The sequence below is a fragment of the Pristiophorus japonicus genome, chromosome 12 (genome assembly GCF_044704955.1).
Source record: "Pristiophorus japonicus isolate sPriJap1 chromosome 12, sPriJap1.hap1, whole genome shotgun sequence".
Classification (NCBI taxonomy): domain Eukaryota; kingdom Metazoa; phylum Chordata; class Chondrichthyes; family Pristiophoridae; genus Pristiophorus; species Pristiophorus japonicus.
This window is the reverse complement of record NC_091988.1, coordinates 171532925-171605013: the sequence shown is the minus strand read 5'-3', so window position 1 is coordinate 171605013 and position 72089 is coordinate 171532925. Positions and strand designations below refer to the sequence as shown.

The 72089-nt window shown below is 41.9% G+C and overlaps 1 protein-coding gene across 2 annotated transcripts; it reads left to right on the top strand.

Annotated features, from left to right (window-relative positions):
- Window positions 1-31370: 31370 nt before the first annotated feature.
- On the top strand, window positions 31371-67330 carry ythdf1 (YTH N6-methyladenosine RNA binding protein F1). Of its 2 annotated transcripts, none has more exons than XM_070896148.1 (6): window positions 31371-31582; window positions 31808-31832; window positions 32463-32542; window positions 50893-52422; window positions 60149-60188; window positions 66352-67330. In XM_070896148.1, the coding sequence occupies exons 1-6, from the start codon at window positions 31556-31558 to the stop codon at window positions 66393-66395; spliced, it is 1746 nt and encodes a 581-aa protein (XP_070752249.1). In that variant the 5' UTR covers window positions 31371-31555; the 3' UTR covers window positions 66396-67330. The 2 variants fall into 2 exon arrangements, with proteins under 2 accessions (XP_070752249.1, XP_070752250.1); XM_070896149.1 differs by lacking the exon at window positions 66352-67330 and adding an exon at window positions 60481-61385.
- The last annotated feature ends 4759 nt before the right edge of the window (window positions 67331-72089 follow it).

The following is a 72089-nucleotide window of genomic DNA, read 5'->3' as shown; positions in this document are numbered from 1 at the left end:
TTCATGCCATCTACTCCTCTGATTTCGGTCACATGTGCATGCATTCTTCCCTCTGGTAAACCATTGGTGGCAAAATCAATATTCTGGAATTTCCTCCCTAAATGATTCCATCACTCTACTTCTTGTGTGTCTTCAAAGCCTTCTGATATCATGGGTGTCATGGTACATCAGTCATTGAAAGTTCGCATGCAGGTTCAGCAGGTGGTGAAGAAGGCAAATGATATGTTGGTCTTCATAGCTAGGTGATTTGAGAATAGGAGCAGGGAGGTCTTACTGCAGTTGTACAGGACCTTAGTGAGGCCTCACCTGGAATATTGTGTTCAGTTTTGGTCTCCTAATCTGAGGAAGGATGTTCTTGCTATTGAGGGAGTGCAGCGAAGGTTCACCAGACTGATTCCCGGGATGGCGGGTCTAACATATATGAGGAGAGACTGGATCGACTGGGCCTGTATTCACTGGAGTTTAGAAAGATGAGAGGGGATCTCAGAAACATATAAAATTCTGACGGGACTGGACAGGTTAGATGCAGGAAGAATGTTCCCGATGTTGGAGAAATCCAGAACCAGGGGATATAGTCTAAGGATAAGGGGTAAGCCATTTAGGAGATGAGGAGAAACTTCTTCACTCAGAGTTGTTAACCTGTGGAATTCCCTACCGCAGAGTGTTGTAGATGCCAGTTCATTGGATATATTCAAGAGGGAGTTAGATATGGCCCTTACGGCTAAAAGGATCAAGGGATATGGAGAGAAAGCAGGAAAGGGATACTGAGGTGAATGATCAGCCATGATCTTATTGAATGGTGGTGCAGGCTCGAAGGGCCGAATGGCCTACTCCTGCACCTATTTTTTTTTCTATAACCTGTTATCGTCAACTCTCCTATTAAGAGTAGGCACGCATTCCTTCTGTGAACTGCCTTTGAATTTTAAAAATGCATTCATGGGATGTGGGCGTTGCTGATAAGGCAAGTATTTATAAACCATCCCTGATTGCCTTTGAGAAGCGGGTAGTGGGCCGCCTTCTTGAACCGTTGCAGTCCATGTGGTGAAGGTACTCCCACAGCGCTGTTATATAGCGAGCTCCAGGATTTTGACCCAGCGATGATGAAGGAACAGCAATATATTTCCAAGTCAGGATGATGTGTGACTTGGAGGGGAACTTGGAGATGATGGTGTTCCCATGCTCCTGCTGCCCTTGTCCTTCTAGGTGGTAGAGATTGCAGGTTTGGGAGGTGCTGTTGAAGAAGCCTTGGCAAGTTGTTGCAGTGCACACTGCAGTCATGTTGCCCTGGTGATGGGGGAAATGCATATTTAATGTGGTGGATGCAGTGCTGATCAAGCAGGCTGCTTTGTCCTAGATGGTGCTGAGTGTCTTGAGAGTTGTTGGAGTTGAACTCATCCAGGCAAGCAGAGAGTATTCCATCACATTCCTGAATTATGCCTTGTAGGTGATGGAAAGGCTTTGGAGAGTCATGAGGTGAGATACTCACCGCAGAATACCCAGTCTCTGACCTGGTGACCTGCAGGGTATCAATGGTGGGTATTTGATGATGGTTATGCCATTGACTGTCAAGGGGAGGTGGTTACTCTCTCTTGTTGGTGATGGTCATTGCTAGGTACTCTGGTGGCATGAATGTTACTTGCCACTTATCAGCCCAAGTCTGAAAGTTGTCCAGGTTTTGCTGCAAGCGGGTACGGACTGCTTCATTATCTGAGGAGTTGCAAATGAAGTAAACACTGTGCAATCATCAGCGAGCATCCCCACTTCTGAACTTTTGACAGAGAGAAATTTATTGATGAAGAAGCTGAAGATGGTTGGTCCTAGGACATTGCCTGAGGAACTCTTGCAGCGATGTCCTGACTGAAATGATTGACCTCCAACAAGCACAACAATCTTCCTTTGTGCTCGGTATGACTCCAGCCAGTGGAAAATTTTCCCACCCCCGATTCCCAATTACTTCAATTTTACTTGGGTTCCTTGATGCCACACCGGGTCAAATGCTGCCTTGATGTCAAGGGCAGTCACTCTCACTTCACCTCTGAAATTCAGCTCTTTTGTCTGTGTTTGGACCAAGGCTGTAATGAGGTCTGGAGTCGAGTGGTCCTGGCGGAACCCAAACTGAGTTTCGGTGAGCAGGTTATTGGTTATTTCTCTACGTTAAAGGTGCTAACTAAATGCAAGCTCTTGTTCATTTGAAATTCCCCTCTTCTATCTTCGTGGAGTTGTTAAATCTTGAAATTACTGGATTATCGCTTCCCCTTAAATAACTGAGAAGAATTTCAGATGGATGCGAAAGCAGATGTACAATAGCGTTTGTTCCATGGCAGAATTTCAGAGCCATTGTGATTACATTTTCCATAGTCCTGAAATACTTCAAACACAGCAAATAAGAACAGTCTTACTTTTGAATTCAGTGGGTCAAACAATTTTTTCCTGTCGAAATAAAAATGCTATATATTTATGTGAATGTGACTTTGTCCTTTAGGTACACTGACTAACTCCTGTGCTAACACTGTACAACAAGTAAGAAAATGCTGACAAGAAACTTTCAACAACTGCAGTTTCAGAAAAAAAAATTCTTATTGAAGTGAAAATGTTGCCCTACTCATATTGATAAGTTACTGCAGATCAATGAGCTGCCATTATTATTTACAATGTGGCTATAAAAAGCACCTGTCAACAAAGGGCATGAAAACAGGATTCACAGATACCTTGAGCTGGCCTCGGTGGTGATTTTCAGGAAGATAGAATAAGCAGCCCTTAGGGAGAAAGCTGACAGAAGTCACCGAGAACCATGCAGGAGAATAAATGCCGGTGACGGCCTAAGGCAGGACTTCAGGAGGAAAACTAATAATAAGAGCAAATTAAGAAAGCAATCATTGAAAGTTATATATTTTCGACTGGTTAAGATTCTACTATTTGTTGCTTTTGCACAAAAACAGATTTTCAGCAGTGTGAATAATCACAAGCAAGTGATTATTCCACAACTCCCTTTTCCCACTGATATTTCCCACAGGAGGCATGAATTTCCATTCTGTCTGCATTAACCTGGAGGGTGGGAGAGAGTGGAGCACTGACGACTCCACAGCTGCTTTCGAGCCAATGCAAGAAGCTCCATCTAGTGGCCTGTTTGAAGTGAAGTTTTACAAAAACGTCAAACAGTGGTAGGCAATCTTAAGTGACTGTCAAGGAGCTCAAATTCATGTACTGTCAGGTTGGCAGACAGATGCCATAACTGCTTCTGCATCCAGGCCGACAATTATTTTATCTGTGAAGGAGAAGGAAACAAGGAAGATAACTGCTGTTAATACCAGGCATTTCCTATCTATACTTATTTCAAGAATTAAATCAGAAACAAATGACCTTTTTTAAAGGCTCCTCAGTAGCCCAATATAGATCATCCATTTGTTGAGTGAAACAATGAAATGTATGCAGTCTGGCAACATCATCGAAAGTGTTTCCTGGCGTATATCCACTTCCTAGTACGGTTAGTATGTTCAGTCTGTTTATGTTTATACATAATAATTAACAGATAGTAGTAATCGCCATGGTACTGCTGATTTGGGCTTTACAAACAGCTATATTGTCAGAATACAGCAGTCATTTCCCCAGTCCATAGTTTTTGACACTATGGCATGAGACTATATCTGTGGAATGCCACTGAATGCTGCAGTGAGGATTTGCTATCTACATCCGTTCGCACAGAGACTGCTAATGCACTCCCACTAGTCACTGTGCATGTCCCATGCTGAGCTCTTTTTTTTTTGACACAAATAACGGCAATTGTTTCCCAGCATACTGTAGCCCTACTGAAATTTAATGCCAACAAATGCCATTAGTCAGAATTTAAATATATTTTGTAGTGTATACAGGCTATACGGAGACTGACACCATGGATTTGTTAGTATTTACAACTCACTTTTATACAGTTCTTTCCAAAGTCTAGCAATGCCACAAAAGTCTCTACTTTTTGTTATTAGAAGATTTAGAATGACAGTCATAGCCCCTATAGTGTTGTGGGATATATAACGTCCCATACAATGTAAATTTTCTAAAGTAAAAGGAAGTTCAAAAATCTTTACCAAATAAATCATTTTGTAGCAAGGTAGCAATTCATTTTGTAGTAAGTGTAATATCTGGGAAAAATAATAGAATAACTGATCAGTGAAATAACCAGAATGCTGAGCTCTATTGCAAGTAGTTGTGTGGGCTGTTGATTGCACTCAGGTGGTATCGCGGGCCTAAAATGAGAAACCCCATATATTTATATGAACCACTAAGCCTTTCGTTCCTTAATTGTGAAGCTCAGTTGTGATGACAGGCACAACTTCCTGTACATGAATTTATGAAATACTAGGTTAATCCAATGTCTTAGCTCTAGTTCTACAGCAGGGGAAAGGGCTAGGATAACTGAATAACATTGGAAACACGCTGCTCTCATGGTGCCTCTTCAGTGTTACAGAAGAGAGCACCAATGAAGCAGACATGAAAAAAAGGCTAAGAACTGAGCAAAATATTGGGATGCTCAAAGGAAGGATCCAGTGTCTGGATAGGCCGAGGTGTAATATGCAGCCATCACCATCTTGCTAATTGTAGTAGAATATTGTGTGTTTCACAACTTTGCATGCAGAAAAGAACTGGTGAACTGATAAGTGTCCCAGAGAATACCAGAGAGTCTGATGACGACACAGCTGATGCTGCAGGAAGCAAGTGAAGTAGCATACTTTCACAGATGATTAGAGTACCTGTACTATTATTTGGAAGCCCCAGCCCATCAAAGATCTGCTACCTTTCACCAACCTCTGTCATCCAAATAAATCCTTGCTTCTCACTGCTAGCCATCACATCTTATCCTGACCCTCAACATCAGCACGTTACCTGTTCCCCATTGTCATACCAAGTAATCCTTGCATAAAACATTCCAATGATTTACCGCAGCTATTTAAACTGGAAGGATGCCAAAATAGTTTAATTTTTTTAAGATGGTGATAAGGTAGAACCTGGTAACTTACAGGCCCTTTAGCTTGACTTCACTAATAGGTAAAATACTTGAAGGCATCATTAGAGATGTCCGATATGACTACTTAAAAAGAGAGGGCCTTATTGAGGACACCAAACATGGCTTCAAAAAAAAAGTAATGTCTTACAACTTTGATTGAGTTTTTTGGAGAAGTCACCAGGACAGTGAATCAGGGTAACCTGATGAACATTGTTTAGCTGGACTTTCGGAAAGCTTTTGATAAGGTGCATCACAAATGGCTTCTCTACAAGACAGAATCATGTGAAATGAGTGATAATTTGATGTGACGGATTGAGAGTTGGCTGAATGCCCATAGACAGAATAAAAACAGAGAATGCTAGAAATCTCAACGGGTCAGGCAGCATCTGTGGAGAGGGAGCAGAGTTAACGTTTCGGGTTGATGACGCTTCGTCAGAACTGGAGAGTTTTCGAAAAGAACAGATTCATAACCAGCGCTGAAAGGGGAAGGGGAAGAAAGAACAAAAGGGAAAATCTGTTGGAAGACAGGAGAGATTAGAGACACAAAAGGGATGATGGCCCAAATTCAAATGGTAATACCAGGAACTAGAAAAACATTAGTCAAGATCGGGTGTGAATGGTGGGATAATGACCAACTGCCATTAGAGACAAGGAGAAAAATAAGAAAAAAGAAAGGAAGAAACAGGTTCTGAGGGGGGCGGAGGGAAGGGAGCCAAAGATTTACAGAGGTTACACACTGAAATTTTTGAACACGGTAAGTCCTGAAGGCTGTAAAGTTCCTAAACGAAAGAAGAGTTGCTGTTCCTCGAGCTTGCGTGGAGCTTCATTGGAACTGTGTAGGAGACCGAGGACAGAGAGGTCAGAGTGGGAATGCAGTGGAGAATTAAAGTGACAGGCGACTTGAAGCTCAGGATCACACTTACGGACTGAATGGAGGTGCTCCACAAAGCGGTCACCCAATCTACGTTTGGTCTCTCCAATGTAGAGACCACATCGTGAGCAGCGAATACAGTATACCAAATTGAAAGAAGGAGAAGTAAATCATTGTTTTACCTGGAAGGAGTATTTGGGGTCCTGGATAATGGGGAGGAGGTAAAAGGGCAGGTGTTGCATCTCCTGCACTTGTACGGAAAGATGCTGTAGGAGATGGGGGGGGAGGGGAGTGCTGGGGGTGACTGCGGAATGGACAGGGTGTCGTGGAGGGAGCGATCCCTCAGAATGCTGAGAGGTGATTGGTGGTGGGATCACGCTTGAGGTGATGGAAATGGTGGAGAATGATTTATTGAACATAGAGGCTGGTGGGGTGAAAAGTGAGGACAAGGGGAACCCTGTCATGGTTCTGAGAGGGAGGGGAAAGGTGAGAGCAGAGATGCGGTAAATAGAACAGACACAGTCGAGAGCCATGTTAACCACAGCGGAGGGAAATCTTCTGTTGAGGAAAAAGGAAGACATGTCAGAGGCACTAGTGTGACAGAAAGTTGTCAATGGATTTGGATCTATTTGGAGACCGTTACTAGTGGTGTTCCGCAGGGTTCGGAGTTAGGATTTTTGCTATTCACTATTTTCATTAACGATCTAGATATGGCTGTTGGGGCAATGATCCACAATTTTGTGAACGTTAGGACTGTAGAGGATGCTCAACTAGTCCAAGCAGATCTCGATCAGTTAGGGGAATGTGCCTGTGTTTGGCAATTGATGCTTAACTTAGTGTAGTGTTATGCATGTGGACATCTAATGTTAAATATACATGCACCTTACAAGGAACAGAATTGAAACCAGTGGTGAAATAGAGAGATCCAAGTGTTACCGTGCATCACTCTCTAACGGTTCATAACCAATGCCATGAGTTTACAGTCAAAGCAAACAGGGTTCTAGGTTGTATTCACATGGTACAATTCTCTGCAAAACAAAGAATAGCATATTTTTCCATGTACAAGGCCTTGGTTAGGCCTCACTTAGAATACTGTGTCCAGTTTTGGTCTCCTCACATATATTCCTTCAAGAGAGATCTGAACTTGTTTCTGGCTGGGGCAGAGGTCACCTCATACAAGTTACATATACCTTGTAATATAAATCAGGGTTAATGTGATCTCCTGGAATAGTTTCAATCACCTAAAAAGAGGTTGGAGAAGAATTTTCCAGATATTTTTCCCTAATTTGCTTAGGTTTTTATCTGGCCTTTTGCCTCTCTCAGGAGATTACATGGCTTTGGGTGAGATGGGAATGTCTGTATTATGCTGATTAAGGCATCACAATTATATGGAACAGGCTAGATGTACAAGTAGGTCTTTACCTGTCTGTCATTTTCATATGTTCGCATGTTCTATTTACAAAAACATTACGTTGTTACTGTACATACCTCTTGTGACCATGCAAGCTTTTCTCTGCCCTATTCTCACACCCTTTTCTCTAACCAACCCCCCACCCCCTCCGAGGTCTGAGATGTAAACGGCTGCTGGAAAACATTCTAAGCCTGTTGGGAATGTGCTTGGCCTTACCCACAGGAGCCCTCAAGTCAAGGAATGGGCATAGGACATACTGACTCTTTATTATGGGTTCCTTGGCAGCCTAGTCCTGCAAAGGTAAGGCTTCATCAGGGAGCAGATGGATTGCTCCTTTGTGACACTGCTGTAAGAAGAAGCAGCCTCTGAGGCATACACACCAGCTCTCTCCTGGTACTGGGAGCAGGATTCTGATTCTCGGTGATCAGTGGGAGACCTGACCTTGTGGAAGCAGAAAATCTTTCATGCCTGAGAATCAACCAAATATCCTGCAGACCCTCCAAAGTATTGCCCTCTATACTTTGCAATCCGGTTGACGTTGACCTCTCCAGACTGTTCCCCAAAATCTGCAGTCCTTCATTCAGTGCATCTACATGAAGTTGAAACTCTTCATGAAGTGGGGGTAGGTTTGCAGATGCACCTGCAGCTGCTACTTTCTCCAGGCTGCCCTGCAAAGAGTTGAACCCATCTAGGATGCTGACAAACAGCAGGGCCGTGGACTCTCAATGCTATACCAGTCATATGCTGCATATCTTGCGAAAGACCATGCAGAACCTCCTTATAAGTCTGTTAGCATCCTTCACTTCATGGCAGGACCCCTGAGATCATCATCCGTTGGCTCTGAAGTCAGGGGCTTACAGTTGACCAGGAGCATAAGCTATGTATCAGGCTCCACTTTCAAATCTACATCCATGTGTCAATACCTCATATACACTACCCACACCCTCTTGAATGGGTGTCCATGAGATGCTGAATGCAGGGGAAAACATGAATAATGGGGTGGGTGCAATGCCTCCACCTTTGTCGGAGGTAGATGGGACCACAAGGCGTTGCTCTTCAAAATTTTCTCTTCTTCTCTGCTGTATCCTGGAGTTAACTTTGGTCTGCTTGAGCAGCATTCTATCTTAATCAGGTACTCACGTAAATGTCCTCCCGCCCGCATAGCTGCCAGTTTGGTCCAGGCCGTTATCCGCTGCAGTAGGGGAAAAGACCGCCATGTGGAAGCAGGTCTAACCTCAATTGTAAGTATGAAGACCTGCAAATAAAGGTTGGTAAACTTCTTTTAATTTATTTTCCCCAGCGATTCAGGTGGATGGGGTCCCCTGAAGATTTTAGTGTTTTTTTTTTATAAATTATTTTTTGTAAATGTTAATTTTTATCTGTTTCCCCCTTCCCCCCCGGGCCTGACTCAATCCTCGGCGGCACTTTGCCGAGGATTGCAATTGCCGCCGAGATTGGGAGCTCCCGCCCGCTGCCGCCCAGATTCAGTGTGTAAGTCGCTTTTTTGTAGCCGGGCGGTCTTTCCAGGACTTTACCACAAAACTCCCACCCAAAGTACCATCAGGTATCTCAGCTGTCCTTTGGGTGGCAATTGGGCAGAACTTAGCTTCAATCAAGTTCGGGGCCTAACTCTCTCTCATCCTAGTTGTTCCTCCTGGCATGGTCCCCAATTTTGCTCCCTCAAGGCAAGGGACACAGACTTGATTGTATTTGGCGCATAACTGATTTAGCCATCCATCACCAGATCTGGCTGGACCACATAAGTGCCATAAGGCATCACTCTCCTCAGCCAAAAAGGCCCACGACTCCAAGTTCCTGAAGAACAAAGATAAGCCCCAGCTTTTTTTCTCCACTACTAACCACATTCTTAAATAGCTGTCTCCTGCCCTACCCTGTCCTGTCCACCCTCAATTCCAACAAGTACAAGGAGCTTATGGACTTTTTGCCATTAAGACCATCCATTCAACTGCCTCTGTTGCTTTACCTTCTGCTTGCCCACCAGGTCAAATCTTTCCTTCAGGCTCCCTCCTGCCCTACCCATGATTTTTTCCTGGTTTCTCTTTTATATCCCTTCATGCCCTCTCCACCATCATCTTGTCTGAGACTCACATCCCGCTCCCTTAATCCATTCCCACTAAACTGCTGACCACCTAGTTTTCCTCCCTGGTCTCCATGCTAGTTAGCTGACTTTGTAAATGGTTTCCTCTGTACAGGTAATGTCCCTCTACCTTTCAAAATAATGAACACCAGCCCCTCCTTAAATAACCCAGCCACAACCACTATCGCCAACCTCCCTTTAAGCACCAAAGTGTTCTCACTTCCCATATCCATGCCCATCTTTCCCACAACTCTGTTTGAATCCCTCCAATCAGGTTTCTGCCCCTGCCATCATACTGAAATAGCCACACTCAAAATCGCAATAACATTCTCTGTGGCATTATGGTATTTTGAACATTATTGGCAGCTGCAAAAAACAGAACCTGGGTAAAACATCATAGATGGGTCTTTCTAACTCTCATATGGATTGCTACTGCTGACAGAATTAGGTTTTATCAGGGAACAGGAAATTGGATGGAGAGTGCTTTTGCCCAGTCCGAGCTGAAAACCTGCCTAAGCACGTTTTTGGTCAGGCTGTATGTCTCTGTTATTCAGTCTCACTTCTTTTGAGCAGAAGCCTCATAAATTATGCATTGTGGATGCAAAGGGTAGCCTTTAGCAGGCCTTTTGATATTTCAATGTCTGCCGGTGAAAGGCAGGTGTACAAGGCAACGAGCCAATTTAATGAGACAGATGGGGCTGGATTTTCGGCTTTCCACATTTCGGGGGTGGTAATGGCGGTGGGGCGGTAAAGTTTACGCCCGGGAACAGTTTGTGCATCAGTCAGCAAAATTCGGCAGCTGGGCCCCGAGTGTGGGGTGGAGCGCAAAGGGAGGCATTGCACACCTCTCTTGGGGCACGAGGCCGGCTGAGCATACAAAAATCCCGAGCGAAACAGATGGTCTCGGAACGCTCCAAGAGAGGCCTGGAGAGGATAAAAAGCCTGAAAAAAAGGCACCAAAAACGTTCCCAATAAATAACTCATTCCACCACAACATAAATCGCAAAAGAAATAAAATAAAAACCAATCACACTTACCTGAGGTTGGCATTACTTACCTCATTGCAGCGTTACAGCTCGGACCGCCCGCTTTCACAGGCGGTCCCAGCACGGCGCTCTACGGATCGGGTGGGAGCCAAAAATCAAGCCGGTGTTGCAACCAGGGGCATTGCACACCGGCTTGCCTCTTCTGAGTGGAAATGCTCCGCGCCCCGCTGAAAGTGTCCCGGAAACCCCGGCGGGGCACTGGAAGCTGGCCGCTTGCCCGGAAGAGCTTACCACCGCCATTGCTGCCCCTCCGGGGCGAAAACAGAAGCTGCAACAAACGGAAAATCCAGCCCATGGAATTTTAAAAATACTTTATTAACTTTTCATCCAATATGTATTATATTGAATTATGCAAGTAATTTAAGGCACATTAAATTATTGTTTGTAATTGTACAAAGGCTGTAAAATATTTTTCTTGCAGCTGATGTTTCATGCATTTTTAACATCCTCTCTCCCTGGCAAAATCTCAACACCAGGCCAAATATGGGGCAGGAATCTGCCTGAATAAATTAATTGTGTTGAATGCTGAATTTCCAGGAATTTCTGGAATCCATAAAAGTAGTAGGTTTTGCACTCGTCCCTATCGGATAAAGTGAAAACGAATGATGGTCTCTAAGCCATCTGCAAACATAACTTCCAAGTTTAAAACCAACCTAAAGTGGGTGAGATGTAAAATATTACATGGAACTTGTAAGACAAGCCACAATGGTACATTCAATATGGCAGCTGTGTTAAATAACACTTGCTTCTTTAACTAGGTTTTTAAAGCATGTTGTACATTCACAAATTTAGTAGCTGTGGCTGCATTTCAGTACTACATTATTCTTTTAAATATTTATGAAAAGGATTTTTCATTTATTATTTAGAAGTAGATAGTAAAATACAAACATCCTAAAGAGAAATACTTGTTAAATAAAACATAATAGTTCGCAGCACATACAGACACTTGATACACGAGAGTCCTCAATTATTTCTACTTATAGCAGCAAAATAACTAAAGAAGTTTTTAATTGGTGAAAAGCAGATTTGGATATGTAACAACCTTTATCAAAGTGCATGGCCATAGTATAGTAACCATCTGCATTTCATTCTTTTATTTTATTAGCTTTTTCTCTTCCTAGTTTCTCTGTGATATACGTCTTCTCTGGCCAAGACAGGTGGCTGGGCACGTAGGCCAAGTTTAGTCTCTCCCTGAGAGAAACAACCTTGCCTTTACCAGCTGCCTCTCAACAGTAACATGATTGAAGCTGGGAAATCATCACTTGAGGGAATTACCAGCATTTTAGTACTCTTCAGAGTAGCATACTGTAGTTCAAACACGGTGCACCACTATGCCAGCTCCCATCTTTCTGCATCGCTAAACACATTTTTTTTTAAAAAGCAGTTTAACATGAAAGTTCATTGAATGAGGTTTACATAGCTTAACAGCCTATTTTGAAACTAAAATTAAAACTCTCTCTAAACTTTAAATTACCTGTATAAACGGAGCAATAAAATTCAGTTAACATTACATTTGCACAGTTTAGTCAAAAGCATCAGCTACATAAGCATTGTATCAAATTACATTATAACATGCTGAATAATAGAGCACAGCTACCTTGTGTCTGCGAATTCAAAATTACTGTACAGTAAAGCGGTCACGGAGAAGGGGAATGGAAAATAGACATAACAACTTGCATTTCTTTAGTGCCTTTAATGTAGTAAAATGCCCCAAGATGCCTTACAAAAGTTGACACCGAACCAAATATTAGGAAGAGAGAGAGAGATAGAGAGGGGGAGGGAATTCCAGAGCGTAAGGCCCACGTAGCTGAAAGTACGGCCGCCAATGGTGGAATGTTGAAATTTGGATACTGCAATATGCATGTTTTGCTCAGGTATAACTTTATAACCAATTCTGCGCAATGTAAATGTTTTAAATATTGTGCTATTTTATATAAAAATTTCACTTTACATTTTCCAATTGACAAAGTTCAAGTGCGAATGCATGTTGTGCTCATATTACATTCCTGTGTGTGCTATTTTAGGCAGGCATTGCCCCATAGGTCAACACCTGTGTAAGTGTAGCAGATAGAGGAATATAGTTCTACTGTGTTAAGCGTATGCCCCTAAACTTCTCCAATCAGAAAATAGACCCCATACTACCTATTATATTACTGTCACAGACTCCCCAGAACACATTTTATAGAATGCCCACCTCATAAGTTGTAGTAACCGTATGTGTGTGTGTGTCAGGGAGGGTGGGGGTGGGGTGGTAATTGCTTTAATATTGTATACAATGGGACTTGGAATGCAACCCTCCTTGATTTAATCTATGCCCCCTGGACCCCTATTGCTTCATGTGCCAATTGGCTTCCATGTGCGGTGTTACCATAGCTAGAATTCTATTCAAATGTATTCCTTCACCACTTGTTGCTCAGTGAGAGAAAACAAGGAAATGTTAATAAGAAATGAGGCCATTCCACCATCCATACAGCAAATATGAACGTATAAAAAAAAACATCAGAACATCAGACCTGCCGCATTCAGACATGGTGCAGATACGTATTAATGGGGCCGAAATTCAGGTCCTCCAGAAACCTGCTGCACTTACCGTTTTTTTTTTAAAAGTGTTTTCACCACCGGTTACGATGAGGTCGACCCTTGATCGTTATTCAGCTCTAACGTTTTTTTTTGAAGCGGCCAGGAAGTTGGTCATAATGGGGATGGAAGTGCGGTGGCAAGTGCTGTTGAGGGCTTAACTTAAAGGGGAGAGAAGCAGCAATTATTTAGTTTTGGTCGCTGGGCCACCAGGGAGGGTTTCTGCTGAACCTGTGGGCATAATAGTCTGGCCGACACGGAAGTTGGCTGGCAAAAAAAATTAAATGGCGGCCGTGGCAGTGGGCCCTCACATTTAATGGCTGCCGTGCAGCCATGGCTCACAGACAGAATGCAAGGCGCACCGACAGAAAAAGCTGTTGGGGACACTGTTCGGCGTTAGATTTTTGGGCCTGAATTTTGCTGGAGGTGGGGGTCCCAGCGGTGCGCGCACTGATGACACACTTAAAGCCGCTCAGCAGCGGTGAGGCTGAAATGGGGACCGCCAGAAAAACCCCATGCTGAATTTTGCGAGTGGCGGCCATTCAACTACAAATCGACGGCCATTCGATTCCGCCCCCTGGCTGCCGCATTCCGATGGAAACGGGCCTTATTGGGAGGCTGAATTTCAGCCCCAGTGTATCCATTCCTTAATCATGCAAACTCCTGAGAAATGCAAAGATATATGTAAACAAATTAGGGTAAGCTCTGAGAAATCACCTCCAACCCCAAGGCAACCATGCAAGGCTCCAAGAGAATATGATAGCCCATGACTCATTATCCATCAAAATTACAAAAATAAAGTCTTTTCAGCCCAACCAGTCTGTCTTGAGCAACAGTCCTCATCCTATGTGTCCGCACTGTTCCCAAATCCCTTTGTTCCCCTTTCCTTCAACCATCTATCTAATCTTTTTTTAAATATCGAATTCTGATGAAGAGTCATCGCCCTGAAGCGTTAATTCTGTTTCTTCCTCCACAGATGCCACCTGATCTGCTGAGTGTTTTCAGCATTTTGTGTTTTTATTTCGGACTTCCAGGATCTACAGTATTTTTCTTTTAGCTTAAATGTTGACATAGTCTCTGCTTCAACAAACAACTCTGGTTGTACATTCCACAGCCTCACAGCCCATCAAAAATCTTACCTTCTGAAAATGTCCTATTCATTCAGTAAAGTTTTATTTTAAAAGACTGAGGCAAATCTATACTGAATATATGTTTTGATAGTCTGTTCCAGAGGGCATTGGCTCGCTGTAAAAATAAATACTTCTCGGTATCTAAATTCTAAAGATTTTATATCCATGACCTTTACCGTCCCTGTTCCCCTCAATTAACCGATCCAACCAGACTGAATCCAATCTCTTGATCATTTTACAAACCTCAATAATGCCCCTCTAAGCATTTGATTCTTGATACTAAGTAGCTTATCTCTTGAAGCCTAAGTAAAATCTTAGTTATTAATACTTCCGTTATCGGCATTCTTGCTTATCCATAAGAATTTTTGCAGGAGGCATGCAGACACAGAGAGGAGAATGCCCTGATCAGCCATTCACAGAAAATACTGACATATTTTCAATTTTATTATTCTCAAGCTGAGGAAAGATTTAAAAAGAAATAGAATATAAACAGTGCGTAAAAAGGATCCGAGGGCAGAACCAATAGGTGGGAGATGGCAAGGTAAGATAGAGTGAGGAAGGCCTTTCACCCCATCCAGAGTTCATTCATCCAGAAACACTCTCCAGTTCTGCCCATCACTGCATCAATTGTTTCTTCAATCATTTTAGTGTTTTTGCCTCCAGTGCTTGACCCAGAAGTTCATTCCATGTATGGAATACTTTTGTGGACGAGTTCCTTACATAAATCCAAAATTTGTCTTTTTGCTGGTTTGAATCTGAGCCACTTGGTGCTACTCTAATGGTTTAATTTGAAGTTGTGTTGCAGAAATACCTTTTCTCCATGGCTTCCTCCTCAGTCATTTGCTTTCAAGCCAAATAGCCCAACTTTTCCTCATATCTCAATCCTCTTGCACTGTCAAGTGCTCTTCTTTCAACCATGTTCAGGACTTGACTATCTCCTTTGTGTCTCAGTGATCAAACTATCATGAGAGTACTATCACCACAAGGACCACTGCAGTTTGAGAAGAAGATCTACCAACACTTTCAGGGTAACTAGGGGTGGGCAAAAAATATGGCCTCACCAGCATTGTCCAGATTCCAAAAATAATAAAAAACTGGAAACAATACTCAGGCGGGCGGACCTGATTAATCTTAGCATGACATCTTTTGACTTTTACACCACTGTTTTGGCTATTTTATTCATCATTCTATTTGATTTTTTGATTGCTCATGAGGTTTAAGTAATTGAACATACTCCATATGTCTCTTCCATTATGGCAAATAATCGATGTTCCATTGTAGCTTTAAGTAAATTATTGGTCCTGTAATTTCACCCCGCCTCTTTCCTGTGGGGAAATGCCTTTCAATCACTCAGCAACTCATAGAAACACCACCATTCAATATGATCATGGCTGATCATGCAACTTTAGTACCCCATTCCTGCTTACTCTCCATACCCTTTGATCCCTTTAGTCGTAAGGACCACATCTAACTCCCTTTTGAATATATCTAACGAACTGGCCTTAACAACTTTCTGTGGTAGAGAATTCCACAGGTTCACAATTCTCTGAGTGAAGAAGTTTCTCTTCATCTTGGTCCTAAATGGCTTACCCCTTATCCTTAGACTGTGGCCCCCCCGGTTCTGGACTTCCCCAACATCGGGAACATTCTTCCTGCATCTAACCAGTCCAATCCTGTCAGAATTTTATATGTTTCTATGAGATCTCCTCTCATCCTTCTAAATTCCAGTGAATATAAGCCTAGTCGATCCAGTCTTTCTTCATGTCAGTCCTGCCATCCGGGGAATCAGTCTGGTGAACCTTCGCTGCACTCCCTCAATAGCAAGAATGTCCTTCCTCAGATTAGAAGACCAAAATTGTACACAATATTCAATGTGTGACCTCACCAAGGCCATGTACAACTGCAGTAAGACCGCCCTGCTCCTACACTCAAATCCTCTCGCTATGAAGGCCAACATATGCCTTCTTCACCGCCTACTGTACCTGCATGTCAACTTTCAATGACTGATGTACCATGACACCCAGATCTCAATGCACCTCCCCTTTTTCTAATCTGTCACCATTCAGATAATATTCTGCCTTCGTGTTTTTGCCACCAAAGTGGATAATCTCACATTTATCTACATTATACTGCATCTGCCATGCATTTGCCCACTCATCTGACCTGTCCAAGTCACCCTGCAGCCTCTTAGTATCCTCCTCACATCTCACACTACCACCCAGCTTAATGTCATCTGCAAACTTGAGATATTTCATGATTTAGAGGAAGGAATTGAATGTATGTATATTGTGAATAGCTGGGGTCCCAGCACTGAACCTTGCAGTACCCCACTAGTCACTGCCTGCCATTCTGAAAAGGACCCGTTTATTCCTACTCTTTACTTCCTGCCTGCCAACTAGTTCTCGAGCCATATCAATATATTACCCCCAATACCATGTGCTTTAATTTTGCACACTAATCTCTCATGTGGGACCTTGTCAAAAGCCTTTCAAAGTCCAAGTTCACCATATCCACTGGCTCTCCCTTGTCCACTCTACTAGTTATATTCTCAAAAAATTCTAGAAGATTTGTCAAGCATGATTTCCATGCTGACTTGGACCGATCCTGTCACTGCTTTCCAAATGCGCTGCTATTACATCTTTAATAATTGATTCCAACATTTTCCCCATTACCGATGTCAGGCTAACCGGTCTATAATTCCCTGTTTTCTCTCCCTCCTTTTTTAAAAAGTGGGGTTACATTAGCTCCAATCCATAGGAACTGATCCAGAGTCTATAGAATGTTGGAAAATGATCATCAATGCATTCACTATTTCTAGGGCCACTTCCTTAAGTACTCTGGGATGCAGACTATCAGACCCTGGGGATTTATCAGCCTTCAATCCCATCAATTTCTCTAACACAATTTCCTGACTAATAAGGATTTCCTTCAGTTCCTCCTTCTCGTTAGGCCCTCGGTCCTTTAGTATTTCCGGAAGGTTATTTGTGTCTTCCTTAGTGAAGACAGAACTAAAGTATTTGTTCAATTGGTCTGCCATTTCTTTGTTCCCCATTATAAATTCACCTGATTCTGACTGCAAGGGACCTACATTTGTCTTCACTAATCTTTTTCTCTTCATATATCTATAGAAACTTTTGCAGTCAGTTTTTATGTTCCCTGCAAGCTTACTCCCATACTCTATTTTCCCCCTCCTAATTAAACCCTTAGACCTCCTCTGCTGAATTCTAAATTTCTCCCAGTCCTCAGGTTTGCTGCTTTTTCTGCAATTTATATGACTCTTCCTTGGATTTAACACTATCCCTAATTTCTCTTGTTAGCCACGGTTGAGCCACCTTCCCCGTTTTATTTTTATGCCAGACAGGGATGTACAATTGTTGAAGTTCATCCATGTGATATTTAATTGTCTGCCATTGCCTATCCACAGTCAACCCTTTAAGTATCATTCACCAGTCTATCCTAGCCAATTCACGTCTCATACCATCAAAGTTACCTTTCTTTAAATTCAGGACCCTAGTCTCTGAATTAACTGTGTCACTCTCCATCTTAATGAATAATTCTACCATATTATGGTCACTCTTCCCCAAGGGACCTCACACAACAAGATTTTGGATTAATCCTCTCTCATTACACAACACCCAGTCTAGGATGGCCAGCTCTCTAGTTGGTTCCTCGACATACTGGTCTAGAAAACCATCCCTTATACACTCCAGGAAATCCTCCTCCACCGTATTGCTACAAGTTTGGATAGCAGAATCTATATGTAGATTAAAGTCACCCATGATAACTGCTGTACCTTTATTGTACGCATTCCTAATTTCCTGTTTGATGCCATCCTCAACCTCACTACTACTGTTTTCTGGTCTGTACTCAACTCCCACTAGCGTTTGTTGCCCCTTGGTGTTCTGCAGCTCTAACCATACAGATTCCACATCACCCAAGCTAATGTCCTTCCTTACTACCCCACCTCCTTTTCCTTTCTGTCTATTTTTCCTGAATATTGAATAACCCTGGATGTTGAGTTCCCAGCCTTGGTCACCCTGGAGCCATGTTTCTGTAATCCCAATTACATCATATCCATTAACAGCTATCTGTGCAGTTAATTCATCCACAAGGTGGCACTTTTAAAATTAGAAACTCACCAATGGAAAACTGTAGACACAGATCGATATCGCAAATGTCCACAGTGCACCTGGTTGGAGCATTCTTAAGTGTGGCTCTCAGGCCAAATAGTTTGGGTTTGTGACCCTCGTCAAAAAATTGGTGCAGGGGCTGCCTTCTATGAATGCATGGCACTGATAAATCTAAAGTCCAGCATATAAGTTTCTGTTTAGTGGCTCAGCAGATGTGAACCCGAAACATTTGCTTAGGATTTCAACAAATGTGTCTATCAAGTTTTTTTTTAAATTGGTAATTCAAACAATACAGCGTGAAAAAAAACAGATCTTCACATGTCTTGCAACTGAAGACATTTCAATCACTGCAATTTGAATTCCGTCACCAATGCAATTTAATCCACTAACATAATGTTCACATTTTTGGAGTAGGGATGCTGGAATAAAACATTTCTAATTCTAAAAAAGAGATCCAAACGTTCTCAGTTGTCTTCAGTCCTGAAAACTATAGCATCAGACATGTGTCAGACACAAGCAGCAATAGGGAGGAAAGTTAAGGGAAGCGGTCATAACTTTGGTCAAAATAAGTCATTTTTAAAGCAGCTTTTGAAGGGGAGGGAGATGTAGCAAGACAGAAATGTTCAGAAAATGAATTCCAGATGGCTGAAGACTCTGTCATCAATGGGGGTGGGCAAGGCAAAACGATGCACAAGTAAACTTGGATAAGAAAAGTGAAGGGTGCAGCCTGGATGCCTGAATACTGTATAGAGCTCATTTTATTTTTTTTCTTGTTTGCTGCTGTTTCTTGCACCTTTCAGATTAGACAATGAAAACTTATCGATACAACTGACTGCAAATGGAGTTCCATTAGATGTCAACTTGAGTGTTAAGGCAAATTTTACAGAGCTTTAACTTCTTGGAAATGTTTTTATCATATTTGACCAAAAAAGAAAAAGTTCTTGCGCGTTTTGATCTGGTAGCTGTCCTTTTAACTTAAGGAACAATACCCAGAGTTTAGAAAAGCACCTTCTGCACTGTTACATATGTTGTGAAGTTTAGCAAAAAAGGTTTGAGTGGAAGATTAACACATTTCAAATAGATACAGCCTGGTGATTGGTTTAGTTATGGATACGATAGTCTGTTCTTTTTGAATGAGGCAGTTATGAATATCTAACAAATCATGGCTATCACCAAGGGTATAAAAAGGTGTGACAGAGGAGAATCCCTTTAGTGAGGCTAAGTCGAGCAGATTGAAATCTTAACAGAAAGGTAAGGAGACTAACTCGATCCCATACTGAGTAATTATACAAGAACCGCTTATTTAAAAGTTATCTATAAAAGAACATAAGAACATAAGAATTAGGAACAGGAGTAGGCCATCTAGCCCCTCGAGCCTGCTCCGCCATTCAAAAAGATCATGGCTGATCTGGCCATGGTCTCAGCTCCACTTACCCGCCCGCTCCCCATAACCCTTAATTCCCTTATTGGTTAAAAATCTATTTATCTGTGATTTGAATACATTAAATGAGCTAGCCTCAACTGCTTTTTGGGCAGAGAATTCCACAGATTCACAATCCTCTGGGAGAAGAAATTCCTTCTCAACTCGGTTTTAAATTGGCTCCCCCGTATTTTGAGGCTGTGCCCCCTAGTTCTAGTCTCCCCGACCAGTGGAAATAACCTCTCTGCCTCTATCTTGTCTATCCCTTTCATTATTTTAAATGTTTCTATAAGATCACCCCTCATCCTTCTGAACTCCAACGAGTAAAGACCCAGTCTACTCAATCTATCATCATAAGGTAAGCCCCTCATCTCCGGAATCAGCCTAGTGAATCGTCTCTTTACCCCCTCCAAGGCTAGTATATCCTTCCTTAAGTAAGGTGACCAAAACTGCACGCAGTACTCCAGGTGCGGCCTCACCAATACCCTGTACAGTTGCAGCAGGACCTCCCTGCTTTTGTACTCCATCCCTCTCGCAATGAAGGCCAACATTCCATTCGCCTTCCTGATTACCTGCTGCACCAGCAAACTAACTTTTTGGGATTCATGCACAAGGACCCCCAGGTCCCTCTGCACTGCAGCATGTTGTAATTTCTCCCCATTCAAATAATATTCCCTTTTACTGTTTCCCCCCCAAGGTGGATGACCTCATTTTCCAACATTGTATTCCATTTGCCAAACCTTAGCCCATTCGCTTAACCTATCTAAATCTTTTTGCAGCCTCTGTGTCCTCTACACAACCCGCTTTCCCATTAATCTTTGTGCCATCTGCAAATTTTGTTACACTACACTCCGTCCCCTCTTCCAGGTCATCTATGTATATTGTAAACAGTTGTGGTCCCAGCACCGATCCCTGTGGCACACCACTAACCACCGATTTCGAACCCGAAAAGGACCCATTTATCCCGACTCTCTACTTTCGGTTAGCCAACCAATTCTCTATCCATGCTAATACATTTCCTCTGACTCCGCGTACCTTTATCTTCTGCAATAAAAGAACAATTTACCATATTGGTTCCAGTGGTTTGTTTTTCCTTTCAAAGAAATAGATAATAACATTTCTACAGCATAATAGTTGTTCCAAATTCATGTGTTCAATGTTTGTTTACTAAAAGGTGTCAGTCTTGTCTTGCCTGAGTTAGAAGGTTGTGGATTCAAACCCCACACCAGTTAATTGAGCACATTACTTTGACCGACCCTTCATTGCAGTACTGAGGGAATGCTGTACTATTGGAGGTACTGCTTTTCGGATTAGACATTAGACCGAGGTCCCATCTGCCCTTGCAGGTGGATGTAAAAGATCGCATGACACTATTCGAAGAAGAGCAATGGAGTCCTCCCAGTATCCTGGGCAACATTTATCCCTTAAATCAACATCATTCAAAAAGATCTCATTTTGTCATTTATGATTGTTGTTAGTGGGATCTTGTTGACTGCAAATTGGCTGCTGCATTTCCTTACATTATCATAGGCAGTCCTTCAAATCGAGGAAGACTTGCTTCCACTCCTGAAGTGAGTTCTTTGGTGGCTGAACAGTCCAATACGAGAACCACAGTCCCTATCACAGGTGTGACAGATAGTCATTGAGGAAAAGGGTGGGTGGGACAGGTTTTCCGCACGCTCTTTCAGCTGCCTGCGCTTGATTTCTGCATGCTCTCGGCGATGAGACTCGAGGTGCTCAGCGCCCTCCCAGATGCTCTTCCTCCACTTAGGGCAGTCTTTGGCCAGGGATTCCCAGATGTCAGTGGGGATGTTGTACTTTAATCAGAGAGGCTTTGAGGGTGGCTTTGTAATGTTTCCTCTGCCCACCTTTGGCTCGTTTGCTGTGAAGGAGTTCCGAGTAGAGCACTTGCTTTGGGAGTCTCGTGTCTGGCATGCGGACAATGTGGCCTGCCCAGCGGAGCTTTTACATCCACCTGCATTTCCTTGCATTACAACAGTGACTACACTTCAGAATACTTGGTTGGCTGTGAAGCGTTTTGGGGTGTCTTGAGGATGTGAAATGCGCTATATAAAATGAAAACTTTTAAAATTTGCTCAATAGTTTAAGACATTTATTGCAGACTGGAAAGGCAACCTATGGAGGCATAGGAATAAGTCAAACAGCTTAAAAATAATTAACAAATGTGCTATTCATAGTGGCAGCTGTAGCTCAGTGGGTAGCACTCTCGCCTCTGAGTCAGAAGCTTGTGGGTTCAAATCCCACCCCAGGGACTTGAGCACAAATAAATCTAGGCTAACACTCCAGTGCAGTGCTAAGGAAGTGCTACACTGTTGGAGGTGCCATCTTTCGGATGACATGTTAAACCGAGGCCCTGTCTGCTCTCTGAAGTGTATGTAAAAGATCCCATGGCACTATTTTGAAGAGCAGGGGAGTTATCCCCGGTGCCTTGGCCAATATTTATCCCTTAGGGTCAACATAAAAAAAAACCAGATTACCTGGTCATCATCACATTGCTGTTTGTAGGAGTTTGCTTCTGTGCAAATTGGCTGCCGCATTTGCCACATTACAACAGTGACTACACTCCAAAAGTACTTCATTGGCTGTAAAACGCTTTGAGACGTACGGTGGTCGTGAAAGGTGCTATATAAATCCAAGTCTTTCTTTTCTTTCTTTCTTTCTATTCCGTTTGTTATCCTAGGTATGTTACTGAATTTTTCCCTCTACTTTAAGGCTAGTGAAGACACTTGATGGCCTAGGGAGTTGAGAATCACCTATGAAAAAACATTACAGTCACCTACCTCAGAAGATTAATAAAAAGTAAGGCAGAGTTCACAATAGGCCAAATTGTGTGTGGCTTGTGAAAACAATGAGGTTGTTGGACCAAAAGGTAATTTTTCCTTCATCATTTTCTCATGTTATTTTATAGGCAGACTTTATCATAGTTCAGTTAAGATCTGATCCTTTCCTAAAATTCAAGTGCTATTTCACACTTACCACATCACACCAACTATGGCCAGATTTTAATATTAATCTGCAATTACACTTCCACCCCTTCAAAAAAAAAAATAGGCTGCAATTCATGAACTACGTCACCATCCAGTAATTCCTGAAACATTCAGAGACGGCAGCACTCCACTGCTGATCCAATCATTCTCCCATATTGTCATATTCTTGTCCAGATGTTGTGTCAATAAATAATGCCAAGCATGTGACAATTTCAAAGGACAAACCTTTTTCTGCTTTGTGAACAAAGAACATGATAGAAATCATGTAAAAAGGCATCATGTTTACTTTTATGAAGACCCATGTACAACACCAGATTACAGGGTCTTCCATTTTTCCAAATAAACTCCAGACACAATTGTATGTGGAACAGCATATCTTTAATAATAAAAAATTGTACATATGGTATAATTTTGAGAACAAGATCACTTTCCTTCTTTTCTCTCCCTCTATGTTTTTCTCTCTTTTCTCACTCACTCTTTCTTTCTCCCGGACCACTTCTGCATCTTCCCTTATATACTCAACTTTCCCCTCCTTCCCGTCCCACAGCCCAACCCCGTAGGATTATTACACTTGCATACACAAAAAATGATGCATAACTCTCTTCGTTTCAAAGTCTGACAAATAGTTTTTGATGAAGAAAACGTCAAATATAGTACAGGTAGCATATTTTATTTCAAGTGTATGGAATTACTTAACAATAACCAATGGACAATTATCAGATGTAAAGCTGCAGCAATCAAACTTCTGCTCTTGTACTCTTGAGGGGGAAGACCTAATCGAGCAATTTCAATGTCAAATGAAAACAGCTCATTCCTCAGTTGAGTTTGGCTCATCTCAAACTTTGGAGACAATGACCTGCGATCCTCCTGGATGAGGTGGAGCTTTGGTGAGAGCAGCTACTGGGGGACACCAAGGGCATGGGCTCAGCGCACGGTGAGTCAGGTGGCGTGGATGGAGATGGCCAGGCCCTAAGCGCCACATCGGTACTTCCACTTTCACGTGACCAGTGCCAGAAAATGTACACAACCTGACCAGGGCAGGCAAGATAAGCATTCTCTGGGCTTTAATTCAGAACTCAGCGTTTTATTAAAAGAGAGAAAAATCATCAAAAGTTATCTGTCTATGTAAGTTTTTTTAAAAGAAAGGCTTGAGCTGGAAAGTTGTCTTTTTAATTCAGTGTTTCAAAGTGGGGGGGCGGGGGGGCAAGGGGAAGAGATATTGTCACTTCAGTATTTGCACCTCTCGCACACCAACTGACTTAACTTTTTTTCCTGTGTTCTTGCAGAGCAAATTGGTATACAATACCCAGGAGTGGGCAAGAATCGAAGGAGGAAGTACTCACTGAACACGAGAAGGCCTGCAGTGCAGCGGTCTCACGATGCAGTGCCTGTGGGCCGAGCTGAGGTTGGTACTGGATGCACGTCACTAGATGAGTTTCAGAGCCTCTTGCTTTATCTCCTGGCCAGAAACCACCCAAGCATGACGCCCAATAGTGTTATTTAAAATTACGTGGGGGGTTGATAGACAGGATGTGGGGGTGGTGGAGAGGAAATTAGAGTGAGAGCATGCGCATATGGAGTGTAAAAACCAGCATAGACCAGTGGCTCGAATGGCCTTTATTCATGTTGTAGAAAGGAAACTACGTAAACTGAGGAATGGACATGCTGCATCAACCTTTTATTCTTCCTTCCCACAGGTACACACCGTTCAGAGGACAGAGACTGAGCAGGAGGATGAGGAGGCCTCTGGGGAAGGGAGAAGGCGGGAGAGGTTTTGCGGGCGCTGCCATCCCACAAATTCTGGACCAATAATACATTTCCAGTTGGCCTCAAGAAGTGCCTATGAAAAGCAATTAGAACGAGTACATTTTCTCCAATTAAATATTGGGAAGACCGAAGCCATTGTTTTCAGTCTCCGCCACAAACTCTGGTCCATCAACCACCGACTCCATCTCTCTCCCTAGCATCTGTCTGAGGCTGAACCACACGGTTTGTAACCTTGGCATCATATTTGACCCTTAAATGCACCTTCGACCACATAGCCGTGGCATAACGAAGAGCGCCTATTTCCACTTCCGTAACATCGTCCGTCTCCACCCCGTCTCAGCTCAGAGGGTGGAGAACCTGTGGAGGCCAAGTCACTGAATATATTTAAGAGGGAGATAGATAGATTTCTAGAAACAAAAGGCATCAAGGGGTATGGGGAAAAAGCAGGAATATGGTGTTGAGATAGAGGATCAGCCATGATCATATTGAATGGCGATGCAGATTTGAAGGGCCGAATGGCCTACTACTGCTCCTATTTTCTATGTTTTTATGTGCTACTGAAATCTTCATCTATGCCTTTGTTACCTCTCGACTTGACTATTCCAACGTACTCCTGGCTTGCATACCACATTCTACCCTACATAAACTTGAGGTCATCCAAAACTCGGCTGACCGTGTCCTAACTCACACCAAGTCCCGTTCACCCATCACCTGTGTGTTCATTGGCTCACGGTTAAGCGATGCTTGATTTTAAAATTGTTTTCAAATCCCATCATGGCTTCACCCCTCCCTAGCTCTGTAACCTCCTCCAGCCCCACAACGCACCCCTGCCCGAGATATCTGCACTCCTGTAATTCTGCCTTCTTGAGCATCCCTGATTATAATTGGTCAAGCATTAGTGGCCGTGTCTTCAGCTGCATAGGGCCCAAGCTCTGGAATTCCCTCCATAAACTGCTCCACCTCTCTATCCTCCTTTAAGGCGTGCCTTAAAACCTACCTTTTGACCAAGCTTTTAGTCATCGGTCCTAATATCTCCTTATGTGGCTCTGCGTTAAATTTTGGTTTATACTACTGTGAAGCACCTTGGGACACTTTACGATGTTAAAGACACTATATAAATAGTGGTTGTTGTTGAAAAGGTAACTATGTAACCTGAGGAATGGACCTGCTGCATCATTGTAACCTTTTATTCTTCCTACCCACAGGTTCCCACTTTGCGGAGGGCATAGAGGCAAAGATTGAGCAAGAGGATGTGGAGGAACAAGTGGTTCAGGAGGATGGGGAGGCCAAGCACTCGGGGGCGGGGGGGAAGGGTTGCAGGCACTGCCATCCCACAAATCCTGGCCCAATAATGCACAAGATAAAAGCTCATGGGATTGGGGGTAATTTATTAGCATGAATAGAGGATTGGCTAACGAACAGAAAACAGAGTTGGGTTAAGTAGGTCATTTTCCGGTTGGCAAACAGTGACTAGTAGGGTGCCGCAGGGATCGGTGCTGGGTCCTCAACTATTTACAATCTATATTAATGACTTGGATGAAGGGACCAAGTGTAATGTAGCCAAGTTTGCTGATGATACAAAGATGGGTGGGAAAGCAAAATGTGAGGACACAAAAAATCTGCAAAGGGATATAGACAGACTAAGTGAATGGGCAAAAATTTGACAGATGGGAGTATAATGTGGGAAAATGTGAGGTTATCCACTTTGGCAGAAATAATAGAAAAGCAAATTATAATTTAAATGGAGAAAAATTGCAAAGTGCTGCAGTACAGAGGGACCTGGGGGATCCTTGTGCATGAAACTCTTTTGGAGTTTACCTGTAAAACATAAACATTAATCGGTGCCACCCGACCTGGATGACACACCAGATATTTACAAGGTCCTTGTGCATGAAACTCTTTTAGAGTTTATCTGTAAAACAAAACATTAAACCGTGCCACCCGACCTGGATGACATACCAGACATTTACAAGGCCCTTTTTTCCCGTTTTTTGGGGGTTTTTTTTGTGTTTTTCTTTTTTTTAGTTTTTTTTTGGGCACTAAAATCAAATTTTTTCCCCAGTGCCCCCTATAAAAGGGAAGGGGGACACTAAAAGCACCGGCAATTAAAACAAATTAAACTTTAAAACGTAAAATCAAATTAAAATTTGGTTGCCGGGCGTGATGATGCACTCCAGTCCCTCCGGTGCCCACCTCTCGCGGAAGGCCGCGAGCGTACCGGTGGACACCGCGTGCTCCATCTCCAAGGACACCCTGGACCGGATGAAAGAGCGGAAGAGAGGCAGGCAGTCAGGTTGAATGACCTCCTCGACCGCCCGCTGCCTGGACCGGCTGATGGCACCCTTGGCCGTGCCCAGGAGCAGTCCTACGAGGAGGCCTTCAGACCTACCCGCTCCCCTCCGCACAGGATGCCCAAAGATCAGGAGAGTGGGACTGAAGTGCAGCCAGAATTTCAGGAGCAGCCCCTTCAAATAATGGAACAGGGGCTGCAACCTCGTGCACTCAATAAAAATATGGAACACGGACTCCTCCAGACCGCAGAAATTGCAGGCGGCCTGGGAGTCCATGAACCGGCTTAAAAATTTGTTGCAAGGCACTGCTCCATGCACCACCCTCCAGGCCAAGTCCCCGATGAATAGTGGGAGGACCCCTGCGTAGAGTGCCCTCCATCGGGGACCCCCGCCTCCTCTGGACGGCAAGATGGTACGCCATGGCGTGTCCGGACGGCCGGCGAGGATGGCAAAGTTGAGAGTGTGCAGGAGCAGCCCGTACAGGAAACCCCTCCGCGCGGAACTGAAAGGCACGGAGGGGATTTCCCCGAGGCGGCTCAAGTTGTGAGGCGCCGGCCCCCGAGGGAGGTTCTGGGATTTGGCGCCAATGAGGAATTCCGTCCGGACGGGGGTCAGTTCGGACGGGATCTCCCCACGTGCTTGAGCCTCCTCGATGCACCTAACAGAGTCAGGGCCCAAAGCTGTTTTTAGCGACTCGATGGCTTCGGCCGCGTGGCGGACGTCGGCTGAATTTAGGCGCCGCGCCAGCATGCCTGGCGCCATCCAGCCCGCTCCTCCGCCATCGAGCAGGTCCCTGACCCTGGTCACCTCACCAGCCACAGCCCTCTCTTCCGACCGCCACATAAAACCTCGGTCGTGGAGGTACGGATTTCCTTGTGCATGAAACTCTTTTGGAGTTTACCTGTAACACATAAACATTAAATGGTGCCACCCGACCTGGATGACACACCAGATATTTACAAGGCCCTTTTTTTCTTTTTTTGTGGTTTTATTTTTTTTGTGTTTTTCTTTTTTTTGGTTTTTTTTTGGGGCGCTAAAATCACATTTTTTCCAGTGCCCCCTATAAAAGGGGAGGGGGACACTAAAAGCACCGGCAATTAAAACAAATTAAACTTTAAAACGTAATATCAAATTAAAATTTGGTTGCCGGGCGTGATGATGCACTCCAGTCCCTCTGGTGCCCACCTCTCGCGGAAGGCCGCGAGCGTACCGGTGGACACCGCGTGCTCCATCTCCAGGGACACCCTGGCTCGGATGTAAGAGCGAAAGAGAGGCAGGCAGTCAGGTTGAACGACCCCCTCGACCGCCCGCTGCCTGGACCGGCCGATGGCACCCTTGGCCGTGCCCAGGAGCAGTCCTACGAGGAGGCCTTCGGATCTACCCGCTCCCCTCCGCACAGGGTGCCCAAAGATCAAGAGAGTGGGACTGAAGTGCAGCCAGAATTTCAGGAGCAGCCCCTTCAAATAATAAAACAGAGGCTGCAACCTCGTGCATTCCATAAAAACATGGAACACGGACTCTTCCAGACCGCAGAAATTGCAGGCGGCCTGGGAGTCCGTGAACCGGCTTAAAAATTTGTTGCACGGCACTGCTCCGTGCACCACCCTCCAGGCCAAGTCCCCGATGAATAGTGGGAGGACTCCCGCATAGAGTGCCCTCCATCGGGGACCCCCGCCTCCTCCGGACGGCAAGATGGTACACCATGGCGTGTCCGGACGGCCGGCGAGGATGGCAAAATTGAGAGTGTGCAGGAGCAGCACGTACAGGAAACCCCTCCGCGCAGAACTGAAAGGCACGGAGGGGATTTCCCCGAGGCGGCTCAAGTTGTGAGGCGCCGGCCCCCGAGGGAGGTTCCGGGATTTGGCGCCAATGAGGAATTCCGTCCGGACGGGGGTCAGTTCGGACGGGATCTCCCCACGTGCTTGAGCCTCCTCGATGCACCTAACAGAATCAGGGCCCAAAGCTGTTTTTAGCGACTCGATGGCTTCGGCTGCGTGGCGGACGTCGGCTGAATTTAGGCGCCGTGCCAGCGTGCCTGGCGCCATCCAGCCCGCTCCTCCGCCATCGAGCAGGTCCCTGACCCTGGTCACCTCACCATCCACAGCCCTCTCTTCTGATCGCCACATAAAACCTCGGTCGTGGAGGTACGGATTTCCTTGTGCATGAAACTCTTTTGAGTTTACCTGCAAAAACAAAAACATTAAAACCATGCCACCCGCCTGGGTGACACAGCAGACATTTACAAGGCCCTTTTTTTTTCTTTTTTGTTTTTTTTTGGGGTTTTTTTTTGGGCACTAAAATCAAATTTTCCTTTTTTCCAGTGCCCCCTATAAAAGGAGAGGGGGACACTAAAAGCACCGGCAATTAAAACAAAATAAACTTTAAAACGTAAAATCAAATTAAAATTTGGTTGCCGGGCGTGATGATGCACTCCAGTCCCTCCGGTGCCCACCTCTCGCGGAAGGCCGCGAGCGTACCGGTGGACACCGCGTGCTCCATCTCCAAGGACACCCTGGACCGGATGTAAGAGCGGAAGAGAGGCAGGCAGTCAGGTTGAACGACCCCCTCGACCGCCCGCTGCCTGGACCGGCTGATGGCACCCTTGGCCGTGCCCAGGAGCAGTCCTACGAGGAGGCCTTCGGACCTACCCGCTCCCCTCCGCACAGGGTGCCCAAAGATCAGGAGAGTGGGACTGAAGTGCAGCCAGAATTTCAGGAGCAGCCCCTTCAAATAATAAAACAGGGGCTGCAACCTTGTGCATTCAATAAAAACATGGAACACGGACTCCTCCAGACCGCAGAAATTGCAGGCGGCCTGGGAGTCCGTGAACCGGCTTAAAAATTTATTGCACGGCACTGCTCCGTGCACCACCCTCCAGGCCAAGTCCCCGATGAATAGTGGGAGGACTCCCGCATAGAGTGCCCTCCATCGGGGACCCCCGCCTCCTCCGGACGGCAAGATGGTACGCCATGGCGTGTCCGGACGGCCGGCGAGGATGGCAAAGTTGAGAGTGTGCAGGAGCAGCCCGTACAGGAAACCCCTCCGCGCGGAACTGAAAGGCACGGAGGGGATTTCCCCGAGGCGGCTCAAGTTGTGAAGCGCCGGCCCCCAAGGGAGGTTCCGGGATTTGGCGCCAATGAGGAATTCCGTCCAGACGGGGGTCAGTTCGGATGGGATCTCCCCACGTGCTTGAGCCTCCTCGATGCACCTAACAGAATCAGGGCCCAAAGCTGTTTTTAGCGACTCGATGGCTTCGGCTGCGTGGCGGACGTCGGCTGAATTTAGGCGCCGTGCCTGCGTGCCTGGCGCCATCCAGCCCGCTCCTCCGCCATCGAGCAGGTCCCTGACCCTGGTCACCTCACCAGTCACAGCCCTCTCTTCTGATCGCCACATAAAACCTCGGTCGTGGAGGTACGGATTTCCTTATGCATGAAACACAAAAAAAGTTAATATGCAGGTGCAGCAAGTAATCAGGAAGGCAAATGGAATGTTGGCCTTTATTGCAAGGGGGATATAGTATAAAAGCAGAGAAGGCCTGCTACAACTGTACAGGGTATTGGTGAGGCCACAACTGGAGTACTGTGTACAGTTTTGGTCTCCATATTTAAGGAAGGATATACTTGCATTGGAGGCTGTTCAGAGAAGGTTCACTTGGTTGATTCCGGGGTTGGGGTGACCCATGAGGATATGTTGAGTGTATACACATTGGAGTTCAGAAGAAATGAAAGGTGATCTTATTGAAACATATAAGATAATGAGGGGACTCAACAGAGTGGATGCAGACAGGATAATTCCACTCATAGGGGAAACTAAAACTAGCATAGTCTTAGAATAAGGGGCCATCCATTTAAAACTGAGATGAGGAGAAATTTCTTCTCTCAGGAGGGTTGTAAATCTATGGAATTCTCTGCCCCAGAGAAATGTGGAGGCTGGGTCATTGAATATATTTAAGGTGGAGATAGACAGATTTCTGTGCGATAAGGGAGTAAAGGGATATGGTGAGCGGGCGGGAAGTGGAGTTGAGTTGAGTTGAGTTCATGATCTTATTGAATGGCGGAGCAGGCTCGAGGGACCAAATGGCCTACTCCTGCTCCTATTTCTTATGTTCTTATAGTACATTTCCAGTTGACCTCAATATGTGCTTATTTACAGCTATTAGAACGTGTGGCGGTAGAGGTTCAGATCAGGTTTTTCACAACTATGACCCAAGATACAATAGTCATTACTTGGTATAATGTTATTGTCCTTATAAAACAGCATGTACTGGCACTTATTGCAAGCTCCGCCATAGTAGATTCTAGGTTTAAAACGTTTAACATTTTACATGCGACTCACTCTTAAAAGAGAAGCAGAACTCCGCGTGATCAAAAAGGCCTGCGACCATTCTCATGCCAGCAGTCTCCGTGATAGAGCTGGGAGATGTTAGCAGTACTAACTCCAATGCTGTCCTTCCACTGCAGCGTGAGAGAAGGCGGGGGGGGGGGGGGGGGGGGAACCCGGCCGCTGGAAGCTACCTTCGCCGCCATTTGGTCGCCTGGCTTGGCCTGTGCACTGCGTCATCAGTTGTGGCGGACTCCTCCTTCCCCCCCACGCGTCACTGCGCCGAATGCGTAGTACGTCATCGGATCCTGAGTATGGTCGCCATTGGGTTAAACGTCTGAGAAATCCGGACGAGCAGCCAAGTTGAGAGGGGGGGTGAAGAAACCGCAGCCTCTCAGCCACTCGCCTGCCCCGAGCTCCAGCACCCCGACAACCCCCTTCGGAGACCGAGTCTGCAGCCGAACCGGGTGCAAGTGGCGATTAATGAAGTATGTCTGCCACAAGCGTTGACCCTCAGGTAGGCAGGGCCGGGAAGCGGCCGATTCTTTGTTGTCCCGTCCCCCCCCCTCGGCTTCTCCTCTCACTCCCTCCGCCGGCTGCTTCACCGGGGGACAATCGCGGGGTTTTGTTGTTCCATTGACCGAGGCCCTGGTTCCTTCTGGCAAATCTGCATTAACACTTTTCTCTTTTTTTTGCTTCCCGTTTGCTGCTGCTGTGCGTCCGCCTGGTGGCCCTGAAACAGAGAGCGAAAGGACAAGAGAATAAAGGTAAGGTGCTGGCCCGGGAGGCCCGGGGCTGTTGCAGATGGTTTTAAAATAACGCCTAAAGTTGCCACAAGTGGCTTTTATTTTATCTCCTGGGTGCCAGTCAGGAGATAACCGCCTCTTTATTTACCCCTGTCGCCTCCCCGTCTCTTTGCAATCTTGGGGTCGCGGCAACGTTGGGAGTAAATGTGGCGGAAATGCTCGCTAAAGTTGGGAGTTAAGGCCAAGTTTCCCCTCGGATCGTGGGATCGGCCTCCTCCCGGGTTAGGATGATTTGTACTAAGGAGACGTCATATGCTTCTGCTTTGCAGTTACCTCCTTTTGTCCAGAAGAGCAATTGTGTGAGGCGAGTTTATTTACAGACGTTTGTATAAATACGAGTCTCCCCCCACCCCCCTTATTTAACAACAATGCAACTTTTGAAAACCGAAAAAGCTGGAAATGCACTGGTAACCCGAAATGTAAACTTATTTTTCTCTTTACAGATGTCAACTGACTTGTATGCTTGTAGTTTTCTGGGGGGGGGGGGGGTTGCTTTAAGTTTCCAACATTTGTAGATTTTTAAAATAATTGCATTATTTAGCAAATTTGTGCAGATTATATGAACGTTTACTAGGGTGTTTTGTTTTGCAGTGCAAAATGGTTCGCTGCATCAAAAGGATACAGTGCACGACAATGATTTTGAGCCATACCTAAGTAGCCAGTCTAACCAGGTGAGCCAAATAAATATTTTATCTTTAGATCTCTGATGGGCACAACATAATCTGCCAACTCCAACTATAATAAGTGGGAAGGCCATAAATATATAATGTTTTATTTTTTTTGGAAGATAAGCTGATACAGTTTAACAAATGATACAATCAGTACACATTGTACTTTGTAAAGGTGTAGATTCACTCTAAGGAACAAAACAATGCTGTTATGGGGCGTTTAAGGGTCTTGTTACAGTAGATCTGGAAAGATAATATTTACAGTAGTGACGTTAGTAGGATAGACCTTTTTAAAGCTTACTTATTTGGAGATGTGTAATGTTGGCACATAAGGTCAGCAGATCCACAGTGCTATTATAAATGTTAAGTACATTTTTAACACTTATTGATTATAATACAAATTCTGCCACATATTTCATGTATAATAAAAATTTCCTAGAAATGGGAAATACAATTTAAAACAATAGTAATAATAACTTGTATTTATATAGCATCTTTAACGTAGTGAAACGTTCCAAGGCTCTTCGCAGGAGTGTTATGCCGGACAGTGAGCTGCATAAGTAGGAATTAGCACAGGTGGCCAAAAGCTTGGTCAAAGAGTTATGTTTTAAGGAGAGTGTGGAAGGAGGAAAGAGAGGTGGAGAGGTTTAGGCAGGGAGTTCCAGAGCTTGGGGCCTAGGCAACAGAAGGCAAAGTCACCAGTGCTTGAGCGATTAAAATCAGGGATGCCCAGGAGGGCAGAATTAGAGGAGCGCAGATATTGTAGGGCTGGAAGAGATTACAGAGGTAGGGAGGGGCGTGGGCATGGAAGGATTTGAAAATAAATAAGGATGAGAATTTTGAAAATGTTGCTTAACCAGAAGCCAATGTAGGTCAGCGAGTGAGGGGGACGCTGTGAGTTAGTACACAGGCAGCCGAGTTTTGGATCACATCTAGTTTACGTAGGCTAGAATATGGGATGCCAGTCAGGACTGCGTTGGAATAGTCAATTCTAGAGGTAACAAAGGAATGGATGAGGGCTTCATCAGCGGATGAGCTGAGGCAAGGGCAGAGATGGGTGATGTTATGGAGGTGGAAATAGGCGGCCTTAGTTATGCTGCGGATGTGTGGTCAAAAGCTCATTTCAGGGTCAAATATGACACCAAGATTGCGAACAGTGTGGTTCAGCCTCAGACAGAAGTTGGGGAGAGGGAAGGAGTCGGTGGCTAGGGAACAACAACTTGTATTTATACAGCGCCTTTAACGTAGTAAAATATCCTAAGGCGCTTCACAGGAGCATTATGAAACAACATTTGACACCAAGCCACATGAGATATTGCGGCCGATGTTATTTGAAACCAGGTAGATTATTTGGTATACAGTAGATCCTTTTTTTTAATATAAAAACAAAACAATCTTTCAGACCAAAAGTTCTGCGAGGAACTGCACACTTGAATTTTTCTTAATTATTATTGAAAAGTAATACTATTAATTAATATTGATGTGACGGATCAAATTGAGAGCTAGCTACATTTGTAACAGCATTGTAACAAATATCCATATTTTTTCATGCTGCCATACACAGTTTCACACTCATTTTGAAAGAAGCTCACCTGATCAGCTGTATGTTTGTGGGTCAAGATAATCAAACTTCTGTGGAATTACTTAGGATTCATTCCCTAGATTCTATATTGGGAGCATTTTCATGTGGCATTTTTTGCAATGTAAAAAAAAAAATGCAGGTTTAATGTCTGAAAGAGGAATCACTAATGGGTGAAATAGTTCATTGGCTGATGAGCTGGTATTAATTCCTGTTACAATCTGACCTTTTATAAGCCAACTAGTCAATATTCAAAGTAGTTATGTGCTGTAATTATGATGAACTAGTATGGTTTCTCTTTATTACGACATGCAGCCATTTACATTTGTGCTATTATTAACCTTAATAAGTGAGCAAAAAGATCTGATACCGTTGATCATTTTTCTTTGTGACTAATTGAATATTGTTGATCTCTGCGCTGTGTGTACTTGTAATGGAAGCTTGCGGTCTACTGAAGTGACTTACTATGCAAGAGTATGCTGTTTCTAGCATGGGTATCAATCACTGGGTGTACACACAATTGATGACCTGAAAATGGCCTTTCAGTACACCCTCTATTAAATTTCAGTGACTGTTTAGAGGGCACCTAATCAGAAATATCAGTAATAACCACCCTGTTTCTGTCTCGCCAATAAGTTGCATACACCTGTTCACAGAAAAATCTTGAATTCACTCTGCTTTTATTTTCTCCCCTTCCCTGCTCTCACAAAGGTATAGTGTATACAACTATAAGTATACAATAATGACTACACACCAAAAATACTTCATTGACTGTAAAGTGCTTTGAGACGTCTGGTGGTTGTGAAAGGCGCTATATAGTTGCACGTCTTTTTTCTCCAAGTACTTCACCCAAGTAGCCAGCATTCATGTTTGAGCCTTGACTTTTGACAGGCTACTTGGCCCAGGGGAATCTTAATCCTGTCCTCATCCAACATCCTCATGCATGCACTTCCAGCAGGTGTCATTTGATAGCCATCGGAATTGGGAGATTTTCCCCTCCCTATTGCACTGAGGCCAATTACAGTGCCCCTGCCATCACATTGGCTACGATCAGCGAACTCCGCATAGATTAAATATCAAATGGGGACCTACCTGATTCATATGACTCAACTGATGATTTGCTGCGCCATTGGGGGAGCTGCTGTCTGCAGTAAACCTTTTTTGTACTATTTTTAATTTGATGAGAGTGTTTGGATTCAGTTGTTCACATTTGTATTTAGTTATAATGGAATGTTTTAAGAAATAGGTTGCAGTTAAATTCACTGTACTCAAAGGAATGTAATAAATGTTCCATTTGAGTTGATGTCTAAAGTACTTTTTGTTGCTTAGCTCAAATCACTCGCATTATTAGATACAATACATGGCTTAATTTTTTCTTAATGTCTTAAAAAGTTTTTCATGTTAACTTATTCTAAATGTTGCCAAAGTTAACTGAAAGTTGTACAACAGTTAACCAAGCATTGAATTTACTTAATATTCAAAATACATAATTGGTTGTTTACCATATAAATGCAGAAATAATTTTAAAACATTCAACTGCTGAATATTAGAGCAAAATAATTAAACTTGCTGTTTTAGGACTGTTTAATAATTCTGAATTTAAAATCTTTCTGTTTAAATATAGCCCTCAAACGAGTAAAAGATTCCTTCTTTAATGTCTCTGGTGCATTTTGGTAAGAAGAATAAAGAGGCCACATACTCCTTAGAAAATACAAGTCTAAATGAGGTAGAGAATCTAAAGGGATCATGGGGTACAGATACACAAATTATTAAAAGTACTGATGCAGGTTAATAAGGCCATTTTAAAAAGAAAACCAAGCACTGGGGTTAATTTCTAGAGGGATATAATTGAAAAGCAGAGAAGTTGTGTTAAATTTGTATAGAACCTTGATGAGACCACAGTTGGAGTACTGTGCACCGTTCTGGTGATCTTAAAAAAGGATATCGAGGCACTGGAGAAGGTGCAAACAAGATTTGCAAGGATGATATCAGTGCTGAGAGGTTATACCTATCAGGAAATATTGAACAAGCTGGGACTCTTTACTTTAGAAAGGAGATGGCTGAAGGCTGATCTAGGTCTTTAAGATTATGAAAGGGTTTGATAGGGTAGACGTAGAGAAAATGTTTCTACTTGTGGAGTAGACCAAAACAAGGGGCATAAATGTAAGATAGTCACTAATAAATCCAATAGGGAATTCAGGAGAAACTTCTTTAGAATGTGGAATAAGAAGTAGTTGAGTTGAGGTGAATAGCAAAGATGCATTTAAGGGGAAGCTAGATAAACACTTGAGGGAGAAAAGAATAGAAGGTTATGTTGATGGGGTTAGATGAAGAAGGGTGGGAGGAGGTTCGTGTGGAGCATGGACGAATTGGGCCGAATGACCTGCTTCTGTGTTGTACATTCTGTATAATTCTATTTCTTTTCTTTGCTTGAACGCTGCTGAAAACTACTTGAAATAAGTGACGATTCCTGTGTTTTCTTTTATGTAACTAGGAAAAATCTTTGATCTCTAAATAGAGGTGTATTACACCTAGTTATTGCCATTTGAACTGACTGCATCATTCAAACTGACCACAACTTCCATTTTTCTCATGTTTTGAAAGGAAACATACACTGTCACTCTTCATTTAAAAAACAATTAAATGTGGGGTGTAACTTCAATGAAAATCCCATTGTCTGGTATATAGAAAAGTGTACCAAAAAAAGTAGATGTCAAAGTTGACAACAAGTGGTAAATATTTTCAACTAGTTCATAGTTTGCAGCTTTCAACACATTATAGAAGATTTATGTTCATTCCGTGAAGACTCAATATATGTTGAGACACCAAAAATTGTGGCATCTGATCATTTCCTTTAGCTTGCCTCACTTAGACCTTTACACAAGTGGTGTTTTTTTTTATATCATTGTAGTAATCTGATCAACTGTGACAGCAATATTAGAATAATCTGACTCAACAAAAAAGTGTTAATCTATCATACTTGTTGAAAGGATGTTCTGGTTAGTCACAATCATTAAAATACGTTATTGTAGTATTCACATTTTAATATAAATGTTTTAATTTTTAAAAAGAAACTGAATTGCATCATGCATACTCTGTCTGAATTGCCTTTTTCAGCCCAGTATTCTAATTCTGTTAATAGAACAATGAACAGACTGCCATTACATTTTGATTATGTTGCTTGAGTGTCTGTTTCCTGTTTACTGTGGGGTATGAATAGCATTAAAAAAAAATTATTAAAATTCAACCCACAATGGTAAAAAAAAAACTTTACAGTAATAACCATTTTAAAAACATTTTCCTAAAATGGTGGGGTAAGTCAACACCTTTATTAGTTCAAATAATTGAGTTGTAACCTTTGTAAAATTATGCTGTAAAATATAGCAGCACATTAGAATATTGTTCAACCATGATCGCTTCTCGAAAGGACCGATGAATTAAACCTGAAAATTTTTTCGTGTCCAGTATATGTTGGTCCCTTGGAGGACGAGACCGGGGAATTAGTAATGGGGAACATGGAGATGGCAGAAACTCTGAACAAATATTTTGTATCAGTCTTTACGGTAGAGGACACTAACAATATTCCAACAGTGGATAGTCAAGGGGCTATAGGGGGGAGGAACTTAACGCAATCACAATCACTAAGGAGGTGGTACTCAGTAAGATAATGGGACTAAAGGCGACTAAATCCCCTGGACCTGATGGCTTGCATCCTAGGGTCTTAAGAGAAGTAGCGGCAGGGATAGTGGATGCATTGGTTGTAATTTACCAAAATTCCCTGGATTCTGGGGAGGTCCCAGCAGATTGGAAAATTGCAAATGTAACGCCCCTATTTAAAAAAGGAGACAGACAAAAAGCAGGAAACTATAGACCAGTTAGCCTAACATTTGTGGTTGGGAAGATGTTGGAGTCCATTATTAAAGAACCAGTAGCAGGACATTTGGAAAAGCTAACTTCAGTCAGGCAGTCAGCATGGATTTATGAAGGGGAAGTCATGTTTGACAAATTTGCTAGAATTCTTTGAGGATGTAACGAACAGGATGGATAAAGGGGAACCAGTGGATATGGTATATTTGGACTTCCAGAAGGCATTTGACAAGGTGCCACATAAAAGGTTACTGCACAAGATAACAGTTCATGGGGTTGGGGGTAATATATTAGCATGGTTGGAAGATTGGCTAACGAACAGAAAACAGAGAGCAGGGATAAATGATTCATTCTCGGGTTGGCAATCAGTAACCAGTGGGGTTCCGCAGCGATCAGTGCTGGCACCCCAACTATTTACAATCTATATTAATGACTTGGAGGAAGGTAACGTAGCCAAGTTTGCTGACTATACAAAGATGGAAGGAAAAGCAATGTGTGAAGAGGACACACACAATCGGCAAAAAGACATAGACAGGCTAAGTGAGTGGGCAAAAATTTGGCAGATGGAGTATAATGTTGGAAAGTGTGAGGTCATGCACTTTGACAGAAAAAAAAAATCAAAGAGCAAGTTATTATTTAAATGGAGAAAGCTTGCAAAGTGCTGCAGTACAGTGGGACCTGGGGGACTTGTGCATGAAACACAAAAGGTTAATATGCAGGTACAGCAAGTGATCAGGAAGGCCAATGGAATCTTGGCCTTTATTGCAAAGGGTATGGAGTATAAAAGCAGGGAAGTCTTGCTGCAGTTGTACAGGGTTTTGGTGAGGCCACACCTGGAATACTGCACACAGTTTTGGTTTCCATATTTACGAAAGGATAGAAACATAGAAAATAGGTGCAGGAGTAGGCCATTCGGCCCTTCTAGCCTGCACCGCCATTCAATGAGTTCATGGCTGAACTCAGTAACCCCTTCCTGCTTTCTCGCCATACCCCTTGATCCCGCTAGTAGTAAGGACTTCATCTAACTCCCTTTTGAATATATTTAGTGAATTGGCCTCAACTACTTTCTGTGGTAGAGAATTCCACAGGTTCACCACTCTCTGGGTGAAGAAGTTTCTCCCCATCTCGGTCCTAAATGGCTTACCCCTTATCCTTAGACTGTGACCCCTGGTTCTAGACTTCCCCAACATTGGGAACATTCTTCCTGCATCTAAGCTGTCTTAAACCCGTCAGAATTTTAAACGTTTCTATGAGGTCCCCTCTCATTCTTCTGAACTCTAGTGAATACAAGCCCAGTTGATCCAGTCTTTCTTGATAGGTCAGTCGTACCATCCAGGGAATCAGTCTGGTGAACCTTGGCTGCACTCCCTCAACAGCAAGAATGTCCTTCCTCAAGTTAGGAGACCAAAACTGTACACAATACTCCAGGTGTGGCCTCACCAAGGCCCTGTACAACTGTAGCAACACCTCCCTGCCCCTGTACTCAAATCCCCTCGCTATGAAGGCCAACATGCCATTTGCTTTCTTAACCGCCTGCTGTACCTGCATGCCAACCTTCAATGATATACTTGCTTTGGAGGCAGTTCAGAGGAGGTTCACCAGATTGATTCCGGAGATGAGGGGGTTGACTTATGAGGAAAGGTTGAGTAGGTTGGGCCTTTATTCATTGGAATTCAGAAGAATGGGGTGATCTTATCGAAACGTATAAGATTATGAGGGGACTTGACGGGTTGGTGCAGAGAGGATGTTTCCACTGATAGGGGAGACTAGAACTAGGGGGCATAATCTTAGAATAAGGGGCCGTCCATTTAAAACTGAGATGAGGAGAAATTTCTTCTCTGAGGGTTGTGGATCTGTGGAATTCGCTGCCTCAGAGAGCTGTGGAAGCTGGGACATTGTCTATTTCTGTCTTAAATTTATTCAGTTTCTTAAACGATAAGGGATTATGGAGAGCGGGCAGGGAAATGGACCTGAGTCCATGATCGGATCAGCCATGATCGTATTAAATGTGGAACTCTGAAGTTTGTTTGTAGTAATTTAAATATTTTGAAAATAGTTAATTGCACATTTTGGGCATATGTAGTCGTTATCAATGGGATTAATATTTAATTCAAGAAATTAAATTTGTAACAAAATGTGTTTGTAAAAGAATTGTGATCATAAAACAGAAACTGGCTGTTTTATGTTTGTGCTGAAGATCCTGTTAAGCCTAACTATATTCAGCTGCTTTATCAGTGACCTCTTCCCTCCATAAAGATGTTCGCTGATGATTGTACAATGTTGAGTTCCCTTCTCAATTCCTTAGATAATGAAGCAGTCCATACCTGCATGTAGCAAGACATGAGCAACATTTAGCCTTGGGCTGATATGTGGCAAGTAGCATTTGTGCCACACAAGTGGCAGGCAATGACCATCTCCAACAAGAGAGAGCCTAACCCAATTCTCCTTGAATTCAATGGCATGAGCATCACCAAGTACATCACCATCAACATTGACCAGAAACTCAACTGTTTCAGTCACATAAATGCCATGGCTATTAGAGCAGATGCGATGAGTGGTTGACCTGACTCCCTAAAGCCTTTAAACCACCTGTCAGGATTATGATTGAATACTCTCCACTTGTCTTGATGGGTGCAGCTGCAAACACACTTGAGACGCTCAGCACCATCCAGGATAAAGTAGTCCTCTTGATCAACATTTCATCCACTAGTCTAAATATTCACCCACTCCACTACATACAGAATGCAATGCAGCAAATCGCCATGTCTTCATCGGCAGCACCTCGCAAACCCGTGATCTTCGCCACCTAGAAGGCAAGGGCAGAAGATGCATAGGGACACTGTCGTCTCCAAGTTCCCCTCTAAGTCACACACCATCACGCGTTAGATATTAATTGCTGGTCCTTCGTAGTCACTGGGATAAAATCCTGGAACTCTTGTATTGCGTGAGCACCATGGATGGCAGCAGTTCAAAAAGAAGGCCGAAAGCTGAACGAAAAGGGAGTCGAGGGTTATGCGGAGCGGGCAGGGAAGTGGAGTCGAGGCCAAGATCAGATCAGCCATAATCTTATTGAATGATGGAGCAGGCTCGTGGGGTCAAATGGCCCAATCCTGCTCCTATTTCTTATGTAAGGCCCACCACCACCTTCTCGAGCAAGGGATGGGCAATAAATGCTGACCTTGCCAGAGATGCCCACATCCCAAGAATGAATTCCTTCCTTTCCTCCTTCTAAGTTCAAATAGTTAACCTTTCCTCTCTCAAATTATGATTCTATGAAACTTTAAACATAATTAATTGTTTTCAGTAGAATTGTTTGCTCAGGTCAGTTGGCTTTTAGCTGGTTTGAGATGCCTCAACACTGCAGTGGCCTGGCTATCCTCAGTGTTTGTGTCTTGGATTTCTAAAGAGCCTGTCATCCATTTTACCCATGAGAGAGCAGAATGAAAGTAGCATTCAGTTGGTATCCATGTCGCATGCCATGATAATTTAAGAAAGTGTACCACTGAAATTGGTCACAGCACCATTGATGCAACTTAAAATATCTGTGGCTAACGCAAGCAATTGTAGCTGTGCCCACTATGTGAAACCATTGCTGCATGACATAATCCTCATGGTGCATAACCTGATATTTAAAGGCAAAACTTGTAATGTAAAATGTGATAAATAATGGTGTTGGCCAATCGAACCTCCCACTGAATTCTTTGTGCATTCTTATTGTCAATTTACTAATTACCATGGATTTTAGGTCTTGTCTTTAAGATTTAATGGTTACTTTGATTTTAATTGGAAGAGGGTAAGAACTCAACTAATACTGCTATTGCAAACTAGATTAACAGGTTATAATATAAAGACTTAACACATTGAGGTTGTAATACATCAAGGGGTATAAATAGATTGCTGCCGAAACCACAAAAGCCAGGAGTGATGTATTGATCTAAACTGAACCCCAGCTCATTAACTGCCTATTCTCCCCAAGTTTTCATTTAACTTTATAAAAAAAAATTGTTGACCTGGTATTTTCTTTGTGTGTGAGAGTAATTTTACCATTCTAGTGATTACATTATGAGAGGTAGAAAGTTGGGACACTGATTAAACTACTGATACATTTTCAGGTATGAGATGTAGATCTGAAATCATTGATTATTGAGTCTAAATATGGTGACTTATGAAAGATTTATTTTGCTAAGGGTTCTTAACTGGACTCTCTCAATATTGATATTTGAGAAAATATAGCTATCATGATTAATGTTGGGTTATTAAATGCCTTGATTGCATTACTACATAGTTTCTCTTGTATGTTTACTGAGTAGCAGTTGTGCTGTTTATGACAGCTGCTGTGAGATTGTAAAACTCTCCAAATAGAAGTTTAAAACATTGCAGTATCTTAGAGTAGGTGCAGACTTGTTATGTTGATTTAAAACTTGTGAATGTATCGAATTTATTTTTCTCCTCCTCCTTCCACCCCATTCTTTCCTTTTGTTATCTGTCCCAGTAAGAAAGTAGTATGTGTACAACTTAATGTAATCTGGAATAGAAATCAAAGAAGTACACAACATGTAGATTAGTGTCTGAAAGAGATGGGATAAATTTTGGGGTATAACTCTTCTTTAGAAATCCTACCGCTTGTTGGTAATATTAGTTCACTTCTATAATTCTGATAGTTACAAACAGGGTTTGGAAAAACTGGTGCTCAATTGACCAGGGCACAAGACGACTGGTATATTAGTGATGCTTACCCAACTGGACAAGTCATTTGTAGCTGCGATTGCATTTTGTGGCCAAGCTCAATGTTATAAGACATTATAGGTGGCTTACCCTGAATATATATGAAGAAAGACTTTGGTGCATTCTCTGTTCCATTTAAGAAAAATGCAAACAGCATCGAAAGCAATTTTGAAATTCTTACTGAGTACTGCACTAGCAAAGAAGTTATTCAATGTAGTTTATATTTCAACCAGTTTGGATATGTTGAAACATTCAAACCCCATATTCTTGTGTAGGTGCTGAAGCTGATAATTAATTAAACCCAAGTTCGAGCTTTTATGTTAGTCAGTCAGAGTTTTGCGTTGGTAGAAAATGTTTTGTTTCTTTGCAATAGCTTAAATAATGTTGTTTTTCTGCTGCAGTGTAATGTACTTTAGTTCCTCGTGCAATTAAATTGGTCCTGTTTTACTGGGGGGGGGTAGATTCTACATTGCTGACAGCAACAGATAAACAACTGCATACATGTAGTTGTTTGAAAATAATTTATTCGCAGCTTCATCTTTATTTTTCGGACATTGCTTGATTGTAGGAGAAGGTCAGTACTGGTCAGCATTTGGGAATCTGCGTTGAAGACCTGTAGGGTGGTCTGAGCACTCAGCCAGAAAAGTAGTGTCTGTTGCAGCTATCTCCTGAAGAGTTGGGGAAAACCACATTTACACATGAGCTCCGTGCAGTGGCACTGAATGATTTAGCTTACAGCGTGTTGCTAATATTAGGACTGCCACTACAGTGTAGCACTGTTAAGGCACCATTAAATACTGCATGTTAAAGAAAAATAAAACTCGAGGGCGGGGAGAAAGAATACTTAGTATTTTGTCTGTCTGTCTGAGGAAATTTAGGGAATTTTTTTTCTGGAAATGGAAGCTCTGAGCTAGTCTTACGGCTCAATCACCACTGATTCATTCCTGTTTATCAGGAGTGGTGCTGTGCTGGCTTGGTTTGCTACAGCTTGTAATTGTATAGATGGCAAATCTTGACTGGTCTTTTGCTTTTTAATTATGAATTATTATCTTGTGAAACTTTCACTGAACTCTTATTTTATCTTGAAGGTTTACTGGTTGTAGTCGCCCCCTCCCCAAAACTGAACCCTAAATAAACCACATCCCCATTTATGTAACTGGAAGAAATAGCTGATTAAATTTCAGTGTACATAAGGAGACTTGTTTACACACCGCAGAAAATCTAATTATTTAGTTAGGGTGCAGTTTAAAATTTTTATACAGAATGACGTTTTTTTTATGAGGTACCATAGAGGGTTGATGAGTGCAATGCCGTTGATGTGGTGTACATGGACAAAGGCGTTTGATAAAGTGCCACATAATAGGCTTGCCAGCAAAGTTGAAGCCCATGGATTACATCATAGGCAGTCCCTCGAAATTGAGGAAGACTTGCTTCCATTCTAAAAGTGAGTTCTCGGGTGACTGTATAGTCCAATACATGAATTATAGTCTCTGTCACAGGTGGGACAGACAGCGGTTGAGGGAAGGGGTGGATAGGGAGTCTGGTTTGCCGCACACTCCTTCCGCTGTCTGCGCTTGATTTCTGCATGCTCTTCCTCCACTTAGATTGGTCTTGGGCCAGGGATTCCCAGGTGCCAGTGGGGATGTTGCACTTTATCAAGGAGGCTTTGAGGGTGTCCTTGAAAAGTTTCCTCTGCCCACCTGGGGCTCGCTTGCCACGTAGGAGTTCAGAGTAGAGCGCTTGCTTTGGGAGTTTCGTGTCGGGCATGCGGACAATGTGGGGATGTTGGCCAGAGCGAGAACACTAACATTGTTGCGTCTATCCTCCCAGTGGATTTGCAGGATCTTGCGGAGGCAGCACTGGTGATACTTCTCCAGTGCTTTGAGGTGTCTACTGTATATGGTCCACGACTCTGAGCCATATAGGAGGGCGGGTATCACTGTAGACCATAAGCTTGGTGCCAGATTTGAGATCCTGGTCTTCAAACAGCTCTATTCCTCAGGTGACTGAAGGCTGCGCTGGCACACTGGAGGCAGTGTTGGGCCTCATCATCGATGTCTGCCCTTGCTGATGGTAGGCCCCCGAGGTATGGAAAATGGTCCATACCTCTGTCCTTGATTCCATCCCGCAGCATGCTACCCGCCACCATCCCAACAAAACCCCAGCCCTGCACGAGGTAGAAAAGGCTATATGTCAGTTCAAGAACAACAAGGCGAGGCACTAAACTATGACGGAGAAGCACTATTAGCACGAATGCATGACCTCATCTCGCTTATCTGGAAGGAGGAGAGCATGCCGGGAGAACTCAGAGATGCCGTAATTGTGACCATCTTCAAAACAGGGCACAAGTTCGACTGCGGCAACTACAGAGGAATCTCCCTGCTGTCGGCCACGAGGAAAGTCATTGCAAGAATCCTCCTCAACCATCTTCTCCCTGTGGCTGAAGAGCTCCTCCCAGATTCACAATGGAATAAAAGGGACTGTAGCAGCATCGATACGAAGTTGGCTAAGTGACAGGAAACAAAGAGTAGTGGTGAACTGGAGGATGGTATACAGTGGTGTTCCTCAGGGATCGGTTGTTCTTCTTGATATATATTAATGACTTAGACTTGGCTGTAGAGGGCACAAATTCAAAATTTGCAGATGTGAAAAAACTTGGAAGTATAGTGAACAGTGTGGAGGATAGTGAAAGAGACATAGATAGGCTGGTGGAATGGGTGGACATGTGGCAGATGAAATTTAATGCAGAAAAGTGCGAAGTGATACATTTTGGTAGGAAGAACGAGAGGCAGTAATATAAACTAAAAGGTACAATTCTCAAGAGGATGCATGAACAGAGAGACCTGGAGGTATATGTGTACAAATCATTGAAGGTGGCAGGGCAAATTGAGAAAGCAGTTTATAAAAAGCATATGGGATCCTGGGCTTCATAAATAGAGGCATAGAGTTCAAAAGCAAGGAAGTTATGATGAACCTTTATAAATCACTAGTTCCGCCTCAACTGGAATATTGTGTCCAATTCTGGGCACCGCACTTCAGGAAGGATGTGAAGGCCTTCGCGAGGGTGCAGAAAAGATTTACAAGAATAGTTCCAGGGATGAGGAACTTCAGTTATGTGGATAGATTAGAGAAGCTGGGGTTGTTCTCCTTGGAGCAGCGATGGTTGAGAGGAGATTTGATAGAGGGTTTCAAAATCATAAATGATCTAGACAGAGTAGATAGAGAGAAACTGTTCCCATTGTGGAAAGGTCGAGAACCAGAGGTCCCAGATTTAATGAGATTGGCAGAAGAACCAAAGGCGACATGGGGGCAAATATTTTTACGTAGGGAGTGGTTAGGATCTGGAATGCACTGATTGAAAGGGTGGTGGAGGCAGATTCAATTGCGGTTTTCAAAAGGGAATTGCATAAGTACCCGAAGGAAAAATATTGCAGGGTGGTGGAGTGGGACTAGACTAACTGAAGTGCTCTTGCAGAGAGCTGGCCTTGGCTCCATGGGTCGAATGGCCTCCTGTGTTGTAAGCATTCTATGATTCTATTCTATAATAATATTTGGCTAAAAGGGTATGAAGAAAAACTTGAAGCGTTGGATTTTTTCACTGGAATAGAGAAGATTAAGAGGGATCTCATGCAGGTTTTCAAGATTCATGGGTTTTGAGAGGACAATAATGAAGGATTGTTTCCACTGATTGGTGAATCAGTTGTGGTCATAAACTCAGTACAATCATTATAATAACAAGAAGTTTCACACAGGATTATTAGGACATGGCACAAGTAGCTCTGGAATTTCATTTTTAAAAGAATTCAACTCTGCTGCCCATGTCACCAAGTTCTGTTTACCCATCACCCCTGTGTTTGCTGACCTCGGATGATCAATGCCTCGATTAAAAAAATTTTCATCCCTGTTTTCAAATCACTCCATGGCCATGTCCCATTCTATCTCTGTATCCTCCTCCAGCTCTACAACCCTCAGATATCTGCGCTCCTCCAATTCTGGCCTCTTGAGCATCCCTGATTTTAATCGCTCCACCATTGGCGGCCGCTGCTAAGGCCTAAAGCTCGGAATTCCCTCCCTAAACCTCGCTCTCTTCCTTTCAGACACTCCTTAAAACTTACCTCTTTGACCAAGCTTTTGGTCATCTGGCCCAATAGCTTATGTAGCTCGGTGTCAAATTTTGTTTGATAATGCTCCTGCGAAGTGCCTTGGGACGTTTTACTACTTTAAAGGTGCTAAATAAATATAAGTTGTTGGAATTGGATAATTATTTGAAAAATAATTTAAAAGGATGCAGGGAAGAGCTGGGAGAGGAGAATACAATAACTAGCTTCAGTTAAAGTGCTAGCCCCGGCACAGACATATTGGGCCGAATGGTTTCCTCCCCTGTTGTAATTTCTATGATTCTATAATAGAGATAATTCTGTTGCTTGTTTATCCAAATAATGCCTGCCTGTCTAAAAATATGAAATGTCATAATATCTGAAAGCATTTCTGTTGTTGGAAATCGGTATATAAACTATAATTTGCTGGCAATTACTTCCTGTCTGGTCATTTATTTAGTTCAAAAATAGAATGTTGATGATTTCAATTGTATTACCTCAGACCACCTAAAACAAGTACTCCATCAACACAATGCACACTGCAGAAATACTGATTTCATTGGCGTCAGTCTAGACAGAACACTTCATGCCAATGCAGACAGATCAGCCAGTTATGCTGTCGATTTTGCATTGACACAATATGGTTTTTGTATCACATCAATGCAAAAACTGCAGTGTAATTGGGGAGTGAAGTTGACAATCTGATGGTCACTGAATTCTAGCAAGTGATCTGAAACCATCTTGGAGATGGTCTTGCACCAACTTCAGAGTATAAATACAAACAGTGAAAAAGAAACTGAAGAAATTCGATTGCCTGAGAACTTTTATCCTTAATTTTTTTAACTTTTTTAATGTAGCAACTGACTTGTTGCCACTTCACTGGCATTAAAAATGGAACTGCATTTGGATGCCAGTAAGCAGAACTCTTGAGTATGCTTAATTTGACCAAAGAGCATTGTAGAACTTGTCTAACTTTTTTTATTAATTCATTGGATGTGGGCGTTGGCAAGGCCAGCATTTATTTAATGAGCCTAATTGCCCTTGAAAAGATGGCGGTGAGCCACCGCCTTAAACTGCTGCAGTCTCTGAGGTGAAGGTACACCCACAGTGCGGTTGGGGAGGGAGTTCCAGGATTTTGAACCAGTGGCAATATATTTCCAAATCTTGGAGGGAACTTGCAAGTGTTCTCATGCACCTGCTGCCCTTGTCCTTCTAGGTGTTACAGCTCGTGGATTTGGGAGGCACTTTCAAAGAAGCCTTGGCGAGTTGCTGCAGTGCATCTTGTAGATGGTACATGCTGCAGCCACTGTGCACCAGTGGTGGAGGGAGTGAATGTTGAAGGTGGTAGATGGGATGCCATTCAAGCGGGCTGCTTTGTCCTGGATGGTGTTGCGCTCCTCGAGTGTTGTTGGAGCTGCACTCATCCAGGCAAGTGGAGAGTATTCCATAACACGTCTGAGTTGTGCCTTGTAGATGATGGAAAGGCTTTGGGGAGTCAGGAGGTGAGTCGCTCGCCACAGAATACCCAGCCTCTGACTTGCTCTTGTATCCATAATATTTATGTGGCTGGTCCAGTTAACTTTCTGGCCAATGGTGACCGCCCCCACCCCCCCCACCCCAGGATATTGATGGTGAGGGATTTGGCGATGGTAATGAAACAGCTCTCCCAATTTTGGCACAAGTCCTCCGATGCTAGTAAGGAGGACTTTGCAGTGTTAGCTGGGTGTGCCGTTGCCATGCCTGAGGTCGATGCTGGGCGGTCTGTCCGGTTTTATTATTATTTTTCCTAATGATTTGATACAACTGAGTGGCTTGCTATGCTATTTCAGAGGGCAGTTAAAAGAGTCAACCATGTTGCTGTGGGTCTGGAGTCACACATAGGCTGGGTAAGGTCGGCATACTTCCTTCCCTAAAGGACATCAGTGAACCAGATGGGTTTTTATGATAAGTTTCATGGTCACCATTACTGATACTAGTTTTTTTTATTCCAGATTTCTTCAATTAACTGAATTTAAATTCCACAGCTGCTATGGTGGGATTTTGTGTCTTAGGATCATTATTCCTGGCCTCTGGATTACTAGTGCAGTAACATAACTATTATGCTACCGTTCGCATGCTGCCTGTTTACACCACTCTAATGTAGATTCTGGTTTCAAAACTGCACCTGCAATATAATAGGGACGTTGCAAATATTAGATCCCAGATCCCAGACCTAAGACCAGTGGAAGCTTTGGCCTATATTTGACACTTGTTCAATATTTAATTGAAAATGTTGAATAGTATGGAATTTAATCTTTTAACTTCTAATGGCCTAAATTGTTTTAAAATAATAAATTGCAGTTTGTATCAAAAGTATTTCAATACTTTTTGAACAGTTTTTAGATCAGAGAATTCTTCAATCCCTTGTGAAATCATAATTGCTTTTGAACTTAATATTTTGTCCAATTTGTAAACCGAACATAGCAAGAATCCAAATTCTCTTAAAACCCCTTAATAGTCAGATATTAGGTGGCTTTTTACATTTTTAACATCTAAACATTCATTCTGTAAATTCATATAGTTGAAGTTTGTCATTATTTCAGTTTTGCTTCAGTGTTCGAAACTAGATTTAATGTGTTGCTTTGTCCCTGCACATCTGTATTTAATTTAAATAACCACTCATTGCAGGTGGCTGCACACAAAAAATAGTTTAACTGTTAAGTTATTAAACTTTTTTGCTCGAAATCTAATGTGCTTGTTGCATCTAAAATTCTCTAGTTAACAATATTTTAGTTTGTTAGTAAGAGAAAATTGAGGTTTGTAGGTGATTGATTGAGTTTGAGTATGCAGAAAATTGGATTAGAGGGACTGTTCTCAATGAATGGTAGTTAACTTTGAGTACTTTAGTGGATATTTACCTAAATTTAGAAATTAACATTAAAGTTTATTGCGTGGTTTCATCTGATGCTAAACCATCCTGATCAGAGAGGTCTCAGATTTGATTCCTTGTCTGTACTGGTCTCAGTCAGGGGGCTAATTTTAGTACTCCTGGTTTATAGTGGTAGAAAATCAGCTAGTTTACCGTTATCTAGTCAACTTTGCTAAAAGTGCGTGTGTGTTGACATTTTCCAGGTATGTGTATTTTATATTTGCGTGTCTTAATTTTTTTTTAAGCTAATGCATTATGTCTGCTTATATTGTGTTTTGGCTACGTTAACACATTCACCTCTGCAGGGAATATTGCAATAATTCTGTGACTTATTAAAATCGCTGCAGAAATAATTGTGGTAAGATTAACAGAAAAAAATTCTGAATTGTTTCCAGCCAGTCCTATGTCAGGCCAGCTGTTTGCATAAGTTGTTATGGAATTATTTTTAAATGGGATATTTGTTTGGCATGTTGCCTCCATAGTGGCCCCTGGACTTCATATACCTGCATTTGAAACGGTGGATGAATGTCCTTCTCCTACTCCATCACTAACACTAATGCCGGCATGGAGTAGGAGAAGGACATTCATCCACTGTTTCAAATGCAGGTATATGAAGTCCAGGGGCCACTATGGAGGCAACATGCCAAACAAATATGTATATATCCTTCTACTTCCGCTTGTTAATTTTCTACAGTCATTTTCAGATTAAGGATTTTGAAGTAAGAAAAAATATTAGTATTTCTGAAATTTATTCCCTCCTCTTGTCCAAAATTAATTATTTTAAAGCAGATGTACTGTTTTTATACAAAAACATCTATTACCTTAGTTTCTTTGTTCTGAAACTTGTGAAATGCAATGAATTATTTTTTAATTGAACACACCTAGTCTTCTGTACCGTCAGTAAGTGAAATCTGTTTCCACAATTCAACAATGGTGGGTCTGGCAGAGATTCAGGAGTGACTTCGCTTCTCACTTTAATTTGTAAGTTTTTAAAATCCTTTGTGAACTCTAATAGAATCACTATACTGCAACCAATTACAGTCTTGACAAGACAGAGTCTCTTTAAAATTAATCAACCTCTCTGAAGCAGTTTCTAATTGTGGTGGGAAGGAAGAAATACATAAATGAGAATAACTATTATGCCTTGTTAATTTTTCTTTTTTTTTTAATTCAACAGAGCAACAGCTATCCTTCAATGACTGATCCATATTTGTCAAGCTATTATGCCCCTTCCATTGGATTTTCCTATTCTCTTAGTGAAGCAGCACCATGGTCCACTGGCGGTGATCCTCCTATTCCATATTTAACAACCTATGGACAGCTGAGTAATGGAGACCATCATTTCATGCATGATGCTGTGTTTGGTCAGCCTGGGGGACTAGGGAGCACCCCGTATTTAAACCAACATAGATTCAACTTTTTTCCTGAAAATCCAGGGTTTTCTGCATGGGGAACTGGTGGATCTCAGGGACAACAAACGCCAAGCTCGGCATATGGCAGTAGCTATAGTTACCCGCCTAGTTCTTTGGGCGGAACAATAGTAGATGGACAGGCAGGGTTTCCCAATGATACCTTGAATAAGGCACCAGGCATGAATAGCATTGAACAGGGGATGGTTGGACTAAAGATTGGTGGAGCTGTAACATCATCAGGTGTGAAGACTGTAGGGTCTGTGGTAAGCAGTCCGGGTATGACCAATACAGCACCTGGAAATGGCTCAACAACTGGTGTATCTGCTCCAAAGCCAACATCATGGGCTGCCATTGCAAGTAAACCAGCCAAGCCTCAACCAAAACTAAAACCAAAGACTGGAGCAGCAGTGGGAGGTTCTACATTGCCCCCACCTCCTATAAAACACAATATGGACATTGGTACATGGGACAATAAAGGACCTGTACCAAAAGCTCCTCCACCCCATCAGGCCCCTAATACTCAGGCAGTTCCTCAGCAGCAGTTGACTCAGCCCCCTCCAGCTCAGCAGCTGCAACTTCCACAACAACCGTATCAGAATCCTCAGCAACCCCCGCAGAACCGTTGGATAGCCCCTCGCAACAGAGGTGCAGCATTTGGTCAAAATAGTGGAACTGGTAATGAAAACAACTCTGTGGGTAATGTACCAGTTAGTTCTCCACCAAGCAATGAAACTCATCCCGTCCTTGAAAAATTGAAGGCTGCTTACAGCTACAACCCAAAAGACTTTGACTGGAATCTTAAAAATGGTCGAGTGTTTATCATCAAGAGCTACTCTGAGGATGATATCCATCGCTCTATCAAGTACTCCATTTGGTGCAGTACTGAACATGGCAACAAACGCTTGGACAGTGCTTATCGCTCAATGGCTGGCAAAGGTCCCGTTTACTTACTATTCAGTGTAAATGGCAGTGGACATTTTTGTGGAGTTGCAGAAATGAAATCGGCAGTGGACTATGGTACATGTGCCGGGGTTTGGTCACAGGACAAGTGGAAAGGCAAATTTGATGTAAAGTGGATCTTTGTAAAGGATGTGCCTAATAACCAGCTGAGGCATATCCGTTTGGAAAACAATGATAATAAACCAGTCACTAACTCTCGAGACACACAGGAGGTTCCTTTAGAGAAAGCCAAGCAAGTGCTCAAAATTATTGCTACTTACAAGCATACCACCTCAATTTTTGATGACTTTTCACATTACGAAAAGCGTCAGGAAGAAGAGGAAGTTGTACGTAAGGTAAGTCCTGTTAGATCATTTATATATTTATGATCCAGTTACCAACCAACTGGATGGCATTTTGTTGTAACATTTATATTTTTATTACATAAATTTCACTGACCAATTCAATCACTGTAGCTGCAGATGAGATGTGCTTAATTATTTACAGATGGCTTTCAATGAGACTGAAATGTAATTATAACTGAGATACCATGGAAAGTGTCATTATTTAGTATTTAAACACAATTAAAATTTGAATTGATCTTTTAAAGATACACTTTGAAATTTTGAATGTCCTGCAGCAATTGGCAGGAGTGTCTTTTTCCCCTTTCTAATTTTTTGTGTACTGGATTCTGGGAAATATGGTCAGAAAAAAATATGTTGCTGAATTGTTTTGATGTTTAGGTAGGCAATACAGCATTAATTGTTTCAACTGGGTAGTTGGCATTCCATTCAAAAACAGCTATTTCAACATGGCAATTTGCATATCCTGTTTTACTGGATCCTTCCCATAACTTTTGCATCCAGTGCGAAGAATAATGTACTAATCTTATTGATATTTGTGCAGAATTTATTGCACTCTATCTGAAACTGAGCTTCAAAAGTTTAGTAAAAGTAAAATAAACTTTTTTTTTAATGTCCTCAAATAGTTCTGCTTAAATTGTCTCTGTGCTCGTTAGGCTCCTTAGAGAATGCATGAAAAGTTCAATCATAAAATTTTAGGGGTAATCTATTCCAGAAAATCGATTTTTTTTATTGTTCTCATTCATTTCAATGAGATGAACTACAGGTGATTTAATACACCTGAAAGCAGGTGTGAGCAAATGCATTTAATCAGTTCAGATTTCAGCTCATTTACTGGTGAGATGTGTTTTTAAGAATATGTCCAAAAATGCAATCCTCTACCCTTTACTGGTGATGAACTGTTGTAAAATGTGACATTAGGAAGAATGCACAAAGTGATGTATGTAAAATCCTAATTGTGCAGTACAATGATTTGCACTTCTTTGTGTCCCACAGGATTTTTTTTTTTGGCCAAAACCCAGCCCTACACAGTTTTTAAAAAATCATTCATTAAAGGAGTCGTAGAGCCCAGCACACTGATATTTCACGAAATTACGCCAGGGCTTAAAGGGTTCAGCTGACTAAGTTTAGAAGGTACAGGATAATATAATCAAGCCATTTAAAATGATAAAAGGATTTGGTAGGATAGTTACTAAGAAACTATTTCCTCTGATAGGGAATCCAAAACAAGAGCACATAATCTTAAAATTGGAGCTATGCCATTTTAGGAGTGAAATGAAAAAGCATTTTTCCATGCAAAGGGTAGTGGAAATCTGGAATTATTTCCCCCAAAAAGCTATGGGAGCTAAGTCAATAGAAATTTTCAAGACTGAGGTCAATAGATTTTTGTACAGTAAGGGTATTGAGGGATATGGATCAATGGCAAGTAAATAAAAACATAAGAAATAGGATCAGGCCATTTGGCCCTTCGAGCCTGCTCCGCCATTCAATAAGATCATGGCTGACTTGATCATGGTCTCGGCTTCACTTCCCTGCTCACTCCCCATAACCCTTTACTCCCTTATTGCTCAAAAATCTCATCACCGCCTTAAATATATTCAATGACCCAGCCTTCGCAGCTCTCTGAGGCAGAGAATTCCATAGATTTACAACCCTCCGAGAAGAAATTTCTCCTCATCTCAGTTTTAAATGGGCGGCCCCTTATTGTCCCCTAGTTTTAGTTTCCCCTATGAGTGGAAATATCTTCTCTGCATCCACCTTGTCGAGCCCTCTCATTATCTTATAAGTTTCAATAAGATCACCTCTCATTCTTCTGAACTCAATCGTGTATAGGCTCAACCTAAGTCAAACCCCTCATCTCTGGAATTAACCTAGTGTACCTTCTCTGAACAGCCTCCAATGTAAGTATATTCTTCCTTAAATACGGACACCAAAACTGAATGCAGTACTCTCGATGTGGCCTCATCAATACCCTGTACAGTTGTAGTAGGACTTCTCTGCTTTTATACTCTCCTTGCAATAAAGGCCAACATTCCATTTGCCTTCCTGATTACTTGCTGTACCTGCCTACTAACTTTTTGTGTTTCATGCACAAGGACACCCAGGTCCCTCTGTACTGCAGCACTTTTGCAATTGTTTCTCCATTTAAATTATAATTTGCTTTTCTATTATTTCTGCCAAAGTGGATAACCTCACGTTTTCCCACATTATACTCCACCTGCCAAATTTTTGCCCACTCACTTAGCCTATCTATATCCCTTTGCAGATTTTTTAATGTCCTCTCAATTTGCTTTCCCACCCATCTTTGTATCATCAGCAAACTTGGTTACATTACACTCGGTCCCTTCATCCAAGTCATTAATATAGTTGAAGACCCAGCATCGATCCCTGCAGCGCCCCACTAGTCACTGTTTTCCAACTGGAAAATGACCCATTTATCCTGACTCTTTGTTTTCTGTTAGTTAACCAATTCTCTATCCATGCTAATATATTACCCCCAACCCCGTGAGCTTTTATCTTGTGTAGTAACCTCTTATGTGGCACCTTATTGAATTCTTTCTGGAAATCCAAATACACCATATCCACTGGTTCCCCCTTATCCACCTTGCTCATAAATGTAGTTGAGCTACAAATCAACCATGATCTAATTGAATGGCAGTACAGATTCAAGGGGCTGAATGGCCTACTTGTTTTCCTATGGTCCTATGTTTATGGAGGTGAATAGTGGGTGTTTACGAGTGTCCTTGCGTTGAGTGTCCATTAGTCTGAGTACTCTTTCGGCTATGAAGCATTCAGTTGCTAGTGGACATACTCTGGCAGCATTCTTACTCCCTGTTGTCAGTAAAAGGCATTTCTTTCTGTGGTGAAGGTCTGCTTGGCTCCATATGGGACCTCTTTAACTAACGTTATCCTTTCCTGAAGATATGGGATTCTTGCATATGAAATGCTACATAGGACTTTTTCTACATCCAGTGGTAATTTTTTAAAAAATCATCGATGTTACATAATTTAAAATTTAGCATATTTGTCTCCATTTTGATTTAGAACATGACCGTTTTAATACTAAAGTCCTTGCAGTTAGATGCATGTTTTATATTCTGGAAATGGTTTTGAAATAATGGGGTAGATTTTCACCTTCACCGCCTGGACAGTAATCAGGCGGGGTGGATTGACCATCTTTTTATAGAAACTGCCTGTTTTACCTCCATTGATTTCGGGCGGGTTCTATAAAAGGTGTGCAATCCAGATCTGCCCCACTGGATTATCATGCAGGTGGTGAAGATGAAAAGCTACCCCAATGTCTCGAATTAAATTTAGCGTTTAAATTTAGCAGAGTCCAGATTGTTGTGCAAACACTTACGCTGTTTCTTGTTTGGCCCATGCTCGCATAGCCCAAGCTGTTAATGCCTGCACGTAGAGTTTTAAACTTAACATATACAGTGGCTCCAGATATGCACATTTAAAACTTTTTTTTTTCATTGATCCAAACATTGTGTTTGGCCAATTGGGGAATCCGTTTTAATGAGCATTAATAGTTGTATTTTGATACACCAGTATTTAAATCAATTAATTAAAAAAATTGTTTCTTTTTATTTAAGCAAGTTGTTCATACTTTTGTCTCCCAGCAAATGAAACAATCACTTTAAGCCATCTTGAAGCAGAGTAGCATAGGAGCAATGAGGAAGGTTAATGCCTCCGTCGTGGCTATCAGTTTCTTTTTTAGAAACAGTAGACTGATTACTTGTGAAAGGTTGTTGATCATTATATATTGAAAATAACAATGTCCTTTTTGAAGTTTTACTGAAGTACAGAGGCAAGAACAATATGCAGCTAGCTCAAAATATATATTCTGATCCATATGTAGATGGTTCTGGATATGTCTGAAGGTGCAGTCTGGCCTGACTAGGATAAGCTATTCATTTTAGTTCAGTAGGCAACAATGCAGTGCAACTTGCGTCAACTCTTGGCTGAATCCAAATTCTCACGTCCTTTTTCAATTTTTGGTTCATATGGGTGTTTTGATTAAATTAATGCATGTGTAACTGAATCATTTGATTTGAATTTCTTTTGACAAATACAAGCTAAACCTTGTCTTATCATTAGTATATATTGTTAAAAATGAATCTCCCTCATTCTCTTTAAATTTTTATTCTGTACTGATTTATGACTCAGTCAAATTTTGTTTTATTTACAACAGCAGTTTGCAATTTTATAGAACCTTATAATAGAAAAAGCTTCCATAAGAATATAAGAAATAGGAGTAGGCCATTTGGCCCCTTGAGCCATTCAATGAGACCATGGTTGAATTATCTACCTCAACTTCACTTGCCTGCACTATCCCCATATCCCTTTATTCCCTTAATATCCAAAAATCTATCGATCTCTGTCTTGATCTCCTGTGAAGCACCTTGGGACGTTTCACTATGTTAAAGGCGCTATATAAATACAAGTTGTTGTTGAATATGCTCAACAACTGAACTTCCACAGCCTTCTGGGGTAGAGAATTCCAAAAATTCACAACCCTCTGAGTGAAGAAATTTCTCCTCATCTCAGTCTTAAATGGCCGGCCTCTTATTCTGAGACTGACCCCTGGATCTAGACTCCCCAGCCAAGGGAAATATCCTCCCTGCATCTACCTTGTAACCTTCCAAGGTGCTTCACCAATGCATAATGAGACAAAAATTTACATTGAGCCGAAGAAGGAGATATTCAGAGGGGTGACTAAAAGCTTGGTTAATTAGTTGGGTTTTATGGTAGTTGTTAAAGGAAGAGCAGGAGATGAAGAGAATTAGGGAGTTTTGAGATTTAGGCTGGGAATTCCAGAGTTTTATAGACTAGACAGAAGGCCTGAGTTGGTGGAACACTCAGTTCTTGGAGGGTTGTAGGGCTGGAGATAGTTAAAGATAGGAAGGAACTAAACCATGACGAGATTTTCACACACAATAGAGCTTTTAAATTTAAAGATGACCGGGAGCCAATATAGGTCAGCAAGTATAGGGGTGATGAGTGAGTGGGTCATGATGTGGGATAGGAAATCAACTGGAATTTTGGAGAAGCTGAAGTTTATGGAGGGCGGAGGTGCGAATGAGGGTTTCTGCAGCCAATGTGCTGAGGCAGGAGAGGAGACGGACAATATTAGGGATGTGGAAGTCTTTGTATGGAGAGAATATGCGGGTTGGGCACTCAGACTGGGGTCAAATAGGTTGTAAACAGTCTGCTTCACCTGAGATAGTTGCCAGCGTTGGTGGCAAATGCAAGGTGTTTGTGGCGGGGGCAAAAGACAATGACTTTGGTCCTCCCAATGTTTAACTGGAGGAAATTGCAGCTTATCTGGATCTGGAAATCAGATAAGCAGTCTCGCAACACAGATGCCGTGGAGGAGCCGAGGGAGGTGGTGGGGAACTGGGTATTGTCAGAATATGAACCTAATGCCATGGATGATACCAAAGGGAAGCATGTAGTTGAGGCAGAGGTGGGTGCCAAGAATAGATAGTTGAGGGACTCCAGTGGAAACCTGATTGGAGAGATTTAAACATGGAGTTGCGGGAAAGATGGGCACGGAAGGTGACAAGACGTTCAACATCTTTGGAGAGTTGAGGGAGGTTGGAGAAGGGGCAGTAGTTTGCAAGGACAGCGGAGTGGAGGGTGGGTTATTTGAGGGGTAATGATGAAAAGGAAGGGGGGCGGTTCCTGAAGACTGAACTATTTACAATGTAAGCTAGCAGTTTAGTGGAAATGGAGTCTAAAGAACAGGAGGTGTGGCACATTGACAAGATAAGCTCCGAGCGCATGAGTGAAATTGGAAGAGAAACCTGAGAAAAACACAAGTTCGGGGCTAGTGCAGGAAGCTTTGGCTTGGTGGGCAAGGGAAGGGTGAGAAGCAGCTGAACAGGTGGTCACAGTCTTAGTGACAAAGGAGTCCATGGGCTCCTTGTAAGGGTTTAAGGAGGAGGTTTAGTGGAGAAAAGAAACTGGCATTATCTTTGCTTTCCAAGATGATCCTGGTGGTTTTGGCATAGGACAGCAAGCTCGATAATGCTTGATGTGGTCCAGCCAGATCTGACAATGGATAGCTAAAACTAGTGCACCAGATGGACAGATATGCTTCGGTTTGAACCTCTTGTACTTGAAGGAGTGAAGGTGAGGGCCATACCAGAGGGAACAACAAGGGTCGGAGAGATTAAGAGTTTTACTGGGAATAGCATCAAAGAGGAAGTTTTTTTTTCAGGGGTAGATGCAGAGGGAGTAGATTTGGAAGAAGTTGAAGATGTTGGTGGTGATGGATACAAAGAAGTGTTGGGCGTTGGCCTTATCTATGATTGAAACAATGTGAATAGAGAGGACCTGTGAGATGACAGGATTGTGGGAATGTCATGAATATGAGTAGGAAAGCTTTTATGGAAAGCGAAGTTAAAGGGCGACAGGAGGACATGGTGAGTTGAAATGGAGAATAGGTGCTCATTGCAGATTCTGAGGGAGAAAAGGAGGGAGAACAGGCCTGTGAGAAACTCTTTGTGGGCCTTGAGTGGGCAGTAGAGAGTAACAATTTTAAAGGAGAGGTGAAAGGTATAGAACAAGATGAAATGCCAGCAGGAGAAGGTGGACTAAGAGAGATCACGGTATGATTTGATGATGAGGACCACACCACCACCATGGCTATTTGGGTAGGGCAGATGGTGGAAAATATAACCAAGTGGGGAGACTTAGTAAGGGGCAAAGTGCCAGCCATGTGTCAATTTTCCGTCAGAGCAGTGATGGCAATACAATCACAAGGTTGTGACTGGCAAGAGCCTTTTAATGGAATTTTTTAACTGGTAATATAATTCTGTACTTCAAAAGTTAACTTTTTTTTTAAAGTTTGGCAGTATACAAAATTTATACAAAAAATTTGGTCTTCATTTTTACAAATTGCCAAATTTTAAAAGGCTCGTTTTAAAGCGTAAGTTTTGTTTTAAAGATCTCCGGACTCATTTATTGACACTCCAGTTCATTTTTATATTCAGAATGTCTTTGTCCCAAAATGATTATGTTCCTAATGATATATAAATAATAAAATTAACAGATTGTTTTTGGCCACATTTATAATAGGTTCCTTGTTTCACAATTTAAAGTAATTTAAGATTGAGATGGGCATATTCTTGTAATTGCCATTCTAGATCATTGGGGGCTCAACTGATGTTATACTTGTCTGTCCTGTTTGCTGGCAAATGTGCAACTGCTGGCTGGGTCATCGGGGAGGAGGTCCTTTCCACTGGACGAACAAATTGAGGGCATGGACATTGTCTCTGAATATATCGGAGATATGGACCATCCTGATTAAGGAGAAAAATCTCCAGTAGGGTTGCCAATTTGGAGGAGGGGAGGAAATTGAGACCAACAACAAGCAAAATTGATGGCATCAGTTTATAGTACTCAACTAAAATGGTATTCTGTGGTATAGTTGATTCTAAATATCGTTTTTTACTGTTTAATTTTTGCTATTCTGAACCAACAAATACAACTGACTACATTTTTTAAATATTCATTTTCTGAGTACTGTGATATTTAGACAGGAAATCTAATGTTGAAGTGAGTTTCTTGTGAAAGTATAGTTGAGTCATTTTTGAATTCTTATTAAGGGGTATCCTGTTGGAGTATCCTGTTGATGGGGGAGTTAACATGTTGTCATATATAGTATGTCAAGATCAAATAGACATGCCTTTTTGTTTTAACTTTCTAGGACAAAGTTTCTCTGCCAGTGGCTTCTCATTATTTACAAGGTAAATATTGTAAAACAATTATTTTTTTAAAGTTTACGATATTCTGGGTGCCTTTGGTTTACACTTGAGCAGCACTTGTAACCCAGAGATGGAAAACAAAAAGCTGTTCATACTCAGACCAGACTGAAGATGCTTCTGACTATGTCTGTTAATCTTGGCTTTGCTAACTTTCCCTACCTGTAAATGCATTGGTGCTGTTAGCCGTGTTTATAAAAAAAAAATAATCTTTTAAGCCTCTACCTCCACATAGTTCTCAGCTTTTTCTTTTGTTTCCAATTCCACTAAAACTTAGATGCGATTGCAGTTTCTGGTCTGGGGTAGAGGAGAAGAATAAACAAAGGAAAAGGCCCACAAATACCTAGGAACCGATTGGAGCCAATTTACAACCTGTGCTTGGATACAGAGACTAAATAATAAGCTGACCGATGCACACGAGAACAATGACTAAGCTGAAGCCATGGGCTTCGAGGCTGCCTAGTGCTCAGGCCACAGAAGCCAGAGTCTGGAAAAGAACTGGCATGCGAGAAGGAGTATAATCATTATAAACTGTAAATCGATAAAGCTAGCATACAAAGGAAGAAATTATAACATTTGATAGAGTGCACATTCAGCCAGTATTACAAAATGTGAAGAAGGAAAATTGTTTATACTTTAAACATAAATCTTTGAGAGTTGGTGGTACCTCCAGTTCATTAATCTGGCCACACATTTTCATTTTCTTGTATCGTTTTTAATATTTTATCTTTGTCTTCGAGAAAATGGATGGCTGCTAAACTCTCATGTTCTTTGTGTGCTATAATAATGTCAGATGATTTTAAAACTTTCCATACAATACATCAATGCAATATGCCTCTGGCCTCTGCTATTGCATAGTAGGATGTAGGTTTTTGCTTAGAATTTCCTACATGGCAAGTTCCTGATTTCACATGAATCATTGAGGATGGGCAAGAATACTATGATCGCTCTTTGGAAGTAAACATTGAGGGCCAGTAATCACATGAGGCCTTTGAACAAGTGACCTGATTGACAACCATGTTGGGGAAAGTTGCATGCAAGACTGGTAGTGTAACCATGATGTGTTTCAGTCAACATGCTTAATGAAAATTTTCCTTGCAATTTCCTGGCTTCTCTTTTAACCCTACTCTGCCCTGATCCATGGAGGTAAAAATAAAAATAAGTTACAGTAAGTTTTCTGTCTCAATGCGTTTTCTTCTCAATCCTAATAAAATTGAAATACCAAGGAGTTTCAATTACCAACAAAATAAATAACTTTAATGTGGAACTACACGTGTATAGATGTATGCATTTATATGCTAAAAATATAACAAAATTGTATTCTTAGAGGGAAACCACCAACCCGATTTGCCTGTGAATTGCTGAATGTAAATTTTGTCATTCAAAGCTTATTTATTCAGCATAGTCTTGCGCATTTGCATTGTGGTCTATGGTTAGTCATTCAGAATTGTATTGGTGTGACATTTTTGTGTTTTCTACACTGTGAGTAGCTCTGGGTTTACCCTATGCTCTAGTTATGGTACCTGTTGATTGTAATAAAAAGATGTATAGTACCACTGATCAGTACAAAAATAAAATTAAGATTTATTTATTCCACAAACCTTGGTAATGATCTGAAGCCAGTGTTCACATGGAGGGAGATTTTAGGATGCCTGCCCCTTTTGTGACCAATCTTTTTTCATGCCCTATACAGTGCCCTCATTCCATTGCTCCTCAGTTCTTTCTCAACCATCCTGCTCTTAGGAGTGAGAAAGGTTCTACAGTACCATGTCCATTTTTGACTTTTGGCATGAGGTTTGGTTCTAGTTTCTAATTTACTGCTAAGTACTGGCCTTTCCTGTCATGGTGATCTTGATTTCTGCCTGCTTCTTGACCACAACAATGCATTGTGTGAATTCTGTCAAGGGTTCCTAGGAAAGTAAAAACAAGGAACCGTGGTTCAAATTATTGCATTAGATCAGAAAGTCCAAGATGGCTGAAGCATCGGTGTCTGACTTGCCTCTGGCTGGCAAGTGCTCAAAGTCATCCCACTCTTCCCCCTTCCAGCCACCGCTCCTATGAAGGCACAGTTATCCAAGCATCAGGGAGAATGAGCTGCATCTGAACCGCTGCATCAGTCCTCATCCTCTTCGAGGTTTGCTTCAAAGACTTCGGGTAAGCGTCAATAGAAAACTTAATCTAGAACAACAAAGGAATCGTCATTCAATAGTTTTCCATTCCACCTGGGTGCCAAGGTGGAGACTGAGAAAGTAGTTATTCCCCTGATCACCTGTAGAAATTGGAAGGCCTGCTCCTGGTTTCCTCTAAATCAATTTGTTATATCACAGCAAAATTGCACACTATAATACTTGGTGTAATTTGATATACATTAGGCCTCTGTTGGTAGGCTTGTTTAGATGGATTACATTACTTTGCACGTTCACACCAGCCAACTCCCTAGAAAGGTAGAGAAGAGAAATTGATGTTGATGGCAGACTTTGTTTTAGGACTGCTGCAGGTCACATGCACTAATAGCACAGCTGGGCCAGTAAACCAGTTAAAGCCCACTTCCATCTTTGGAAAGCTATGTAATATTTTGATCCATCACTGGCTGCATTGGTGGAGGGGAAAGGAGAAATGTGGTTTTCAGGTCAATACTGTTGACCGTGAATAGTAGTCTGGGGTAGAGAAAATCCCTAATCCAATCTTCAGGAAGAAAGAAAATATTACAAAACAAAATGGGTTTCTGCAGCACTTGAACTGCATTATATCACCTGCACTTTTATGTTGGTATTTCTTTTAAAATGGCAGGAGGGGAGGATAAGATGGTCATGAAAGGCACTGTATAAATGAGGGTCTCATTTTGAAACTAGCACCAATAACTTAGAATGATGATTTGGATTATGGGACTGTTGCTTAGTGTAACACAGTTCCTGGGACCCTTGTTCTAATTTTCAGTCAGCAGAGTTAGCTACCTAAAGGAAAACCATGTTGTCATTGCAGAACTGTTCCATTAGTATATTGCAACATAAAAATGCACTAGTAAGTCAATAAATAAAAACATTCTGATTACCTCATAGACTTCTGTAGGATGCAAGGGACCCCAATTTGAAAACCAATGCATTTGTGCACAGTGAGCAAATTTTAAAGGTTGTCCAAAAAACAGTATGGCAGTAGTATTTGTTCACCCCAGCATAGAATCCATATTTTGTTAAACAAAAAAGTAGACTACAGATGTAAGGCATTTGTGATGGTGACTCAATTCTGTCAATAAGACTGCTTTCTACAGACATTTATGACAGAATGTGTCAGCCAGGACCTCCAAAGGCAGGTCAATGTGATCTAACCCAGTTCCCAAAGATAAGGATATCAGGAATTTGGATTGTAGAATTTGAGCTCTATCTTGGCACATAGCTGGATTGGCATTCCAAACAATTGAGTCATGGTGTTGCAGGCATCACTAGGGATACAACTTTGTTGGTTACAGATGTCATTTAAGCAGCTAGGTTACAGCTGTAAGTTATGTGTGATGGTGACTCAATTCTGTCAATAAGACTTCTCTACAGACATTTATGGCAGAATGTGTCAGCCAGGGCCTCAGTTCTGAACCAAGGTGGATCAATGGAGTTGAGATACAGATCAACCATAATCTAACTGAATGGCGTTGCAGGTTTGAAGGAGTGAATGGCCTACTCCTGTTCCTACGTTTCTTACTACGCTTGTTCTTCGTATCGCTCCAGAACAGCCATTGAGGACTACTGAGAATGATCCTTGTCCACAGGCCTTCAAGTTTATTTTTAATGTTGCTGGCCTCACTTCTGGATAGGAACAATTTTGAAGTGCTCAGTGACACCTGCTCGTGACTGTCCTCCTGCCTACAGTCATTCCTTAGGCCAGGCTTACTGCACTGGCACCACAGGTTGCAGCGGTGCAACTTCATCTGGGCTTCAGTCCCATTCTGGTATCCTCCAGTGACTTTCAATTCTTTACCACCCTGTTCCCAGCCTGAATCTTACTTCACCGTTCCAAATCGCCTCTAACTCTCCACCATAACCTGTAGCCCCATTCTATCTATTCCCTATGGTCTCTTCTGGCCTTTATCATTTGATCACCCCTATCCATGCTCCAATGTCTGTTCGAAGAGCACAAGGGTTTAGCTCTTAACCAGTTTTGTTATTCTCTGGGCAGAAAAACTGCTGTATTTTCTACTACTTTTTTCCTCTTTCCCTCGCGTCTTGAAATATCCCCAAAAAGCCTGAAGTCAAGGGTCAGAATCAGTGTAAAACACATTTTGCCTGTCTTGTTATCCTATTATTTCCATTTATGTGGAATCTCTTCTTGTTCAGAAAGGGAAGATATTCTAATGGCAAAATCTTCCCTTTCACACAAGTCATCCAAGTTGAGATTTTCAGTGGGAGAATCAAGTGGTAACGGTTGGTAGGACACTTAATGAGAGACTATTGTTTTAATCAATTAAATATGTTTACCTAGTAAAAGGACCCCATTTAGTGTATGCTGCTGTATTATTCTCCTTAACAAAACAATTGATAACTTTGGGTTTTCAACTTAGTTCCATTACGGTAAAAATAACCCTACCTACCTTTCATACTCCCAGGGAGATGGTTCTAGAGAGTGGGGTGGGGGGGAGGGGGGAGTTCTTTTTAGAAAACTATTGATCCTGCTTTGAAGTCAAATACAATGTCCCCTGGGATCCTATGATATCCTGTAACATTGAGCTCCAGATTTGAAGTTATTGCTTTAGCTAGAAAGGTCAGTGAAATCAAGCTCTAATTTCCCACTGTATGTGGGAGCACACATTCATAAATGTACCTTTTTATAGTCCTAAAATCGCAATATTGGCAATTCTGGAATTGCACTCCCTATGATGTAGGCACACTAGCCCCAGCTGTGGAAAGGGCTGACTTTGTGGAAGTAGCAGGGCTAGCCCCAACCCCTGATTGCAATAGGCCCTCAATGCCTATAAAGCAGGACCTGGGAACTAGGCTAAGTGCAATTGAATGTGGGTGGGATTTTTAGTGATACAACAAATCCTAAAGAGTTGCTCCTTTCCTATTGCATTACAAAAGTGTACCAAATGTTTATGTAGAAATAACATCTTCCACAGCAAAATAAACTTATAGAAGGAACTAAATGCAAATAAATATCAACATTTCTTCCAAAAGGTTTTAGTCAACTTTGTGAATAACGAGCTAGCTTTAAGAAGCCAACTGGCCAGGCCAGTACATTTGTGATGTGCTCATTTATATGGGCATGGTGACACTGGGAGTAGAGCTGTCCCAAACATTATTAATTTTGCCATGGGACCTGATTCTTGCAACTCCTCCTTTTCAAGGAAGCTAAAACTTGTCAGCAGCACAGCCTCTCTTTGGCCCCTTCATAACTGACAATAATTATGCTGTGACGACTTTGGCAGATCCCTGAAATTATAAACCCACGCTTGCCTGCAGTGAAGACTCTTGATGGCATGAGGACCTTGCCATTTTAGGACCAATATGTCTGGTATTCCAAAAAGAATAAACCATCAAATGGTCATCTGCAGGTGTTATAAACTGGCCTTAGTTGAGAAGAACTGACGAGCGATATCCTGTGAAGGTGCCACAATGCATGTGATGCAGAAAAAGGAACTTGATAACTTGACTATTCCTTAAAGGGACTGGCATCCTGAGAGCCACTTCTGTAAGCTTTGCTGGCTTTGGATCATTACCTAAAATATGGAGGTTGCTGAAAATGGTCATTGTCTTGAATCTGGAGATTTTAGTTCACAATCTCTCCAGCGAATGCAACTTATTTGTTCCCTACTCGCATTCCAGTCCTCTACAATACACAAGTTGTTGTAGCAAACCAGTGTCCAGCAAATTAAAAAATGCATCTGTATAAAAAAAAAAGTTTGTTTTCTGAAGCCTTCGCAGTACTGTGAGTTAGTGCATGTTAATGATTAACTTTGAACTGTATAAACTTCTACCCAAATCAATATTTGTCTAATATAAAGTGAGAGGAAGACATTGACCAAAAGGGACAATTTTTTTAAGTTGTTTGAAAATCTAATTATAGTGGAATTGGTTAGTACAGTATAGAATACATCATTTTTATGCAAGTTTTTTAAAACGTTATACTTTTTCCAAAAAATAACTTTTCTCTTTCTCTGCAGGAGCGCCTGAATCGAAACAAATGATAAGAAAACATTTGACTTGATGAATTAAAAAACTGAAAAACCTGGTGCTGTGATCCAGTGTCAGAATGAAAAAAATCAAAGCTTTCTGCTCCAGTGATATTTTTATGTGCAGGGGAATTAAGCTACATCACATTTTTAGTACTTTTCTGTTTTTTTTTGTTTTTTTGCCCAGACTGGTCTGCATTTTGTTTGTAATTTTGCACCTAAATGCTGTAGCAGTCACTGGTAACTTCTGTTACACTGAAGCTTTAGCCTGCATTTGTTTAGCAATCCTGTGAAGATGAGCCCTTCATGCTCCTTTTATGGGAAATATTACTGCATCAGCCTTAATGTAGTTTGGATGATGTGATGCTTTCAACGTTACTAGTTTTTGGTGATGTGTGTTAACTTTGAGCTTTCTGGTGTTCTTTTCAAGTCGCTGTTAATTTGCATTCTTTCATGAAAATCCCAAGGCCATTTTTTTTCCTTCTGTAAAGCTGAGCTTTAATGTAGGAGCAAATAGTGGAAACGATGGTTGATGTCTCAAAAAAATATAAATTGATGCAAACGTCTCTTGATTCTTCTGGGATGAAATATTTTGATTGTTTTTCTGTCTGAAAGCTGTACTTTGCTGTACTGTATGTCTGTGGAATGAGGGAACCATTGAAATTGCTGCCGACTGGATAAAGCATGAAACGGTGCTCATGCCTGTTGCTTTAGTTCACAGAAACTTGCACGTGTTTATTGTAGAGGAACTTTACTATCGTTAGAAAGAAAACAATTAACTCTTCTGAACCTAGTTACAAAAATGGACCTCAATTTAAAAAAAATAAACTATCATTTAGACTTATATTTAGACAATTTTAGTTACGTCTATGGAATATTGCCTGTAAGGTAAATGAACATCATTGGGTTGATTTTCTTTCCTCTAGGAGAATACAAGCCTTAATAAACAATATCTATTTAGCAAGCACAAGTGATCTGTTCTTAATGCCTCTCTTCATTTGTGTTCAGTTTTCTTTCCATTCATGTGATTGGAAATACTGTATTGTTAAAAATGTACTGTGGACAAAAGTGCATGATTTGCATTGAACTCTGAATCAAGTTTTGTAAATTGTCCTTTTTTTAAAAAAAATGACAATTGTGTAAAACAGTTGAGAATTTTGGAATACTTTTAACTAACACTGCAATTGGAAACAAGTGAGTACCATGGGTGCATTATATCTGCACGGTATTAGGCTGCCTGTTCTGTTCAGCAATAACCTACAAGTGGAACAATCTTGATGGGTGTATGGTTTAGATAAGATCAATGCATTGAGATGCTGTTTTTCTCATCCTTCAGTTCAAAATGGTCAAAAATAAACCCATTAATGTATCATTCCTTAGTTACTGCAGCCCTCTGGTAAAATTGAAATAAAACTGAATATTGTAATGTGCCTATTAAGAGACATAACAGTGGTGGGTCTTACTTTAACTTTCAGCATGTGTTTAATCAAGTTGATTTGAATATTATAATAGGCAAAATATTTTGGGGAGGGGCAAGGAGGAAAAAGGGAAAATGTGATTGTGATGCTTAATCTTTAACTTAGTTTCTCCATTTTATTTGACTTTGTGTAATTTTGTTCCATCTTACTGCTTCCATGCTGTTGTCTGTTTGCCACTTGACAAGTGTGTCCGAAATGTTTTTCTTTGTGGGTTTCTATGAAGCCTGCGAGTCACATATAGAGTTTCAATGAATGTTTCCATTAATTTGTATATATCTCTCTAATATCACCCATCTCTGCCTCATCCACCTTTGTTACTTCCAGACTCTACTATTCTGGTTGGCCTTGAACTTATGCTCATCCAAAACTCTGCTGTTCATATCCTAACTCACACTAAATTCTGTTCACCCATCTCCTCTGTGCTCACCGACATTGGCTTCCAATCCACCAATGTCTTGATTTAAAATTTTCATCCTTGTGTTCAAATCCGTTAATAGTCTCCCCTTTACCCATCTGTAACTCCTGCAGTCCTACAACCCTCCGAGAACGCTGTCCCTCCAATTCTGGTCTCGTACAACCTCCCACTTCCTTTGCTCTAAGCTCTGAAATTTCCTCCCTAAACCCCTCCACCCACTCCTTTCCTTTTAAGGCACTCCTTAAAACCTACCTCTTTGAACAAGCTTTTTGTCACCTTTGACTTGCCAATTTTTGTTTGATTATGCTCCTGTTTTACTATGTTAGAGGTGCTATATAAATGTTTATCTCAAGTTGTGGATATCAACACAACTTTGTGACCTAGATTTATTCACCAATGAGGGAGCAACACGAAGAACATAAGAACAGCTCTTTCCAAACCTCCAGGCCAACAAAACTAACAAAGGTCAGCCAGTTTGAAATATAAGTGCAAATAGTATTGAGTTGCCTGGGCTTCATGATCTAGATTACCAAGGCTTGAGGGCTAAATATGATCAATGTTCTTTGGACACACTTGGAGACTTTCTCTTGTACTGCTTCTGGCACAGTCTGGGTAGAATGAATCATCTAGCAAGGTTTTCTATTTACCCATGTCTCACTGCCTGCCCTAGAACTGAAGAAAATGTTCATAGTAGGTAACTAAGTTTAATTGTTGGTATGGGAATAAAGCCTTGATCTTCTCAATGGAAGTAGTAATACTTTACTACTAGATACTAGTAACCTCAAGAGGCCAATGATCTTCATTGGTGAAATTGAGGTTAAATCCAAAACAAATTACAAAAATTATACCTCACATTAGGAAGAAATATATTATTTAAGGATATTTACATTTGTACAAATTTCAAATTGCCAAATGGATGCTTGTCAAAAATTAAGAACTTTGTATTTGTATTTCACAAGAAATCACTGGTTATAGTCATCGTGGCAACTTTTTACCAGAATTATGTAGTATATGCATGTGTGTACAACTGTAATTGATGACTGAATCTCTGTTACTATATTTTTAAAAATCATCTGTAAGTTCCAGCAATCTTATAAAATGAACCTATTTCAATATTAAGACTTGGGACTTGTAGACTAGAACACAATCTCATTTTGAATGACTATTGGTTGGCTTACAACCAATGCAGGATACACCAAGGTTGATTCCATGGGCAAACTTCCTTGTTTGTGATTGCAACCAAAAATAGCATTATTGTTGATGTTCTTTACATAGAGATATGCTGTTTAGAGAAACACTTATGTCTCCCTGCAACCAGATACACACAATCGATGCACAAATGGGAGGGGGAGGGGGTGGAAGTCCCAGAAACTCTTGAGAAAGTTTAAATGATGATACCCATTCACTTTTGCTGTGAAGTATAAATTTAGTTCTTTGGGGAAAATGAGTAATGAAGATGTTTGAAAACGATGGATGGAGAGTGAATCTTTAAAGTTTGATGCTACTTGTCACAGCAAGTAGTTTATTGTATACAAAACCTATTATCTGTCCAGTGTTGGAATATTGTAGCCATAGTTGGCAGGCTACAGACAAAATCCCTTTCTTGCTTCTTAACTCTGTACAATTAGCACCTTTAAGATCTTCGAATTGGGTGACAAAGCCCTATTCCATTACCAAGATATAATATAAAATGTGGTCAGGATGTGTTGTGAGCAAAGAGCCTCACCCCGATTTCCCGATGTGTGCTCATGTGCTGGCATATGGAAATTGTGGATTCCCAGCCACTATATTCCATTGAAATGTGATTTTCTGATGTGTATTTCCCCACCTTGAGTACCTATTCAAAATATTTGGTCTTTTGTTTCCTTGCTAAATCATGTTACAGCATGTGGTAAGTGGTAGGAAGGCTTGAACATTAGCACCATCGTACAAATTCCACAAGTTATGTTCAATTAGTAAAAGGAATCAAATTTATGAGACATTTGTCCCCATTGTATTTGGCTATCTCTTATGCCACCTAATATGCTGACCAGAACTTAACTGGTCTGAAATCTGAAGTTAAATAGTTTTGTATTACAGCAACAGTTAAAGATAGATACAGAAATTAGTCTTGCCAGTAAACCCAGTCCTGTCCTTTTTTTTCCATGTCTTTCCATTCTAGTGCAGGAAGTTATCCTCTCCTTCAGTTCCAGAAGTGTATGAAATGTGATCTGTATTGTAGAGTAAAATGGAAGTGATATTTCTGATTCAAAATTTCAGAATGCCATAAATTGTAGTTATAATGAAATGTAGACTTCTTATACAATTCGTGTTTGAAGCAAACCCAAAAACATACAGGTTGAACCTTCCTTATCCAGAACCACCCCTCGTCTTGAACCATTCCCAACCACCGGATGGCACATGCGCAGAACTCCGACATGAACACATTGAAGTCCTTCCTCGCTGCCGACTCCTGCAATCGCTGGCCTGATACCCTCCCAATGATCTCTCTGACGCACTCCCAACCCCAAGCCAGCCAGCCCCGATATCCCCTTGCTCAGTACCTGTACCATCCAATTTAACGTGACCACCCCTCGTCCGGAAAAATTCCTTGGTTGGAACAGGCCAGGTCCTGAGCGTTCCGGATAAGGGAAGTTTAACCTGCACAAGATTTTAACCCAATGTACAAAAAAGTGCTGAAAATTGTAGTGGTTGTGGAGGAAATAACTTCATCGTGGAAGATTCAGGAGTTACTTGTATGTCATTCCATTTTAATCAGCAGTATGTTTTAAAGTACTGGTGTTTACCCTTCATCAATCAACCTGTCTATGAAGTTGCCACTTTGGTGAGAAATTGCAGGAGGTTTCCTAAATCATGGTTCATAACTTACTAATAATGGTAAAGTACTGTTCAATGCAATAAAATCAATATTTTGAGAAAATGATTTTAAATATAACCAAAATCATTTATACTGCAAGAAAAACTGTAATGTCTAAATCTAAAATATTGACTTTGCTGTTTGAAGATTTAATGTCATTTATTCCCTACCTGTATGTATGCAGCATTCTTATACAGTAATACAAAGGCTTAAAAAAAATGCTGCAAAGGAAGTAAGAAAATCAGTGTGGCTGAGTGAGCACACCAACTAAACCTGCCAGCATAATGTGATAGGTCTGCAAAATACTGTGTTGTTGAAAATTTTCAAAATAGCTAGTGATACTTGAGATTTAAAAAATGTATTTTGTTGCTGTGTCTGATACACCGGGTATATTGAACAGCTGAGCCATACAAACCAGGAAAAGTGCTGCATCTGATCCCTGGTCATTGCTGAATTAGGTATCTTGGTGGGATGGCTGGTAGCCCTGGGTTAAGATGGAGAAAATTGACCAAGATTCCAACTACTGATTGCTGTCCAGAGACCAATGCAGGCAAGTGTGGGTATACAATAATGATGGGATATGGCTTGGCTGCAATTAACCCCTGCCGCCAACCCCCTCCCCACAATTCCCAGGGATAAACACCATCAAGGCTCATGAAGAATGGCCACTTAGACTAGAGGGCAACTGAATTCTTGTAAGAACCACTGTACCAGCAAGAAATTAACACTTTGAGGAGTGGTTCAGGGAACATCTATTTTATGTCTATACTAAACTATGTTCTGCAAAATAGCAATAGTGCTTTTATTTTTTTAAGGAATATAGGGATAAATCTGCTTGTGCATTCCCAATACACAGCCTTACCTGCCAACAGCACGTGAGGAACATGCATGCATGCAGTCAGAATTTTTTGTCCGTGTTAGTTTTAATTAACCATGGGTTATATCATACCAATATGCACTGTCGGCAGGCGAGGCTCCA

Excerpts from the sequence above, each read along its gene's own strand:
- ythdf1 (XM_070896148.1), top strand. The coding sequence starts at position 31,556 with ATGTCTGCCACAAGCGTTGACCCTCAG. Across the intron at positions 31,833-32,462 it reads GAAAGGACAAGAGAATAAAG|TGCAAAATGGTTCGCTGCAT; the intron begins GTAAGGTGCTGG and ends TTTGTTTTGCAG. Across the intron at positions 32,543-50,892 it reads TAAGTAGCCAGTCTAACCAG|AGCAACAGCTATCCTTCAAT; the intron begins GTGAGCCAAATA and ends TTAATTCAACAG.